The sequence below is a fragment of the Zingiber officinale genome, chromosome 7B, assembly GCF_018446385.1.
Source record: "Zingiber officinale cultivar Zhangliang chromosome 7B, Zo_v1.1, whole genome shotgun sequence".
Classification (NCBI taxonomy): Eukaryota; Viridiplantae; Streptophyta; class Magnoliopsida; order Zingiberales; family Zingiberaceae; genus Zingiber; species Zingiber officinale.
Genome location: NC_055999.1, coordinates 26,067,791 through 26,139,879, shown reverse-complemented (window position 1 = coordinate 26,139,879; position 72,089 = coordinate 26,067,791). Strand labels below are relative to the sequence as shown.

At 37.1% G+C, this 72,089-nt stretch overlaps 3 protein-coding genes across 7 annotated transcripts; 2 read left to right on the top strand and 1 right to left on the bottom strand.

Annotated features, from left to right (window-relative positions):
* The first annotated feature begins 19,714 nt into the window (after positions 1-19,714).
* Positions 19,715-34,535, top strand: LOC122005596 (syntaxin-32-like). Of its 4 annotated transcripts, none has more exons than XM_042560693.1 (6): positions 19,715-19,769; positions 20,051-20,405; positions 27,995-28,245; positions 28,341-28,513; positions 28,846-29,049; positions 34,095-34,535. In XM_042560693.1, exons 2-6 carry the CDS (start codon positions 20,168-20,170, stop codon positions 34,252-34,254), a joined length of 1,026 nt encoding a protein of 341 aa, XP_042416627.1. In that variant the 5' UTR covers positions 19,715-19,769; positions 20,051-20,167; the 3' UTR covers positions 34,255-34,535. The 4 variants fall into 4 exon arrangements, with proteins under 4 accessions (XP_042416627.1, XP_042416626.1, XP_042416625.1 ...); XM_042560692.1 differs by having other exon boundaries at positions 19,720-19,769; positions 20,077-20,405; XM_042560691.1 differs by lacking the exon at positions 19,715-19,769 and adding an exon at positions 19,776-19,950.
* A 1,279-nt stretch (positions 34,536-35,814) lies between these two features.
* Positions 35,815-46,637, top strand: LOC122005595. 2 transcript variants are annotated; one of them, XM_042560689.1, is made up of 6 exons: positions 35,815-36,020; positions 36,115-36,197; positions 36,269-38,666; positions 41,958-43,700; positions 45,309-45,555; positions 45,630-46,637. In XM_042560689.1, coding segments are annotated over exons 2-6 (4,926 nt in total). In that variant the 5' UTR covers positions 35,815-36,020; positions 36,115-36,195; the 3' UTR covers positions 46,166-46,637. The 2 variants fall into 2 exon arrangements, with proteins under 2 accessions (XP_042416623.1, XP_042416622.1); XM_042560688.1 differs by having other exon boundaries at positions 36,115-38,666.
* Positions 46,638-64,894: 18,257 nt separating this feature from the next.
* LOC122005594 (leucine-rich repeat extensin-like protein 4) lies at positions 64,895-67,417 on the bottom strand. The gene has a single exon (XM_042560687.1). It carries the CDS (start codon positions 67,248-67,250, stop codon positions 65,433-65,435), a length of 1,818 nt encoding a protein of 605 aa, XP_042416621.1. The 5' UTR covers positions 67,251-67,417; the 3' UTR covers positions 64,895-65,432.
* Between the last annotated feature and the right edge of the window lie 4,672 nt (positions 67,418-72,089).

The following is a 72,089-nucleotide window of genomic DNA, read 5'->3' as shown; positions in this document are numbered from 1 at the left end:
CTTAGTGGTCTCACTCTATCAAGAATAACGATGTCACTGCCGTTATATAGGAGGGATAGATTCCATCTACATTACTCACATCCCTCCGCATAATTTGTTACATATCCAGTAATCGCCTTTATAGTCCACCCAGTTACGGGTGACGTTTGACGAAGCCAAAGTATGTAACTCCTTATATAGGGAGCCATGGTGACTTTAGGTCCAAGGACTAATAGTCATATTAATAGCCACATGAGAAAGTATATGACACTCATATAACAATCCATGATACTTTCTCATGGCGGGTCATTCAGTATACATTCTCCAATACATACTCATGTGTCAACTTGATATCTCCATATCCATGACTTGTGAGATCAAGTCATCGAGTTGACCTACATGCTAGTCTCGTCGCATTAACATTGTCCCTGAATGTTAATACTTGACTAGGAATGATTAAGAGTAGTGTTTCCTATATCATCTCACTATCGATTCAACCAATCGATTGATATATGTAAGAACGTTCTACTCAAGGACGCTATTATACTTAGTTATTTGGCACCAATACAAATAAGTATAATAACCATAAACAAATGCCTTTATATACATAAGAAATATGATACAATGAGTCCATACAACAATCATCAAATGATTGGCTCTAAGGCTCTAACTAACAGTCACCATAGCTTTGATGTCACTAAAAGTATACTATAAGGGCATTTATGTGTGTCCTTATAGATCTTATTTCTAGTAGTGATTTGATTATTAATTTGCTCTTCCACATCTTCTAGGAAATCAATTGATAGTAGATTTTCCTTTAAATCTGATGGACCTAAAGTTACTATTATTTTTTATAAAGGTAGTTGACCAATCATGGTCTTTATCATAGATATACATGAGATTGCCCAGTTCTATCGGCATATTCTTAGAAGGTCAAAGTTCTTATGTGGCTCTATGATTCTTACATGTTCACACATTCAAACCTATAATATAATGAGTATGGTTACAATTTACAACAAGTAGGTGTGCAAAAATCCTTTCAACATTAGAGTTTGATTTCCCTCAAGGCTCGGTGGCTTAGACCTTAGTGGGTGCATCACACCAATGCCCTCCTTCTGTTGGGTGATATAGTCATATACAGTCTTACACTAATTATATCTGCCTAAATTTTTAAAGTCATCTACACAATCAAATAGTGAATTTACTAGTAGTCTAGATATATTGCTAATAGTTATAAATAACACATATATAAAATCAAGTTGACAAACAAAATATCTGATTCAGGAGATAGTTCTAGTAGTTTACTGATATTGATCAACTTGTTTTCTACTTCATTCTTTGAACAATCCCAATCTATGAAATGTTGAAGGTAGAGTGGGTGGAGGCAACATCCAAATGCAAAGGGACTTCATCACCATAATTTGGAAGTTTTAGAATCAATGCAACATCTTTTTTTTGTGAATCTAATCTTCTAATTTTGAAAGATGAAACACTTCGCATGATAGTCCCAATTGTCAAATATATTTTATACAAGGCCTCTGATGTTTGCATTTTGTGGTATGTCTAGGACTCAGGCAAATGAGCTTCTACTTATCAACTATATCCATCGCTCATTTGGTTCTAGTGATAATATGAATGATTTAAACTAGGGTGCATTACTTTTCTATTATAATTTTTTATGATATGCACGAGAAGTAAATATTCTAAGGGAGGTTGAAGCACTAGACGCCCATTTAATTCTATAAGCAAATACTTAATATCTTAGTGATACATTACAATGTTAATTTTGAACAATAAAATGAGATTAATGTGCTGGTGTTGGTTTAAGCACATTGTAGTAGCTACGGTTTCATAGCTTTTACAATGTGTTAGTCTAAGAACATTGTAGCAGCTATGATTTCATAGCTACTATAACATGTTGGTTTGGTCTGAGCACCTTGTGTTGGTGGAGTTAGCATTAATAATCAAACTCGAGTTTTGATGTACAAATGGTTAAGTTTAGATTTTGTGTGTTCTAATTAATCTAGTTACCACGTGTGTAGGACTAAAAGACTTGATGGATCTAGAACACTAGGATGAAGTCCAGTTGGATGATTGGCAGGAAGTCCAGTTTGGTTAGAAAGGACCAGATAGTTAGCAGGAAGTCCAATCGGGTTAGGGAGGACTAAACGATGGGCTAAAATTCAGATGGTGCATATGACAGGAAGATCTAGTGAGTCAAGAAATTGAAGTCAAGTAAGTATACAATTGGTAAGTGGAGGTAAGCACTGAAGGATAGAGATCTACTCAGGATGCATTCCCCTTTAAGGGAATAGTAGACGTCGGGCTGACCTAAGGTTTCAGTAAAATCTAAAGGCAGGATTGGTCAGTCCCGACACCATCTAAATGTTTTAATACTTATATTTCATACTATGTTTGTTTTGCTAACCCTGTGATGTAGGAAATTAGAGTTGGAGTTAGGGCATTCCAAGTGCTCAGAAGAGATTCAGGCGCCTTGATGTTCGGGCGACTAAAGAGGATCTAAGTGCTCGAAATGACCCAAATCTAACTTTGTCAGCAGATGAGTTGACAGATCCTGGTTAACTGGCCTACATCAACTTCCAGGAGTCCAAGAGTGGTCCAGGCGCCTGGGAAGGGATAGCGGCAAGTATACGTGTGTCGTCAAGTAATAAAAATATTGATCCCATAGGGATTGAATATAAGCACTAGATCTAAGCACAGGAAACTAGCGAAACTATTGAAAGGTTGAAGATCGCAATCACAAATGTAAAGAGAAGTAAGAGAAAGAGAAAGAGTGTTGAGGAACTTGGTTTCGGAAAATATTCTAGGGGTTTGATTTCATTGTGATACTAATCAATGTATCATGGATCACCTATCACCCATCCTCTATTCCTATGCACTTATAGGAAGTTAAATTCATTACCAGCTCTTCCCCGCTTAGGTCAAGCTAGAATGCTATCTTAATCCATATCTTATGCTACTAAATAGAAATGATTCCTATAAAATTTGGTAATGAGATACCCCTATCACCAGGGCCCCTCGGTCATACATCACAAAAATATACTAACACTCAATAACATAGAGATAGAACTAACAATTATATTCAATTCCCTACTTTCTTGTGGAGAATTACTTCTCCTTTCAAGGCAATGTCATAGATGTCCGAAAACAGGATACCCTTGTCACAAGGGCCCCTCGATCATACCATCCAGGGTATTATCCCTTTAGGATTAACAATTCTATACAAATATTCAATCAAACATGAAAATTAAGCTCAAATACACTACACATACATAAGATCAAATAGATACAAGGCATAACAATGTCATATGAATAGAAAATTTGCAAAATCATGAGTTTTGCATCAAGTCACATCACAATTACTCCCTTAATCCTAGAATAAGATATCTACTCTATAACTAGGAGGATTAAATCACAAGATATCAAGATCTAAGCCAAAAATACCAAAACTCAAGAAGAGAAGGGAAGAAGGCTTATTCTATATGAAGAGTGGTCTTCGGATCCAATCCAAGCTTCTAGAGTGATAGAGATGCTGAATTTAGCTTAAGATCATCCAAGAAAGTGCTGAAAAGTCCAAATCTTGTCCAAGTTGGATCTTCAAAAGGGGAGAACCTTCCTTTCTCAAAAAGGGGAAGAAACTCCCTTTATATAGAGCATGGCACCGGGAGGGGGGGGGGGTGAATCCACACGGCCAAAAGCTGCCTTGGCTCTAGTCCGGTAGCACGGCCATGTGGATTCTACATTGTTGCAGCCTACTATATCTCTAGAAATTTCATACGGTCGTGTGGATTCCACACGGCTGTAACCTGCTTCGTCTCTGGAAATTTACACGACCGTGTGGATTCCACACTACCGCAACTTGCTTCTTCTCTCGTTCATTGACATGGCCGTGTGGATTCCACATAGTCGGGGCTTGCTTATTCTGCTTTATGGCATGGCAGTGTGGGTTCATATGGCTAGAGCCTTCTCCCCCTCTGGGCATGTGGCACGATCATGTGGATTCCACACGATCAGGCCATTTTTCTTCGTTTGTTCTCCGAGTCATTTACCAACATCGTTTTCTCTCTAAACGTGCATCCTATCAAAAAGAAAACACATAAAGAACAGATCTCTGATAAAGAAGAGTAATTATGTTAAAATATGATAAGAGGTGTAAAAGTGCATAGATCAAGTGCAAATAAAGTACATGAATATGCGTAAAAACAAGCATAAAAGTGTATATAATCTACATACATTAAGTTAGAGTTAGGACATTCCAAGTGCCGGGAAGGGATTCAAGCGTCCGGACATCTAGGCAACCAAAGAGGATCCAAGCACCCAGAATGATCTGAATCTAGCTTTGTGAGTAGATGAGTTGGCAGATGCTGGTTGACTAGCCTATATCAGCTTCCAGGAGTCCGGGAGTGATCTTGGCGCCCGAGAAGAGATAGCGGCGACTTGGATAGACCTTCACTGAGGTGCAGCCACATCAGCAACCCAGGCACCCCAAAGGAATCTAGACACCTGGAGATGGATAAACTCAGCGACAAAGCTAGATTGGATAGGCTTTAGTGGAGACACTCAGATATAGTCCAAGCGCCTGAAAAGGCCTATAAAAGAAGCTTAGACCAACAACTTCAGATCATCAATTGTTACTATATGCCCCAATAGGCCGGCTGGAGGGGGTGAATAGCCTACAATTTATAATTAATACTTCTCTTGCTATTCGACCAACAACTTCAGATCATTAATTGTTACTATATGTCCCAATAGGCCGGCTAGAGGGGATCAATAGCCTAAAATTTATAATTAATACTTCTCTTGCTATTTGAACTTAGTAAGGACAAATATACAATTAAATGAAAATAAATAACATAAAAATAAATTAAGAGACTCGAAAGATTTACTTGGTTACAACCGGGAAGGTTGTTAATCCATGGCAGTTGAAAAATTCCACCAGAAGATCTCCTTTGACGAAAGCATAGTAGCCTCTTACAAAGGTTGAAAGCGTAAAAAAGAATTTGAGTACAGAGAGTGTTGTGTTAAATCTTCGAGCACCAGGGCTCTATTTATAGCTTACTGGTTGCAACTAGCTATTTACTGACGTGGAACCTCCTAGATGCATGGACCTGGTCCGGGCGCCTAGAGTCAGATTGTAGGTCTCGTGCGGCCGACAAGAGTAGGGTGAATTGCCCTGAAAAAATAAGTATACCCTTTCTGAAACTTATGACTTTGATTAAAACAAATACTTTAATAAAAGAAGCTAAAATGCATAAAATAAGTACCAGACACAAATGATTTACTTGGTTTGCAATCGGGGGGGTTGTTAATCCAAGGTAAATGTAGCTCAACTAGAAGACTCCTTCATCGACACAAGTCGGAGGCAGAGAAGCCTCGTACAAGACATTGACAACACAGAACAAAGAAAACAGAAAGAGAACTTTGAATACAGAAAGTGTTGTTCTAAACTGCTCTGGTGAATTTTATCCATTGCTGACGTGGTACGGTCCGGGCACTTGGACCCTCTCCGGGCGCCCCTAGGGTGGCAAATTTTTATCTCCACGCAACAGCTGGAAGATAGACTTTTTCATCTCTGGGCGCCTGGACCATGTCTGGGCATCCAGATCAGTGCTAACGTGGACCCAAAGTTGATTCACAGCGACGATGTGCCCATTGGGCACCCTGGTGGTCTAGGCGCCCGGACGATCCAAGAGCCCGGATCAGTCATCTTCATGCTGACCATCTGACGCCTTCTTTGGTCACTAGTTTCATCTACTGTCGCTTGGGTGATTCTCTGGCCTTCCAAAGTTAAGCTCACCCGAACCCAATTCTGACCTCGAGTAGACTTCTATTCCGGCTTCTCATCTCGGAAGTGTCGTGCGTGTCCTTGTCACTCCACCGGGGTACTCTTCCGTAGCTTCTCGTCCCTTGGATGCACTGAGCCTATAGACTCGATTTCTGTGTCATCCTTCTCATCCACTGCATCTTCCGCTTGACTTTTTATGTTCCTAAGCTCCTGTACACTTAGACACAAGGAATAAATACATAGGACCTAAGTTAACTTAGTTGACCACATCAAAACTAACACGGGATACTTACAATCTCCCCCTTTTTGATATGATCAACCCAAGTTAAGTTAGAGTTAAAAAAAAATAGTAAAATTATAGGGAACTAATTGCAATTAATAAATATGTTACGCAATTATTAATTATGCAAAAATTAAAATATACCTCCCCTAAATTTAATTTATAATTCTCTACCTTTGATCACATTAAAAATAGGAATATATTCTGAAAATAAATTTGAAATAAATTCTAAGGGATAAAAAAATAGTGACTAATAATTAGAAAATTATGAAAATTATATTTCAAAAATCTAAATTTTATGGTTTATAAACTAATTTTGGGAGAAATAATTTTAAAATTATTTTTAATTATTAAAATTCTAAAAAAATTTGTTACGATTAAACATAATTATCTAAAATAGTGATAAAATTTCCATAAATAAACAAAACAATTTATCAGTAAAGAATTATTTTATACAAAGAGATGAATTGGTAAAGAAAATAATTAATAAATATATTTTGAGCTCTAAAAATCTTGCAACTTTTTCTCAGTATGTAAAACAGAAATAATATCTTTAAAAAAATAATTTTTCCAAGATTAACTTTTTAAGAATTTTTAATATTAAAAATTAATATTTTAATAAAAAAAATTCGTAGAAAATTAATTAGCGGCCAGAAAATTTTGAAAATAATTTTTTTGATAGAGAACATAATATTTTATCATAGAGAAATAACTTTTATAAAAATTAAATTTGAAAAATAATTTTAATTTTAAAAATATAATTTTTTGAAAAATCATAAAAAATAACATGATTGTCAAAAATTTTTAAAAATTTTCCTACAGATAAGTAATAAAATACTTTTCATAGAAAAATTAAGATCTAATTAATTTCAAAGAGAAAGGCTAAGGAATAATTTATTTGAAAAATTAGATAATTTTAAACATGCAAATAAAATATTAAGGCAAATTAAAATTTAACATATACATCAAAATTTAACATAAGTATGATTTTGGAATCCAATATAGGTTCCTACCTACTAGATTAATCAAATATTTTCTAGAAATAGATTTTCTTGTAATTTTTTTAATTTATCCCTTGTGATATTTGAAATACCAATTTAACCCTTCATAGTTCTTAGTATTTTGAACATGTGTGCATAACTGATTCTTTTCATATTTTTTTATTTGATCTTTTAATTTTAAATTTTTGATGTTTAACTTGTCGAAATCTTCTAATCGACAAGATTTTACTAAATTCCTTTTAATTCTAAGTTTTCCTTTAATAATTTTTCATTCTAAGTTTCTAATTGACAGGAATTCTTAGAAAGCATCTTATAAACTTGTATAATTTGTCAGGAGGTAGAGATCGTACCTGACTTACCTTGTCGATTTCATTATCTGATGCTCCCCCTGTATTGATGCTTTCTTCTGAAGTGAGTCCCCCTTCGTCGATGCTCTCGATCCTCATTTTGGATGAGTTGACTTCATCATCTTCTTGGTGACTTACCATCAGTACAAGTCCGGCGTAGGCTTCGATTTTTTATTCTGATGATGACGTTTTGTCCCACGTGGCCTTTAGATTTTTGTGCTTCATCTAGGTCAATTTTTTGTTCTTTTCCTTGTCCTTCAGTTTTGGGCAGTGGTCCTTTATATGCCCTTCTTCTTGACAGTTATAACATCTTACCTTTCATTTACTTCGTGAATGTTTCTTAGCCTACGACTTGTTAAATTTGTTAGTTTTAAGGAGTTTACTAAATTTTCTTACCATAAACGTGTCTTCATCTTCGTCAAGTGACGTATCTGAATCTAGTTCGCCTTTCTGATTAGCCTTCAGTGCTAGGTTTTGAGTCATCTTTTCTTCTTTATTCTTTAAGCCTGTAGATCTTGATTCGTGAAGTTCAAATATATAAAACAAATTTTCTAAGGTACTCATCTCGAGATCCTTAGAGATATAAAATGAGTCGACTATCAAAGTCTACTTGGGTGTTCTTGAAAATGAATTTAAAGTGTACCTTAAGAAATCTTAGTTTGTTACCTTTTCTCCGAAATTCGTTAGTCCAGTGATTAATTCTTTGATCCTCGAATGTAGATGTATGATTGTTTCACCTTCTTCCATCCGGAGGTTGCTTCCGGAGTAGGTCCTATCTTGTGAGTTTCGCCTCTAAATTCCCTTCGTGCAGTTCCAGGAATTTCTCTGAGAGCTCTTTAGCTGACTCGTAGGCTTCGATATGATTGACTTCTTGTGGTGGTAAAACGCTTAGCAGATGGAATTCTGCCTTACCATCTATCATGAAGTCAATTTGCTCCTTCTTCGTCTACTGATATTCTTCTTTGTTAGCTCATTGTTGATCCTTAGGTGCTACAAAGTCATATTTCATAATTAAAAGTAATTCAAAATCAGTTTTGAAGAATGCCTCCATCTTCTTTTTCCATGTCACGAACTCCCCCTCGAACTTAGGTGGGTAGATGTTTGGTCTGGCCATTTCTTGTGTGCTTCGGTCGGTGGTTAGTCCTTCTGAAGTATCCTTGCTTTGATGCCAATTGTAGGTTTCATGCGATCAACAAGAGGAGGGTGAATTGCCCTAAAAAAATAAGTATACCCTTCCGAAACATATGACTTTAATTAAAACAAACACTTTAATAAAAGAAACTAAAATGTATAAAATAAGTACGAGAGACAAACGATTTACTTGGTTTGCAATCGGGAAGGTTGTTAATCCAAGGAAAATGTAGCTCAACTAGAAGACTCTTTCTTTGAAACAAGTCAAAGATGAAGAAACCTCGTACAGGACGTTGACAGCACAAAACAAAGAAAATAAAAAGAGAACTTTGAGTATAGAAAATGTTATTCTAAACTGATTGAACCAAGGCTCTATTTATAGTTCTTTAGTGAATTTTATTCGTTGCTAATGTGGCACGGTCTGGGTGCCTGGACCCTCTTCAAGAGCCCTCAAGGTGGCAAATTTTATCTCCACGCAATGGCTGGATGATAGACTTTTTCATCTTTAGGGGCCTGGACCATGTCCAAGGGCCCAAACCGGTGCTGACGTGGACCCAAAGTTGATCTGTATTGACGAGGTGCCCTTTGGGCACCCTGGTGGTCCGGGTGCTAGGACCATTTTGTCCGGGTGCCCGGATGATCCAGGCTCTCGGACCGGTCAGCTTTATGCTAACCATCCGGCGCCTTCTCCAATCGCTGGCTTCGTCTCCTATTGCTTGGGTGATGCTCCAGCCTTCCAGAGTTGAGCTTACCCAAACTCAACTCTAGCCTTTTTCTCGAGCAGACTTCCGTTCTAGCTTCTCGTCCCTTAGAAGCACCATGTGCATCCTTCTCGCTCCATCGACATACTCTTCCATAGCTTCTCATCCATCAGATGCACCGAGCCCGTCGACTTGATTCATGTGTCATCCTTCTTGTTTACCGCATCTTCTGCTCGACTTCCTGTGTTCCTAAACTCCTGCACACTTAGACACAAGGATCAAATACATAGGACCTAACTTGACTTGGTTGACCATATCAAAACCAACACGGGGTACTTACACAGATGACATGAACTCCAGTGTTGATCCTCACTACAACGGTTCGTTGATCTGGCCAAGACTGCTCCGGGAGCCTCAACCTGGTCCGAGCGACTGGACTTGATCAATTTTCAAGTTGACTAATTTTTCGTCTAGTAGCTTGGGTGATACTTCGACTGTCCAAAGTTGAGCTCATCCAAATCCAACTCAGGCATTCTCCTTGAGCAATCTTCCTCCCCGTCTTCTCTTCCCTCGGAAGCGCTGCTCGTGTCCTTTTCGTCCGCTAGTATAACCTTCCACAACTTCTCGTCCCTCGGATGTACCAAACCCATTAACTCATTTCCCGTGTCATTCTTCTCATTAATTGCATCTTCCGCTCAACTTTTTGTGTTCCTAAGTTTCTGCATACTTAGACACAAGACATCAAAACGCAAAGTCTAACTTAACTTGGTTAATCACATTAAAATTCACTCAGGGTACATACAATCTTCCTTTTTTGAAATACATCAATCTAAGTTAAGTTAGGGTTAAAACAAAATAATTTAATCAAATAAAATTACAGGTATTTAAAGAAAATTGCAATAAAAAAAATTAAACCTTCCCCTTAACATAATCCCTAATTTCTCCTCATTTCATCACATCAAAAACATGTTAGGGGAAATGTGAAAAAATTGTTATAAAAATATTGGAAATTTTTCTAAAGGTTTTAAACAGAGTATACAAAAACTTATCTTTTTACCGAAATTATTTTTCAAAGAGAGTAATTTTTACTAATTAATTCTTTGTTTTAACAAAAATATTTGAAAATTATTTTATGTTTCAAAAAATCTTAAATTTTTTTGTCAATATGAAGCATGAATATTTGAACCAAAAGAAAAATATTCACAAATAGAATATTTTTATTTTAATCTAAATAAATATTTTTAAACATCAATAATTAATTTTAAAATTAAATAATTAAAAATAGAATTTGTCAACTAAAAATCTTGTTGATTATTTTAAACATTCAAAATATAACACTCTTTAGCCATAGTTTTTCAATCAAAATTTCATAAAAAAATTAATTACTAGTAAAAAAATTTTATACTAATAGCTAATCCATTTGTGCATCACATAAAAAAATTTCAAAAAAAAAACATGGAGAGAAGATTTACAAAGTAATTAATTTTGCTAAAAATGTTAAAATTAAAGTAAATTAATATTTAAGCATGCAAATAAAATCAATTTAACAGTTTAGAACAGAGTTATGAACCCAAAATAAATTTCTACCTGCTATATTTATTAGAAATTTCCTTGGAATATAATTTCTAAAATTTTTTATAATTTGACTCCTATAATTTTTAAAATATCAATTAAGCCCTTTATAATTTCTAAAATTTGAATTATGTAAAAATTGGAAGATGCATAAGCCTTTTTCAATTAGTCTATTTGATCTTTAAATTTTGAATTTTCTATTTGAATTTTATCAAAATATTCCAACAGATATTATTTAGCTAAATTTATTTTTAACTCATTGTTTCCTTTTTGTAAATTCACACACTTAGTTTGTAATTTACATAAAGATCTAGATAGCATTTTTATTACTTCATAAAGTTGATCAGGAGATAAGTCTTGTACCTCACTTACCATGTCGGACTCGTGATTTAGAGCTCCCCCTTCATCGATGCTTTCAGTGCTCATCTCGGATGAGATTTCGTTGTTTTCTTCATCTTGGTGTCTTATTATTAGCGCAAATCTGGTGTATGTTTTGACTTCAAATTTTAATGATGTTTCATCCCATGTATCTTTCAGGTTCTTGTGCTTCAATCGTCTTAGCCCTTTGTCTTTATCCTTTCCAGCGCGTTTTCAATTTTGGGTAGTTATTTTTTACATGTCCTTCATCGTAATTATAGCACATTATTTTCCTTTTACCTTAAAGAAGCTTAAAGGCCCGCGACTTGTTAAAATTGTTAGACTTAAAGAACTTTGAAAATTTTCTTACCATATATGCTCTTTCATCTTTGTTGAGGGATGTGTCAGAATCAGATTTGTCCTTCTTGGCTTTTAGCATTAGATTCTGACTTAGGTCCTTTTCTTTTCTTAAACATGCACATCTAGACTCATGTAATTCTAAAGTTGAAAACAATTCTTCTAAATTGTTGGTGAAGGTTGCACTAATAATTTGATTTTTGATGTACGGCAAATAAGCTAAAGTTAGATGTGTTGTTTGTCTAACATTTCTACCAAGTGTGCAGGAGTTGACTGATCTGAAGGACCTGACACCAAGCAGAAATCCAGCTAGGTCTGCGGAACTCAATAGCTGGTGGAAAGTCCAGATAGGTCCGTAAGGCCCGATATTTGGCGGGAAGTCTGATTGAGTCCGCGGGACCTGACAATCGACGGAAATCTAGTTGGATCTGTGGACCTGACAACTGGTGGGAAGACCTGGCGAGTCAAAGGCAAGTCAAGTAACTGCAGTTGGTAAGTGAAGGTAAGCAACTGGAGGAGAGATCCAGTGAGGACGCGTTCCCTATTAAGGGAACTGTAAGCGTCGATCCAACTTAGGCCCATTTGGAAAACCTAAGTTGAGATCTTGACTAGATCCTGATCTCGAGAAGACAGGATCTAATTACTACTTCTATCTACTGAGTTGTACTAACACGGTTTTGCAGGATTGACCTATTTTTGTTGCCTAGGACTAACCCTTTTTTTGTAGAAAAATAAGGAGCTGAAAAAGGGGATCTGAGTGCCCAGAAGGGGTCTGGGCACCCGGAGTCCAGGCGCTTGGAGCTGGTCCGGGAGCTCTAGCGATCCGGGTGCCCGGAGTCGGTCCAAGCGCCTAGATCGTAAAATTCATCAAGCTAATGTAGAGCGTGTCGACTAGCCGAGCCACATGGTCTAGGCACCCGGAGGAGTTCTAGGAGCCCAAAATGGACCTATTTAAAGTCCTTCGACCAGGAACTTCAAAACCACAACTACTACAAGTTTTTCTCTTGCATGCTGCTCTAAAAAGGCTCCGACAACACCGAAAAGTTGCTTCGAAGTTCACAAAATGAGAGACTGCATTTTGTTTACTTTCTGTTTGTCGATAACTTTTATTTCTAGTTCTTGTACTCAACTCTTGTAATACTTTTTTTGAACTGATAGTTGTTGCCCAACGAAAATATTAGACGAGTGCGGGCCTTGGAGTAGGAGTCGTCGAAGGCTCCGAATAAAGTAAAACTTGGTTTGTTTGCATTATTTTTTTTCTTCCGTTGCGTACTTATTTTTAATTCGCTCTCAATTTTTTTGATGAATGCTATTCACCACCCTCTAGCGTCTTCCCAATCCTACATAAATTACTTACCTCCAAGTTTTTTGAGATGTAGTAGACATCTACTATTGATGATCACTCTTGAGTTCTCGGAAAGACGTTGAGAGCATATTGGATTGAGTCCTGATTTATTACTATTTCTTTGAGGTTCGTCAATCCGGTGATAAACTCCTTGATCTTTCCGTGTAATTGGGCTACTGTTTCTCTTTTTCTGATCTGGAGGTTCGTCGGCTAAATTCTAAGCAAGTTTCGTCTTGCTAGCTTAGCCTCCAAGGTCCCTTCATGAAATTCTAGGAATTTCTCTTAGAGTTCCTTGGCGGAGTTGTAAGCACCGATTCGGTTGATTTCTTATGGTGGTAGAACATTTAGCAGATGAAATTCTGCTTTATACTTTGCCACGAAGTCGGCCTACTCTTTTTTGCTCTATAAGTGCTCTTCCTTGTCAGCTCTATGTTGATCTATGGGTGCTACAAAATCATATTTGATTGTTCATAAAATTTTGAAATCTATTTTAAAGAATCCATCCATCTTCTTTTTCCAAATCGTGAAATCCCCCTCAAACTTCTATAGATGAATGCTTGATCCAACCATCTTTTTATTGCTTTAGTTGGTGATTAGTCCTTTTAAAGTGAACCTCACTCTGATATCAATTATAGGTCCTGGTAGACCAACTAGAGGAGGTGAATAGCTTGCAATTTACAATTAATACTTCTCTTGTTATTTGAATTAGCAAGGACAAACACATAGTTAAATGAAAATAAATAACATAAAAAGAAATTAAGAGACTCGAAAGATTTACTTAGTTACAATCAAGGAGGTTGTTAATCTAAACTAATTAAAAAGCTCCACTAGAAGATCTCCTTTGACGAAGGCGGAGTAGCCTCTTACAAACGTTGAAAGCGCAGACTTAAAAACATAAAAGAATTCGAGAATAGAGTGTGGTTGTTCAATCTTCGAGCACTAGGGCTCTATTTATAGCTCACTAGTCGTAACTAGTCATTTACTGATGTGGCACCTCCCGAACTCCTAGACCAGGTCTGGGCACCTAGATATGGTCGACTCGATCCACTCTACAATGACTTCTTTCTAACAGATTTTCGCATCTCAAGCGCCTGGACCCGGTTTGAGCGCCTGGAGTCGGTTGACGTGGACTCCAGTGTTGATCCTTGTTACAATGGTTCACTGATCTAGCCAAGACTGCTTCAGGCTCCTGGACTTGCTCCGAGCACCTGGAGCCCGAACACTTGGTCCTGGTCCAGGTGCTTGGAGCCCGAGCACCTAGACATGGTCCGAACCCTTGGAGCCCTGAGTGCCTAGACTTGGTTCAGGCACCTAGACTTGATCAACTTGTTGGTTGACCAATTTTCTATCTGATAGCTTGGGTGATACTCCGATTGTCTAGAGTTGAGCTCACCCGAATCAAACTCCGGCCTTCTCCTCGAGCAGTCTTCCTCCTTGACTTTTCTGTTGGTGCAATTTACTCTAATGATCTAACTCAGATTTTGATGACTAACAAGTGGATTAAAGTTAGAGTGTTTTGTGATCTAATTGCTTTACCAAGTATGTAGAAGTTGACGGCTTTGAAGGACCTGACACCAAGCTGAAATTCAGCTAGGTCCGTGGGACCCAATAGTTGGTAGAAAGTTTAGATAGGTCTGTGTGACACGATATCTGGCAGGAAGTCCGATTGGGACGCGGGACCTGACAACCGATTGAAGTCCAATTGGGTCTACGGACCTGACAACTAGCGGAAAGACCTAGTAGGTCAAAGGCAAGTGAAGCGATTACAGTTGGTAAGTAGAGGTAAGTAACTAGAGGAAAAATCCAGTGAAGATGCGTTCCCCGTTGAGGGAATTGTAGGTGTTGACCCCAAAGCTAAGACCTTGACTAGATCCTGGTCTCGAGGAGACAGGATCTAATTACTACTCATATCTCATTAATGTTGTGCTAACTCTATTTTGCAGGATAAATATATTTTTCTATTGCCTGGACTAACTTTTTGTTGCAGGGATGAAAAGTGACAAAAAGTGGTCCAAGCGCCCAGAAGGGGTCTGAGCGCCGGGACTCCGAGCGCCCGAAGCTGGTTCGAGCTCCCGAACTCTGGGCGCCTGGAGCTGGTTTGAGCGCCCAGAGCTGGTCTAAGCACCCTGACTAGTGTCACTCAGGTGGTCCAGGTGCTCGGAGTTAATCTAGGCACCCAGAACAGAAAAGTTATCCCGAAGTTGAATTGGAGTGCGATGACTAGTTGAACCCACGTCAACGGTCTAGGCGCCCGGAAGGGGTCCAGGTGCCCGGAAGTAGATAAACTTCGCGGATGAAGTTTCGACGAGAGATCGTCACGTCAGCAAAGGTCCAGGCACCCGGAGGGTTCTAGGCGCTTGGAATAGGCCTATATAAGGGTCTTCGACCAGCAACTTCAGAACATCATCTGCTACAACTTTCATATTCAGGTACTTCTCCGAAAAGGCTCTAACAATATCGAAAAGCTGCTCCGATGTTCGAGGAACGAGAGACTTCATTTTCCTTACTATTTGTCGGTAACAAGTTTTATTTTTAGTTCTTGTACTCAATCATTGTAATCCTTTTACGAACTGATAGTGATTGCCCAATGAAAGCGATTGACGATTGCTAGGGATGGCAATGGGGCGGGACAAGGTCGAGTTTGTCATCCCCATCCCTGTCCCCGAATTCTATCCCCGCCCCCATCCCCACTTTTTCGGGTTTGGGGGATTCCGAACCAATGGGGTTCAAATCTCCATTCCTGCCCTCATCCCCGCTCTCATCTCCAAAATTAATTTTATATTATTATTATTTTACTATTAATATTAATATTAATTTTATTATTAATATTTTATTTTTTTTAATATTAATATTATTATCAATATTATTTAATGACACTATTATTAATATTTTTAAAAATAATATTATTATATTAATAATAATAATAATATTATTATTATTATTATTGGGGCGGGTTCAGGGATGGGGACCATATTCCCATACCTACCCCGAACCCGCCCCATTCCCCCAAAAAATTCCTGAACCCACCCCTATCCCTGAATAAATCGAGGGTCCCCGCCCTCGTCCCTATTTTGGGTTTTCCCCGTGGGGCCCCGAACTCGTGGAGAAAATTGTCATCCCTAATGATCGCGAGCCTTGTAGTAGAAGTCGTCACAAGCGCTGAACTAAGGTGGCGTTTGGTTCTCTCATAGGAATCGGAATGGGAATGAGTATCATAGTATTGTGGAATGAGAATGGGTATGAGCTTGAGTATCATTCTTAAAAATAATGTTTGGTTAGTTGAATATTTTCAATCGGAATGAACCTAAATTTCCTTTTTTATCCTTAGAGGAAAATAAGAAAAAAAATTAGATGGAAGAGAAAGTTGAATGTGAGAGAAACATATGATGAGAGAGAAAGTATGATGAAAAAAATGAAGAGAGAGAAAGTATGATGGGAGAAAATGAGGAGAGAGAACATGATAGGAGAGAATGGAAAGAGAAAAAAGTATGATGAGAGAGAAAGTATGTTGAGAGAGAAAAAGTGATGGGAAAGAAATAAAGAGAGAGAAAGTGTGATGAGAGTAGGGGTGAGCAAAAATTTGGAAAACCCGAATTAACCAAACCGAACCAACCGAATTTAGAAATTCGGTTCGGTTAATTCCGTTTTGGGTTTTTTTTTAAAAATTCGGTTCGATTTTCGATTAATTCGGTTCGGTTCGGTTTCGATTTTGAATTTTGTAATTCGGTTAAACCAAATAAATCGAATAAGAATATTATTTTAATTAATTTTTATTTTAAAATATAATTAATTAAATAAAATCTTTTTTTTTAAAGGTAAAATCGAATAGGGGTTTAAAATTCGGTTAATTCGGTCGAAAACCGAATTAACCGATATCTTATCGGTTCGGTCGGTTCGATTTTATAGGGAAATTCGGTCGGTTTGGTTGGTTGAAAAGAAATTCGGTTTATTCGATTTTCGGTCTATTCGGTTCGGTCGCTTCGATTTTGACCGAATGCTCACCCCTAGATGAGAGAAAATAAGAGATTGAGGAGAGAAAGTATGATGAGAAAATGTGATGAGAGAAAAAGTGTGATGGGAAAAAATAAAGAGAGGGAAAGTGTGATGAGAGAAAATGAGGAGAGAGAGTATAGTGAAAGAAAATGAAGAGAGAGAAAGTGTGATGAGAGAAAATATAGAAAGAGTATGGTAAGAGAGATTGAGGAGAGAGAAAGTATGATGAGAGAGAAAGCATGATGAAAAAATAAGAGAGCATGAAGAGAGAGAAAATGATGAGAGAGTATGTGTGATGAGAGAGAATACAGAGAAAAAATGGTAAAGAATATGTGATGAGAGAGATTGAGTAGAGAGAAAGTATATTGAGAGAGAAAATGTGATATAGAATGAAGAGAGAGAAAGTATGATGAGAGAGAAAATATGAAGAAAAAATGAGGAGAGGTTGAAGAGAGAGAAAATGATAAGAGAAAGTCTATGATAAGAGAGAATACAGAGAGAAAATGGTAAAAAATGTGTGATAAAGGGAGAATAAGGAGAGAGAAAGTATATTGAGAGAAAAAATTTGATGATAGAATTAGGAGAGAGAAAGTATAATGAGAGAGAAAGTATGATGAGAGAGAATAAGTTGAGAGTGAAATGAAAGAAAAATTGAACAAATATACTAAGGGTATTTTCGTCCAAAACTTAATTCTCATTCTCATTCCATCAAAACCCAAGGGAGGGGGCGGGTTTCATCCATTCCCAAGTTTTTTAGTTTCATTCCAAAATCTTGATTCTATTTCTATCTACCAAATACAAGGTTTGAGAATGAATCCATTCTCTCATTCCCAAACCTCTAAACCAAACACCACCTAAGTAAAACTTGACATTGTTAGCGTTGTCTTTTTGTTTCCCTTTTCTGTTGCATAACTCATTTTAACTCACGATTTTCGACGAACGCTATTCACCCGCCCCCCCCCCCCCTCTAGTGACTTTACGATCCTACATTCTCACCCTTCAGAAGTGTCGCATGCATCCTTCTTGTCTGTCGGCGTACTCTTCCGCAGCTTCTCGTCCCTCGAATGTACCGAACCCGTTGACTCATTTCCCGTGTCATCTTTCTTATTAGCTGCATCTGTCGCTCGACTTCTTGTGTTCATAAGTCTCTGTACACTTAACACAAGGGATCAAAACACAGAGTCTAACTTAACTCAGTTGATCATATCAAAACTCACCTGGGATACTTATAGTTACAACTTTCATACTTGCGTACTACTCCAAAAACTGCTCTACAATACCGAAACACTACTCCGATGACTATGCCCAAGCTTCAACACAAAGTGGTCGGTATAACTATTTTTATTTGTACTTTCAATTTTATATATTATTATAATCTTTAAGTTTACAGTGAATTGCTTAACGAAAGCACTTAGCGTATGTGGACATGAAATAGAAGTCGTTGAAGGCTTCAAACCAAGTAAAATCAACCTGTGTACTATTTTTTGTTTCTTTATTTCTACTTTAACTCGTGATTTTCGTACCAATTACAACGTTGTATAAACCTTAAAATTATAGCATTTAGATGGAGGAGAAAAATATTTAGGGCACATACATGAGGAAATACATTGTAGATGAATAACAGCAGGTAAACTGGGCGAGGTGATGCGGTAGCGAGGGAGTTGATCGACGAAGACGATAATCTGCGGCTCTGAGAGGCGAGGCGACATCGAGGTAATTGAAGGAGTTTGAAGGACGGTTCAAAGATTTAGATTTTTTAGAGGGAAAGTTTTTTTTTTTAATCTGACAGTGCGCTACTACAATAGGAATATAAAAAAATAGTGAAGGAGCATTGCTATCATAAAAGTCGTTCAGCAGGAGTCGGGAGCATATCTCACACACACACACACACATACATAGCTTGGGCGACGTACGTGCGCGAAGCACGTAGGCGCTTCACTACATGGAGAGCACCTCCCATGCAGTGAAGTGTCCACACACGTCACCCAAGATAATAATTTTATATATGTATATAATTGCATGTGTGACTGTCCGCGATGTCAATCATGGCATCTGGATTCAATCTAGGCATCTAAACGCTGCCCAGTCGGGGCGCCAGGATTCAATCCAAGCACTCTGATTATTTTTTTATTTGTTGAAAAATCAGCATTTCATCCAATATAAACCCAAATACATTACTATACCATGTAAATGCCTAAAAAAAAATTATTTTTAATTTTTCTTTTTCCTTTTTTCTTGAACACTATAACTCAATTAGAAAACTTGAACTGCAGTGGTCAAATCTTAAATTTGTTAGCTTGAATATTATAACACCATTGGGAAGTCTAAACCCTAGGGGTAAAGAGTTTTTAAAAAAACTATATCAACCCAAGCAGTTGGATCGAATCCAGGCCGATTCGATCCAGCACCTCGAGCACGCATAGTCGTGACCAAACAAGCGTGCAGGATATCAATATATATGATTGTTAATCTGCACAACGCGCATGAGCACCTCTCATGTGGGGAGATGCCTCCCTGCGTGAGAGGCGCCCACGTGTATTGTGCAGGCTAACAATTTACTATATATATTTCTCATGCAGGGAGGTGCATCCTCACGTGAGAGGTGTCCACGTGTCGCCCACATGCGTTGTGTAGACTAACAATTTATATTTTATATATATATATATATATATATATATATATATATATATATATATATATATATATATAAATGATATGCTGCGGATACACGTATTATCCACGCGCGTTGTACAGGCTAACAATTTACTATAATGATTTTTTATTTTTATAAGATTGATATAGTTGTCCTTAGTGCGTCTCAATATTTTAAAAAAGTGTATAAAAATTAGATAAATTTATTTCTAACCAGCAGGTATCTCTTTCGTTTGCCGAAGCCGCAGGTACGGACTCCATGACAATGCTCCAATTACTTTTCTAGTTTTCTTCCTCCCCATTTGTTTCTACTTTATCTAAATCTCCGCGATATTTGATTCATCGCGACGTCTTCACCTCGGATCATGAAATTGGTGGAATCGAACCATGTTTATTCTCTGTTCCCGGGACCATGAGCCCGGATCTAGGGTCCTTTAACTCTTGCAAATTTGGATTCATCATTTTTTTTTTGTTGATTTGGGCGACAATATATCCTTCTTTTTTTTTTTTTTTACTTTCGATGTCTCAGATCTGACCAGCCGATTCGACTCGTAGATGATGAAACCCTAAGGCCAACTTTGGTGGCGTTGATTCCTCGAATACTTCATCGTCGCTGTTCTTCATTGCGATTATAAGGTGATCCGCGATGAATTCTAGGGCGGGGCAAACTTCATATCGTGATCGGACGCATGAGTTCGTTAAGGCTGTTGAGAATTGCAAGAAGTCCTTCTCGTCGACTCTAAATGGGCCGAGCAGCAGCACTGCGCCTAACTTGGAAGGACCTAAATCAGCAGCCTCCATCCAGTCGGAGTTCAGCAGGAGGGCTTCGCAAATTGGACTTGGTATCCATCAGACTTCACAGAAACTTGCTAAGCTTGCGAAATGTAAGTAATTGGTTATGGTTGCATTTCATTTTTTACCATTTTTTTAAAGTTAAATTTGAAGCCGAAATTGTTATCATTCGATGGGGTCTCTGATATGAACAGTTCATGGTTAATACACGATCCTTGATTAGACATGTTTGCCGTCCAAAATTTTACATTTGTTAAATAACATTGGAAACTTGATACTGCATGTTCGCATCTCCTTGGTACAATCCTTAGAGCAGTCTTTGTGCTTCTTGGTTTGCTTGTGTGTGGTGTCACAGGTAATAGGTTATGGCCTCCCAACTTGTTAATGATTTTCAAAGTTGTATGAGCTGTTCTATCCATTACAAACTTGATTTTCAGGAGTTGGTTTTCCTATCTGAATATCATATATCAATGTCTTCTTCAGATATGAGTTCACTTTTAACCATATCTCCTTTTATGCATACCCACAGTTTGTGTGTGTATGTGTGTGAAGTATGCATACAATAACAACAACAACAACAACCAAGTCTTTTCCCACTAGGTGGGGTCGGCTGTATGAATCCTTTTACGCCATTGAGCTCTATCTCCTATTATATCATCATCTATATTTAAATAAATTTTATCTTGTTTTATTGTTGCTAACCAAGTCTTTTTTGGTCTTCCTCTTCCTCGTTTGATATGCATGTTTATCATAGTTTCACATCGCCTAACTGGAGCATTTATTGGTCGTCTAAGTACATGTCCGTATCATCTTAAACGTGTCTCTCGGAGTTTTTCCTCAATAGATGCAACTCCGACTTTCTCTCTAATGCTCTCATTTCTTATTTTGTCCATCTTCGTATGCCCACACATCCACCTTAACATCCTCATCTCTGCAACTCTCATCTTCTGCTCATGTGCTCGAGTCATAGCCCAACATTCATCTCCATATAATGTTGGTTTTATAAAACTTACCTTTAAGTTAAAGAGGTACTTTACGGTCACATAAAACACTCGACGCTCCCCTCCATTTCACCCATCCTGCTTGTATTCTATGTAAGACATCTCTCTTAATCCCTCCATCATTTTGTAAAAATGATCCTAAATATTTAAATCGCTCGGTTCCTGGCAACTCGTCCTCTCTTATCTTAACAATTATTTCATTACTTCTAATATTGCTAAACTTAAATTCCATATATTCTGCCTTTAATCTACTAACCTTAAAACATTTCCCTTCTAGTGTTTCCCTCCAAAATTCTACTTAGCATTTACTCCTTCACGTGTCTCATCTACCAAAATAATATCATCTGCAAACAACATGCACCACGGTACTGTGTCTTGAATGTGTGCAGTGAGTTCGTCCATAATTAGTGTAAAAAGATAGGGACTTAGAGCTGATCCTTGATGTAAACCTATCTTTATTGGAAATGTTTCAGTTACTCCGCCTGAATTCTTTACTCTGGTCGTTACATCCTCATACATATCCTTAATTAGTTCAATATATGTTACGCTAACACCTCTCTTTTCTAAAATTCGCCATATAATTTTTCTTGGACTCTATCATACGCTTTGTCTAAGTCGATGAATACCATGTATAGATCTTGTTTTTGCTCCCGATATTTTTCAATTAATTGTCTAAGAAGATGTATAGCTTCTATTGTCGACCTTCCAGGCATGAACCCAAATTGATTTTCTATCACTGTAGTCTCCTTAATCTTTTTTCTATTACTTTTTCCCAAAGTTTCATAGTATGACTCGTTAGTTTAATATCTTTATAGTTGGTACAATTTTGTACGTCTCCCTTGTTCTTATACAAGGGAACTAGAGTACTTATCCTCCATTGATCAGGTATTTTTTTCGTTTTTAATATCATGTTAAATAATTTTGTAAGCCATTCAATACCTTGTTTCCCTAAGCACTTTCATACCTCTATTGGAATATCATCTGGTCCAACGGCTTTTCCATTGTGCATCTCATTTAAAGTTTGTTTTACTTCTGAAGTTTGAATTCTACGATAAAAATTAAAATTTCGATGCTCATTTGACCTAATTAAATTACCCAAGTTAAGTTGGTCTCCTAAACCTTCATTAAAAAGTTGATGAAAATATCTCTTCCACCGCTCTTTTATTTCTCCATCGCTTACTAATACCCTATTACATTCATCTTTAATACATTTTATTTGGCTAAGATCTCTTGTTTTTCTTTCTCTCACTTTAGCTATTCTATAAATGTCTCTTTCCCCTTCTTTTGTATCCAATTTTTAATATAACCGTTCAAAAGTTTCATTTTTTGCTTCACTCACCACTTTCTTTGCTTCTTTCTTGGCTATTGTATATTTTTTTAAGTTTTCCTCATTCTTACAAATATATAATTCCTTATAAGTTATTCGTTTTTCCTTCACTTTCTCATTCCACCACCAAGATTCTTTACTTAGCGGTGCATGCCCCTTTGACTCACCGAGGACACTCTTAGCTACTATTTTCAACTTTGATACCATCTTATCACATGTTGTATTAGAGTCATCGTATATTTCACCTAATGCTTGTACTTCTACCTTCTCCTTAAATATATATTGCTTCCCATCCTTTAACTTCCACCACTTAATTCTAGGAATTGTATATATTTTCTTTCTATTGATACTATGTTTAAGACGTATATCCAACACTACTACCCTATGTTGGGTAGTTAAGCTTTCTCCAGGGATGACTTTGCAATCTCTACAAATCTTTCTATCCTTCTTCCTAACCATAAGAAAGTCAATTTGCGATTTATTATTCCCACTTTTGAATGTGACTAAGTGTTCTTCTCTTTTCTTAAAAAATGTATTAGCTAATATAAGGTCATATGCTATCGCAAAATCTAATATAGTTTTCCCTTCCTCATTCCTCGTTCCAAACCCATAACTCCCATGTACTCTCTCATATTCCTCATTTTTCACTCCGACATGTCCATTTAGATCACCTCCTATTAAAATCCTTTCATTTGGTGAAATATTTTGTAATATTTCATCTAAGTCCTCCCAAAACCTTGATTTGGTAGCTTCATCTAATCCTACTTGTGGTGCATATACGCTAATTATGTTCATAGTTTCTTTCGCCACTATTATCTTAAGGGCTATAATTCTATCCCCTTTTCTAACTACTCCTACAACTTCATCTTCATCCTTTAACAAACTATCTATAATAATACCCACTCAATTTCTTGTTTTACTCTTTCCAGTGTACCATAACTTAAAACCCGTGTTCTCTATCAACTTTGCCTTCTCACCTGTCCATTTTGTCTTTTGTACACATAAAATATTAATTTTTCTCCTAATCATCATATCTACTACCTCCATTGATTTACCAGTGAGAGTTCCTATGTTTCAAGTTCCAAATCTTAGATTATTAGTTTTCCTATCATATTTGTTCTTATCTAACCTATGGTGTGAGAACTCTTGCCTATTTAACACTACACCCAAGTTCTCATGGAGATGTAGCGGTCCTTGCTGAGACGTTACAGTCAGACCCTGTAACGCGAACTCTTGCATATTTATCACTACACCCGAGTTCTGGAGATGTCTCTTGTGTGAAGTATGCATAAAGTAATATATTTTATCACATTTTTCTATAATTGTTATTTTGTTCATTAATTTGAAGAATATTACTTATTTAACCTACCTTTAAATAAAAAGATGTATGTTCTTAACAATAGTGCTTATCAGGATTTTTGTTATATCCAAGTTATAAAATGAATGTAGCTTTTTTGAAATTTAAAAATTTTAGTCTTATTGACCCTATCTGATAATGTTTGTGTTTTCTTTTATTTAGGAACACATGTTAATTTTTTTATTTTGGCATTTCCTGAATCAAAATATATTCCGTACTACTTTTGTTTGTCATACCATCACCTCTCACTAGCTTCATATGGGTATGAATCAAACAATATATATCCAACAATTGCGTCCAAAATACTATTTATATCCAATGGCAGTATTAAAAAGTTGCTTTCAATTCAATATTTTATTACTCAGCTTGCATACATATGAGTGGAGTCTAAATCATTGTAAGAAAGTATTTTTCTTGATAAAAATTGTAATTTGAACTACTGCACAAATTACAAGAAAGTTGTTTCCTGATAACAAATGTAATTTAAACTAACTCACCAAATATCTTGAAACCTTTGAACCAATTCCTTGTGGTTATTTTTCTTGCCAGTAGATTGTTTTGTGTTGCTGTGTTGTTGTGTTGCATGTGCAGCCTTCAAGAGGAAGATGATAATTAGGTATTTATTGTATCTATAGTGTTTTCCATTTTTCTTGTCTAAAAAAAGTGTTTGGCTTGTGTGGACATGTATATCCTCCTCAGTTCCTATTTTAATTTGTATCAACCTTGTCAATAGTTTTTTTATAGTACCATGAACTGTATCACCATTAAATGTTGATTATAATACTGTTCATGTGATTTTTCTCAGGCAGTTCTTGGGTTCATATGTAATTACTTTATACAGCTCATGCATAGGCTTTTACTTCTTTATTTTCTTTGGATGATGTTGTTGTATCAAATTATTAATTATAGTCAATCGAGTTTTTTTTAATAGCATGTCCAATAGTGAGCTTATCACTATGCTTAAGTTAGGGAAACAAAAGGAAAATTTCCTGTGCCCCATTGTGTTGTCAGGATATAGGTTATATATATAGATTTATATATATTTGTAGCTTGAAAATGACTAAGCAAACTTTTCTCAATCCTTCACATTAATCTAGGAAGTGTTTGGAGCTAAGTTTATAGGTTTTGGAGTACTGATGGCTGTGACAGTTCACATTAACTAGGGAAGTGTTTGGATCTGAGCTTCTAGGTTTGGAATACTAGGGCTGTGAAAGTTTCATGCAGTTGTCTGCAAATAGTTTGGACATAACTTTGTCTTATTCATGGTCTAGAAACTTAAACAGTTTAAACTTTGGCTATGCCAGTAAATGTTATTGTACTGATTTTATGAAGATAAAAAGTTAGACCTCAATTTTAATCTGATTATGTGAATTGTACATTTTGCATTAATCATATATAAAAAAATCTTCACATTTTTCTTATATGCAAAACTTGCATCTGCCGATCTGCGATTGAACTGGACGCTACTATGGGTGATAAAGTGGAGATACCTAATAGACATTAGTACATTTTTCATGGATGCATTGTAACTTTATATAACTGATAATAGTATTTTTGCGATGATATTGAATGTTGTACTGCAATTGATAAATGTTATAATTAATTATCAATTAAGGTTGTTGAAACGAGATTCAAATCCTGAATTGTTTTGTTGGTTTTACAAATCGCAAGTCATAAGCTTCAGGTAAAACAACAATAATAACTAAGCCTTTTCCCACTAGGTGGGGTCGACTATATGAATCTTTTATACCATTGAGTTCTATCTTTTACTATATCATCATCTATACTTAAATAAATTTTATCTTGTTTTATTGTTGCTAACCAAGTCTTTATTTGGTCTTCCTCTTCCTTGTTTGATATGCGTGTTTGTCATAGTTTCACATCGTCGAACTGGAACATTTATTGGTTGTCTAAATACATGTCCATACTATCTTAAACATGTTCTCGAAGTTTTTCCTCAATAGATGCAACTCTAACTTTCTCTCCAATGCTCTCATTTCTTATTCGATCCATTCTTGTATGTTCACACATCCACCTTACTATCCTCATCTCTGCAATCTCATCTTTTGCTTATGTGCTCGAGTCATAGCCTATCATTCAATTCCATATAATATATCTGGTTTAACTACGGTTTTGTAGAATTTTCCTTTAAGTTTTAGAGATACTTTACGATCACATAAAATATCAGACGCTCTCCTTCATTTCAACCATCCTGCTTGTATTCTATGTAAGATATCTCTCTCAATCCCTCCATCATTTTGCAAAAATGACCCTAAATATCTAAATCGGTTCTAGATAACTCGTCATCTTCTATCTTAATAATTGTCTCATTATATCTAATATTGCTAAACTTAAATTTTGCCTGTAACGAACCAGTCATGGGTGGTCCTAAGCCCGAATAAAGGAGGAGGGTTGCGTTAGGTTGCCAGCTAGCGTTAAAATTATGGCCAATATTCAATGAATGGAGCTTCAAGTGAAAATTATAAATAAATGTGAAAAAGATAAATAAAAAAATACCTTATTTAAATTTGCAAAAGCATCATATTTAATATCTAGTATAATTAATACATTGCCAATAAATAATAAAATACATTATATAATTAAAGAGTCTAAAGGCCATATATCCTTAAACTTTTCATCTATGATTGGAATATATAAACAAAAACTTGTTAAAGAGACATGTCTAACTTGTATTACAATCACTATGTATTATCTCCACTTAAAATGTCCTCATCTTGGTTTAGTATAACCATTTCTTCCTATTCTTTTCCTCTTCATCTTCATCCTCAATAATTGCTCTCACCTATGAAGGGAAGAAGCCTCTAATGTCTTATGAGCCAATAAGTTATCGCTATTAGCTGAAGACTAGGACTAGGAGACAACGATGTCATATAATTAAAGAAGCTTAGGAATAAATGAAGGTTGCTAAGAATGATAGATGTTCTCCGGTCGAAGGTACTCATGGAAGATAGTTGTCGCTTGGAGGACTCACTTAAAAAGTATAGATATCGCTTTCGGGATCCTCTAGCCGATGATTGATTACTGACAATGAGTGCCAAAAGGTGTTCTTTAGTTGCAGACACACAAAGAAGAAGTCATTAAAGCTTTGAATGAGCCAAACTGCTTGAGAGATGTTCACCAAGGGTTGAAGACGATGAGCCACTATTGAATAAACAACCTTTGATGTGCTAAGAGTCTTAGACAATGAGTTGCCATCAAAGCAACAACCTCTGATGAGTAAAGGGCTGAAAACAATATAAGGTGCAAATGGTTGAAGAATTATTGAACAGGATAAAATACGAGATTTTAAAATCCTAAATTAATTATCTGTAACTATTTATTTGTTGGATTAGAGCTAATTAATATCTAAGTTTAGAATCAGGAATTAGTTGATTGGTATCGAATCGGTCCTAATTGTATCAAATGAGATCGATTCTAGAAACAAATGACTCACCCATATGGTTTGAACCATTTTGTGTGTGAATCGAATCAAATTATGAATCATATGATTCTAATTATTATTAACATACTCATTTTTTAAAAATTCAAAGACTATTTTAATGCAAAATTTAGATGGAAATTAGGCTCTTGACAAAGTTGGTGATTTATTTTTCTAGGTTAAATTTATATCTTGAAAATACAACAGGAGAATTCTTCATAAGATAACCTAGTCTGTCGAACAGATAGTTTCCTGTCAATGTCATCTTAGCTGATAGCTTAAGTGTCTATGCAAGCAAATTTGATATACAATAATATTTGTATTAAATTGAATTGGGAAGTTGCTTAATTATGCTAGCAATTAGTTGGGTGTTATTAACATTCTACAAATACTAGCATTAATATATCTTACCTTTTTGAACTTATGGGATGGTAACATTAATTCATTATTGCTCACTTCTATTTATGTTAGACATTACATAATCTAAAGGTTTAGATGGTTGTATTTTTCCTTGTTAAATTTATCCATCATAGCTTAAATTGCTTCTTTGCTTTCAGTGGCAAAAAGGACATCAGTTTTTGATGACCCTGCTATAGAGATTCAAGAATTAACCTCAGTTATCAAGAAGGATATTACTGCTTTAAATAGCGTAGTTGTAGACCTGCAACTCCTTTGTAACTTGCAGAATGAAAGTGGCAATATGTCCAGGGATACTACCAATCACTCTACTACTGTTGTTAATAACTTAAAGAATCGTTTGATGAGCACTACAAAGGAGTTCAAGGAAGTATTAACCATGAGAACTGAGGTAAACTAAACCCTACCTTATGTGACCTCTTGGTGATGCACCAAGATTTTTTATGTTTTAAAAAAAATTAAATTTCTGTTTTTTTTTCTCTACAGAATTTGAAGGTTCATGAGAGTAGAAGGCAGCTGTTTTCTTCATCAGCATCAAAGGAAGCAGCAAATCCTTTCCTTAGACAGCAACCCCTTGTTTCTAAAGGAAGTAATGAGTCTCCTGCTCCCCCAGCACCATGGGAAAATGACTCAACATCTTCATCTCCTTTGTTTCCAAGGTAACTTCTTAAATTCTCAGAGCTTTGTAGACTTAAATATGATTATTATCCTTTGATTTAGGTGTTTTTTTTATTAACTGAGCAACATGTGGCATTTTGTGGTTGTACCTTACATAATCCGATTCTGGCATTATTTCTAGTTTTCTATCATTTTCTGGAATGAAGTATTTCATTTTACTCTTTGTTTTCCTCAGTTTAAACTTCAGTTTGGTGTGTACGGAATGATCTTTTTATGCCTGTTAAAATAGTCCCAGGAATCCTTGATGTTGTGTATAAAATTTACAATTGTGTTAATCTGCAACCATCTAATAATGATTCTCCTTGGTTGATAGGAGGAAACCAATTGGGGACCCATCATCTACACAGCCTTTAATTCCACAGCAGCAACAGCAACAACAAATGGTTGCAATACAGGATAGTTACATGCAGAGTAGAGCGGAAGCTCTTCAAAGTGTTGAGTCAACAATTCATGAGCTGAGTAATATTTTTACACAACTAGCTACTATGGTTTCACAGCAGGGAGAGCTAGCAATCAGGTATTTTGTTTTTTTATTGGTATCCTTTTTCTAATATTTCCTTTGCCCATTTAAGATTGGACATGTATCATTCCAATGAAGAATATGATTTGACCTTCAAGCTTCTGCTGTCATGATTCGTGTAGAAGCATTTCTTTTTGAACAATTGAGTATAAAAAACATGCTTCAAATGCATTTACTCGATTATATGCATATGCAACATAAAATTTTCCCTTCATGACAATATTAGACGATGCGAAACTATGATAAATGCCCATATTAAATAAAGAAGAAGAAGACCAAACAAGACTTGGTTAGTAATAATAAAATAAGATAAAATTTATTTAAATATAAATGATGATATAGTAGGGGATAGAGTCCAATGGTATATAAGGATCTATATAACCGATCTCATCTAGTGGGATAAGGCTTGGTTGTTATTGTTGGTGATGACAATATTGTAAGGTGAAGGCTTCCCTAAAAAACTTACATATTGTTTCTCAGATTGCCACTTGGGCACAGATACCTTTGACACAAGTATGAATCTATGCCAGATGTAGGATATTTACTAAGTGAAGACACTAGTGCTTGGTAGTAAAAAGTCCAAATTTTAGACATGGGTACAAGGACACAACAAAGCTTCATTGGCAGAACAGTGGGCACAAGAAGAGAGGGAGTGGCATGTACAACAGTGGTGGAAGTGACAGTAGTACAAGGACATCTTGTCTTCCCCATAGGCTGTATCAATTCTTCCTCTTTGGAATTTGGAGGCATTGTTCTTTCTTCCTCGTCAAGACACAACAGTGGTCGACTGCTTCTATGAAGTCTCCCTTCTTCCTTCAAGACATGGTGCAAACATCTATCATGCCCTTGTGTCTTCCTGTTTGACATGGCACCCTATCACTATCCAACCAGCAAACCTTCATCTTTCTCTTCAATGTGGTTCCTTTTCTTTCATAGAGATGTGGCATTAGAGGAAATTGTCCTCTGCTTCTTTTCTTTCCTCTTGTCTGAGTATCATAAGTTGTCCATATTGTTGGAAAATACTTTTTTGTTCATCATTCTATATTACGAGCTGTTCTTTTTTTTTTAAAAGAATCTTGTTATAGGACAAAAAAAAATATATTTGTTTTTAATCTTCATCTGCTTATTATGATATAAATCTCCATTCCTTGTGGAGAGAATACCTTCTCTTCAGTTCCTCAACTTGATCAACTGTGAATTTCTCAAAGAAGCCCAAACTATCTTCTTTTTCGTTTATCATTTTAAATTGTTTATGTATCTCCTATTTTTTAATTCTCTTGCTTTTTTAGTGTAAATATCTCAGAGATAAGATGTTTCCATATGGTAAATGGAAATTTATGATATTCATAGAAGCACTAATTATATAGTTTACTATCGAGAAAGCAGAATAAAATAGATTGATCTTTGCCTATTATTATTATTATTATTATTATTCCAATAGTAGCCCTACTGCATTCATTTTTATTGGAAGCCTAACACAACAACAACAACAACCAAGCCTTTTCCCACTAGGTGGGGTCGGCTGTATGAATCCTTTTACGCCATTGAACTCTATCTCCTATTATATCATCATCTATATTTAAATAAATTTTATCTTGTTTTATTGTTGCTAACCAAGTCTTTTTTGGTCTTCCTCGTTTGATATGCATATTTATCATAGTTTCACATCGCCTAACTGGAGCATTTATTGGTCGTCTAAGTACATGTCCGTACCATCTTAAACGTGTCTCTCGGAGTTTTTCCTCAATAGATGCAACTCCGACTTTCTCTCTAATACTCTCATTTCTTATTTTGTCCATCTTCGTATGCCCACACATCCACCTTAACATCCTCATCTCTGACTCTCATTTCATTTGGTAACAGAATTATTAACATAATCTAAATACTAATATTATTTAAGTTTAGGTAACTTTACGATCATAAAAAACACTCGACGCTCTCCTCCATTTCACCCATTCCCGCTTGTATACTATGTAAGACATCTCTCTCAATCCCTCCATCATTTTGTAAAAATGATCCTAAATATTTAAATCGCTAGTTGCAAAGAACTCGTCCTCTCCTATCTTAACAATTGTTTCATTACTTCTAATATTGCTAAACTTAAATTCCATATATTCTGTCTTAAAAAACCTTTCCTTCTAGTGTTTCCCTCAAAATTTTAGCTTAGCATTTACTCCTTCACGTGTCTCATCTACCAAAATAATATCATCTGAAACAACATGCATCTACTGTGTCTTGAATGTGTACAGTGAGTTCTAATATAATTAGTGTAAAAAGATAGGACTTAGAGCTGATCCTTGATGTAACCCTATCTTTATATGAAATGTTTGGCTTAAGTCTTCATTACTGTCGTTACATCCTCATACATATCCTTAATTAATTCAATATATGTTACGCTAACACCTCTCTTTTCTAAAATTCGCCATATAATTTTTCTTGGGACTCTATCATACGCTTTTTCTAAGTCGATGAATACCATGTGTAGATCTTGTTTTTGCTCCCGATATTTTTCAATTAATTGTCTACGAAGATGTATAACTTCTATTGTCGACCTTCCAGGCATGAACCCAAATTGATTTTCTGTCACTGTTGTCTCCTTCCTTAATCTTTTTTCTATTACTTTTTCCCAAAGTTTCATAATATGACTCATTAGTTTAATACCCCTATAGTTTGCACAATTTTGTACGTCTCCCTTATTCTTATATAAGGGAACTAGAGTACTTATCCTCCATTGATCAAGCATTTTTTTCGTTTTCAATATCATGTTAAATAATTTTGTAAGCCATTCAATACCTTGTTTCCCTAAGCATTTCCATACCTCTATTGGAATATCATCTGGTCCAACGACTTTTCCATTGTGTATCTCATTTAAAGTTTGTTTTACTTCTGAAGTTTGAATTCTACGATAAAAATTAAAATTTCGATGCTCATTTGACCTAATTAAATTACCCAAGTTAAGTTGGTCTCCTAAACCTTCATTAAAAAGTTGATGAAAATATCTCTTCCACCGCTCTTTTATTTCTCCATCCCTTACTAATACCCTATTACATTCATCTTTAATATATTTTATTTGGCTAAGATCTCTTGTTTTTCTTTCTCTCACTTTAGCTATTCTATAAATGTCTCTTTCCCTTTCTTTTGTATCCAATTTTTGATATAACCGTTCAAAAGTTTCATTTTTTACTTCACTCACCACTTTTTTTGCTTCTTTCTTGGCTATTGTATATTTTTTTAAGTTTTCCTCATTCTTACAAATATATAATTCCTTATAAGCTATTCGTTTTTTCCTTCACTTTCTCTTGTACTTTCTCATTCCACCACCAAGATTCTTTACTTAGCGGTGCATGCCCCTTTGACTCACCGAGAACACTCTTAGCTACTATTTTCAACTTAGAGTCATCGTATATTTCACCTAATGCTTGTACTTCTACCTTCTCCTTAAATATATGTTGCTTCCCATCCTTTAACTTCCACCACTTAATTCTAGGAATTGTATATATTTTCTTTCTATTGATACTATGTTTAAGACGTATATCCAATACTACTACCCTATGTTAGGTAGTTAAGCTTTCTCCAGGGATGACTTTGCAATCTTTACAAATCTTTCTATCCTTCTTCCTAACCATAAGAAAGTCAATTTGGGATTTATTATTCCCACTTTTGAATGTGACTAAGTGTTCTTCTCTTTTCTTAAAAAACGTATTAGCTAATATAAGGTCATATGCTATCGCAAAATCTAATATAGTTTTCCCTTCCTCATTCCTCGTTCCAAACCCATAACTCCCATGTACTCTCTCATATTCTCATTTTTCACTCCGACATGTCCATTTAGATCACCTCCTATTAAAATCCTTTCATTTGGTGAAATATTTTGTAATATTTCATCTAAGTCCTCCCAAAACCTTGATTTGGTAGTTTTATCTAATTCTACTTGTGGTGCATATACGCTAATTATGTTCATAGTTTCTTTTGCCACTATTATCTTAAGGGCTATAATTCTATCCCATTTTCTAACTACTCCTAGAACTTCATCCTTTAACAAACTATCTACAATAATACCCACTCCATTTCTTGCAAACACATAACAAATAACATAACGCATAAGTAAAGAATATGAAAATGAAAAAAAAAGAATGTGTTTCTTTGGCCATGGCACATCAATCTCATTCCTTTCATGGGAGATGTGCTTCTAAAGTTGAGGTAGCGAATTAACTTTTGTTTTTTGCAAAATATATAAAAGAACTCAACACGTTTTAAAATTCCTGATAATGGGATGTTTAATCCATTATATTTTTACGCTTTTAGCATTCATTTCCTTTTCTTATTTTTTTTCTTGGTTTTATAAATGATTGTTTTCTGCAATTAAAATAAAACTACTTAACAAAGTGGTGTATATATTTCTGTTTTGATTGAATTCCTACGTTAATAGCATTATGTCTAGGAAGTAGGAACTACATATAATTCTTCACTGAAAAACTCACTTTTGTTACATAAATTAGAGAAAAAGAGAACTAAAATTAAGTGTCTTGCTTACTTGGAGGGAATTGAGAGAGAGAAAGAAAGTGAGGGAGGGTACAATGACCCTATTTCCTTGTTTTTTCTCATCAAGTCAGGCAAAAAATAAAGGGAAATTGGCCGATTGATTCTTTTTGCAACTCTTGATTTCCCCTTATCTATAATTGCCATGAAGTAACATAAATGATGAAATTGAATTCCCATTCTTTTCACAACTTGGATAATTTTCTTTCTGCCCTTCCCCTCAAACACTCCAAGTAAACATGATGCATGGAGTTGCTTTTTTTCTATGGCATTTAATGCCTTGCTAACTTTTCAATCTCTTATATCTTTTAAAAATCAATTTTCTTATTTTTCATAGTTAATTTTGAACTATCCTAGCATTACTAGCATCTTCAACATGAGCTTGCTACAGTGGCAGGATCGATGATCTTACATTGAATATATAGCATGGGGACGAACATCTGGTAGTCAAAACATATCCTTTTGTAGTTAAAAAACTAATTACATGGCATTGCTGATGGCAGGATTGATGAGAACATGGATGACACGTTAGCCAATGTGGAAGGAGCACAAGGTCAACTGCTTAAGTACCTCAACAGCATATCCTCTAATAGGTGGCTGATGATCAAGATATTCTTTGTTCTTATGGTTTTCCTTATGATCTTTCTCTTTTTTGTTGCATAATTCCACCTCTGCTTTAGCTGAGTTATTTTGTGCCAGTGATCTGTACTCCTCACACTTGTTCCTTAGAGTGGTTACTTCCTTGCATGGAGCCTCTAATCTCATTTGGTACAAAATGAACAAGCCTTGTAGATCAAATGTCCTGAATCATTAAAAAAATGAAGAGAGAGAGAGAATGGAAATGTAGGACCAAGTGTATGAAACTCTAGTAGAATTACAATTGGAATTCTTGTGATATGCAACTACTTTTTACCATACAAAAAAGATTTTGTTATTCAGTATTCTGATAAAATGTTGGCATGAGCCGTGTGTCACAAACTTACCTTCAGATTAGTTAGTTCTTCAAAGCAACTAAATCTTGGAAGTGGGTGTACTAACGTGTTTGATAGGAGTTGTTACTTTCTGAACGTCAGATTCAATGTTCAGATGTAACTGGCTTGTCCTCGTCCATCTCGGTTTTTCTCACAGAAGAATAAACATTTAGGGTGCGTTTGGTTTGCACCGTTTTCATTTTCATTTTCTGAAAAATACGCGTTTTCTAGAAAACAGAAAACGATTTTTTGTCATTCTCTGTTTTTTTAGAAAACGATAGTCAATTTTTTAGAAAACGCGCGCGGAAAACGTAAACCAAACACCGTTTTTCAGAAAATGTATATTTTCCAGAAAATGAAAATGAAAATGAAAAACGCGCGTACCAAACGCCCCCTTAGATTCGCTAATGAGAGCATGCTGTTTGACGTCTGATGATAATTCAACCACCAAGAACAGTTAAGCAAATCTAACCTATTAGTTTTGAAATATAATAAAAAAAAATAAATGTTTAGCGTATTCCATTCGATCTTAATCAACTACCTAATTAACTAATCTGAGCAATTTATTCAGTTTCCTTTTTCACTCAATCTAATAAGATTTCACATGATAAAAAGTAACTCGTTCATTTAAACACTCCTCATTGTTAGTCTTATAAGAAAATGAAGGGAGTAAATGAATCGAATGGTGATCTCTTTTGATGAGAAGAATTTTATTTATAATGGAAATCTTTGAATAATTTTGTTTTTCCCTGTGAAATTTTCTTCTCTATATTAATTCCCCGTATTTTTTTTCTACTCTGTTTTTTTTTAAATATAATGTTGTAGACAGTTTCTAATTAACTTTGATTCAACAAAAATACAGCATCATCACGGAGCCCTACCAATCTCTATGGTAACAACAAGCGTGTAAGATTAAATGACATTATTGCCATTTAAATTCAGAAATAATATGGACCCAAATGTAAATAACTCACCACCCGATGACTAAACAGAAAAGAAAAAAGATTGAGGAGACTTTTGCAAATTCTACTTACCTCTCGATCTCCGTCTCTCCCACCAAGTCGCATAGCGATTAATCCGATGCCCACCGTTCGTTTCGTGAAGGGAAGCGATCGTGTCCGTGCGCTGCTTCCCGGTCGTTTGCGATTTTGGATTCCGGCTGATGCGTCGTGCGTCTCTACAAGGCACTCGAACCGTCAGTTGGGGATCCAACGGTTACGGTTTTTGTTAATTTTTCTTTTCATTTTCTGTTTTTGTTCCTCTTTTTCGCCCCGATCCTTTCCTTACGTGTATGAAACCCTAGGTCCCTTCGTTTTCTAGGGTTGGAAAATCACCGTCGTGAACCTCGATCAATCGCGCGATTACTTCGGGAAGGTGGAATTGGACTTCAGAAACGGGTTTACCTTCGATTTCGGATCTGATCGATAGGAGATTTGTCTGGAGATGTTGTATCTCTAGGTATGTTATTCCTTCATTCCTTTGTTTGATCGCTTCGATATGGGTGGGGATCGATGGAGCAAATGATTCATATCGATTTTTTTTCTTTGTTTAGGTTCGATTTAGGACAGATTTGGGGATCGTTGGCTTGGAATTATGTTTTTGGATCCGAAATTAGGACGTCAGTCTGCTCGCCATGTAAAATGGGTGATGAAATTTGGATTTTATTCATTATTTCTTTGAATTTTGTAATTGTTGATGGAAATTAGGGTCGAGAAGAATGAGGAATCTGATATACCTAAGAAGCCAAAATCTTTGGATCTCCAGAGTATTTATGTGAAAAAACCAAGAAATTCTGAGAGGAAATCCGGCGTCAAGAAGGAGGTTTTAGTGTGGGAAGTAGAAAATAAAGTCCTCAAGAAGAAGCTAGGCTCCCAATTTGAGGAGGATGGAGAAGTTCTTTCAAAGCCAAGGAAAAAAAACAGAAAAGAGGTATCCTTGAGCAGGCTTGTACCTGCTTCTAAGCGGCAGCGAAACAGTTCAAATGTCCCAAAGTCAGATAAAGATCAAATTTCCAGTGTCCCCAAGAGTGATGATACCTCCAGTAGAAGTGATGCCACACATAATCTGCAAGGAACAAATGGAGATGCACAAAATTCAGCTAAGGACCATTATTCACAGCCCACAAGGGAGATAGATGATGCATCTATCGCTGATGAATCTAAAAGCAAAAATTATACAGACGATGGTTTCCTTCTTCCAAAGCGGCGTAGGGGCATTCCAAAGTCAAGAAAATCTAAAGATCCCATAAGCTTGGAAACTGAAATATCTAACTCTTGCCATGCAAAGGTTAATACTAATGTTCTGGATAATAAATTAATTGTCAAAGACAATTTGAAGCCAAAGGAATTGAGTGAAAAGAAGAGGAAGAAAAAGAAGAAAGTAGATGAGTGTGATATAAGTGGGTCCCATAAAGATGATTCTACTCCTTCCACCAGTGTTGGAAATCACAGTTTTATCAAGGATGGGAATAGAAAGGTTAGAAACAGACAGGAGAACACAAAGATGTCTGAACAAAGAAATCTTGTTAATCAGGCACGTTTTGCGGACAATAGTGTGAATTCAGTTTCTGTTTCTCAGGATGATGATGAGGAAAACCTTGAGGAGAATGCTGCTAGAATGCTTTCTTCACGTTTTGATCCGAATTGCACTGGTTTCTCTGCAAAGAGGTCAAAAAGTGGAGCTGATTCAGTGAAAAACTTATCTTGTTCACAATCTGACCATGAGAGAATGAAGGGTTCTCAAGGTGAGGCTTGTTCAATTGATTCATCAGGTAGGAGTCTTCGCCCAAGGAGACACAATGGAAAAAGCTTTGCTCGGAAGCGCCGCCATTTTTATGAAGTCTTTTTGAGGGATATGGACCCTTATTGTTTGGTTAAACAACGAATCAGAGTTTTCTGGCCTTTGGATCAGAATTGGTACTTTGGCCTGATTAAGAGTTACGATCCTATGACTAGGTTGCATCATGTCAAGTATGATGATCGAGATGAGGAGTGGATTAACCTCCAAAAGGAAAGATTTAAACTATTACTTTTCCCCAGTGAAGTTTCTAGCAAATTTAACTTTGAGAAACCAGGGACAGAGACACAAAACAAAAAAGTTGAAGAGGTAGACACCGCAGAGAGCAGTTATCTAGGAAGCCTCACAGAATCAGAACCCATTATCTCCTGGCTGACTCGTACAACCCATCGAACTACATCTTGCCCTTCCAATACCACAAAGGGACATCTTAGAGCTAGTCCTTTGAAGGATACCAGTCCTTTGCTGTTACCAGAACCGAAAGAAAACATCCCTATGATTCAACTGGATACAATATCTAGTGACTTATTACCAAATTGCAAGGGATCACATCAGTCATGTGATTGGAACAATAATGGTGCATCTGAGCAGAAGAAAAGTATTGATTCTCAAAGCAAGAAGTTACCTTATGTTTACTTCAGAAAACGGTTCCGAAATAAAAAGGAAGATTTTAAAACCAAACTGGCACAACATGCTGTTGATAGTGATCAAGGTGGTTCTGCAAGCATTCTCTCTATTGTTAGCAGTATGACTCCTAGATGGGAAGCTGAGAAAAAGTCGACTATGGTGAACTTCCAACAAGTTATTGTTATATTGAGCTTACCACTTCGATGGACTCTGGACTTCACTTCTCAAAGCCAAATCTTTTGGCTTTTTCGATCACTTTATAATGCAAGGCATGGTAAACTGGTTTGTGGATGGCCTAACGTTCACATGGAGGTATTTTTTATTGATGGCATTCGTGGACTAAGGTTTATTTTGTTTGAGGGATGTTTAAAGCATGCGGTCTCTCTTTTCTGTTTGATCATCAAGATACTGAATCAATATGTTGAAAAGAGCAACTTCACCAACACTTTAATTCAATATCCGTCAATTGTGCTAAGCATTTCAAGATTGAACAATTCAGGTGAGAACCTTCTTTTTTATAATTTGTTCTCCAAGATGGAAAGTTCAAGATGGAGGCACTTTGAGGGAAAGTTTAAAAAGCTTTTCACAAAGGAGGCATTGATCTCACCTCCTTACATCTGTTCAAATAAACTGTACCTTTCTACCAATGAAATATCACACAGCTCTGTTAAGCTGCTTGAGGTACTTATTTCTATCTGGAAGGTTCTTGCTTTGCTGACAAAATGTGCTCTTATTTATTTTCTGTGCAATTCATTTACTGCTCTAGTGCATGGTATCATTGTACTATCTAACTTGCTTTTCTCTACTTAACAATATAAGCTTGGTTATTCAGCGGATTAGGAGTTTAATGTGTTAGTATTCCTATTTATATTTTCTGTATTATGGAGTATCTTAGACTTGTCCTTTTGCTATATCTTTTGAGCCTTGCTAAAAGTTACATTGTAGTTATGACATGTTGGCCTTCCTCCAAATGCAATATTATGACTCAAATAGCGTTGAATGATAGTAGAAAGATTTTAGAACATTATGGTTTATATTTTATGAAGGGGAGCCTTTGCGCAATGGTAAAGTTGTTGCCATGTGACCAAAAGGTCACGGGTTCGAATCTTGAAAACAGCCTCTTGCAAAAAGCAGGGTAAGGCTGCGTACAATGGATCCTTCCCCGGGACCCCGCATGATGGGAGCTTCGTGTACCGGGCTGCCTTTTTTTATGGTTTCTATTTTATGAATTGAGGCATTTAGTCATCTTGTGATTTTTTGGCTTGTAAAATTTTACAAGCCTATTGTAGGATCAGTAAAACTACTATTTGGGTCAAAGTGATTAGCAATTAGGAAATTCACCTGCAAAAAATCAACATAGAGAATTAAGATGAATTTATGATGTTAATAGAAAGGAAGACGACGACGACAACAACCAAGCCTTATCCCACTATGTGGGGTCGGCTTATGTTAATGGAAAAGACAATAGAAAAAAATGCTAATACAAGGAGTTGTTGTATGGGTGGCTTTGAAAAATGATAAAATGAGAGAAAATATGGACTTGTTAAAAGATAATTAATAGTTTCCAAATTTAATCAATTTGAAGGTGTGAGTCAATGGGTGGCAATTTAGGTTGATGGGTTATAGACGGATCATGTAGTGTTGACCCATGATCTGAATCTTGACACAAACTCAACTCATTTAATAAATGGGTCAAAACCTATGATCGTATGATGTCCCACTTATAAATGGGAACATTTTTATGATCTCATAAGCAGGTTATTTGATACAACCCATATAATTAAATGGAACATAAATGGGTCAGGCCAACACAACCTATTTAACAAATTCAAACAAATTTTAAATGCAAAGAACATATCTTGAATTATAAAAAACTGAAAATATAATCCATAAGATTATATGATATAACATGTATATGCTATTATACTATATATTTATAATTTATTTATTAGATTATATATTTACAGTTTATATAGATTACTACTAAATAACTAATTAAATATTTATATATTTATAAATGGGTCATAAAAAGTGATTTAACAATTTCATATTACTAGTGATATGACCTTGTCTAGAGTTCAATGATATGATAAGATTGATGTATCTAGATCCTATTAATTGGGACTAACAAGTCTGTTGTGGCTAAGTGCTTATTTTGGTTGTGGACTGTCTATGCACCACACACCAAGTCAACTGGTCACAATAGTTTAAACTATATATGAACAGAAGAGTGTTTTTCTTGCCCCTTTTTGCATTATGCTATGTAGCCATGTAGGATGTTAAACCTAACCATGTTGGAATAATATTTAAATACCACTAACTTCATTAATGTGGGCAATAGCTATGTGGAAATCCTTTGAGGTTTACTTTGTTTTCTGATTCAGATTTAGAGACCTAGAAATGTTTTCTAGAATACAAGAGAAATCCTTACTATTTGAGGTCGGAAATATGGATCTTATTATCTTATACACCATGAACTCAGTGTAAGACTATATTGCTAGTAATACTTAGTTTTTTGTTGTTGTTGTTAGAATTTGTTCATAATTGGAGCCATTTACAAATTATTTTTGTTAAACATGACATGGATTTGCTTATAGTTTTTCTTGGGTGGTTAATCTGGAGTTCTTTTGGTCTATAAACACAACTATCATGTTTTTTTCCCATATCTGGTAGACAGTAATGTTGCCGACCCCACCTAGTGGGATAATGCTTGGTTGTTGTTGTTGTATCTGGTAGACAGTAATGTTTTATTCATACCTGATTATTCAAATCCATCATTCATATAACTGCAACAGATATAGACATTGTATCATCTGCAAATATTGAATACAAATCTATATTTTTTTTGTTATAAAAAATTTGATCTTAAGTAGGTTTCGTCATTGGCTAGATCATCACATTGCCCCTATGTTTTAGTGTTGCTCTTTACCTATTTCAAGACAAATTATTGGAATTGTTCATATTAGAGACAATTGTTTGAAGTAGTTTTCTGCTGGGAAGGCATTTTATTATCATGAAGCATTACTCGATAAAATTCATTGATGTTTAAGGTTTGCATTATGTAAATTCATTTTATGTTATTTCAAATGAGTAGAAGAGGATTCAATTTATATATCTGTATAAGATAGATGAGCTAAAAGCCTAAAACATCTGGTTCCTGCCAATATTAGGGTCCATGGTGATCAATTTACGGTCCAACCTTAACCTTAAAAGTTGAGGATTTTCCAGAAATTGAATCAGAGTTGTCTAGGTCACATTAGAAAACTTACCAACTCATCAAACAACTTTCCCATCATCACAGATTCATAGTAGGGAACCTTACTATCTATCATCATATGATTGTATTCATCAAACTTATCATCTAGGTCATAATATACAACATAATTAATTACTAAGGTTTCTGTTATTCTTCTTGTATACTTTTTTTTTCCTTAAATAGTATAACCCAAGATTGAATCTATCAAGTTAACTTTTCTTGGATACCTTATATATTTTATTACTGGTTTTTTTTGTTTTTTTTTCCTTTTTTAGGGGGTGCCAAATGGACCTGATTCAATTTTACTAAATTTTGAAGGTGATTGCTAACAAGTTGATAAAGATTTTGGAACTTGTTGCCATCATGTTCACCAAATGAAGACTTTCTGCTATATACTAGTACTATAATATTTGACTAGGCCATTTCCTAAAACAATACTTTCTTAGAGCGTTGGTTTTCATATCCATGCCCTTGGTTTAGAGAGGTTTTAATGTGTTCCCCTTCCCTGGAACCCCACATTGACCGGAATTTCGTGTACTGGGCTGCCCTTTAGAAAGGGTGCACAACTAATTTATACCGAAACCTAGTTCTTTGCTAGCTTTGTGCACCGGGCTGCCCTTTAGAAAGGGTACACAACTAATTTATATTGAAGCCTAGTTCTACTTTGTCAACTAGGAATGATTTTATCTGACCGATGTTGTTTATTTCTTTTGCAGAAGTTTTGGGAAAGGTCAAGCCTATTCTGTAGACCTGAAATGAATAATGCAGTTAATCCAGTTTTGAATAATTTTGTTCATTATGTGACTGAAGAGCATGAGAAGCATTATCCATGTTCCCTTTATCTTGCAAAAGGATCATCTTTTTCTCTAAGTCTGTATCACAAGTTGCCAATTGAGAAAGAAACAACTTCTGGAGCTCGGACTTCAGTTTCTTCACCAAAAGATGCAGATAATACTAATAATACATCAACGTCTGATCTCTGTGTTTCTTTTGATGAAGCCCCTAAGCAAGCTCCAGAAAGGCTTGGTAGAATGTGGTCTTGCTTCAGTGAGGCTGCAGTTGATCACATATCATCAAGTACACATACTTTGACTGATGGAACTTATGGTAATAGATATGCTAACAACAATAAGTCTAATGGCCATCAAGATCTTGTAGCTGGTGATGATGGTGTGGGGAATATTACCGACCATGGGTGTGTCTTGCAATCTGGAACTCCAAATGAGTCTGCAACATCTGTGCACACCGTTCATTTTGGTTCTGAATATGCTGAAGATTCATTTCCTCTGAAATCTCATAATGATAGACATATAATCAATACCACCAATATTGAGGTTCCACTTGAGGAAGTTGAGAAGCATAATATTAAAAAAGGTTTGTTGATGCATCACCCTGCTTCCAATTTGATCCTTGAAATGAAAGAACATGAAAACCCTAGGGCAAACGTTCCACGAAGTATGTGGCATCGCAATCGCCATACTTCACTTTCACGGACATTTATTCACAGTCCGAAACTGGGTTCCACAGATCTTATGGCCAATGGTGTTTCTAGTGGCTACAAGAGACCTCGAACCCAGGTCTCATATTCAATGTTACCTGGAGGTCATGAACATGCTTCAAAATCTATAATTAACCATCAGAAGATAAATTCTCTTAAAAAGGTTAAGGAACTTGTTGCAAATTCATCTTCTGGTTATTCCAGAAGTTCACGGAATTCCTCAAATTCACTTATCTGTGAAGCTAATGTCCTCATAACTCATGCTGATAAATGTTGGAGAGAACTTGGAGCCAAAATTCAGCTTGACCGAGCTGATCAGAAGAATTGGAGGATATGCGTACAGGTTTCAGGTGTTACAAAATATGTATACAAGGCACACCATGTTTTACAGCCTGGGACCACAAATCGATACACTCATGCTATGATGTGGAAAGGAGGAAAAGAATGGATGTTAGAGTTCACTGACAGGAACCAGTGGTATATTTTCAAACAAATATATGAAGAATGCTATAATCAAAACATTAGGGCTGCCTCTATGAAGAATATTCCAATTCCAGGTGTTAGGTTGTTCTCAGATAGTGATGATGGTTATATTGAGGTGCCTTTTGCTAGGAATTCTTTAAAGTACTTTCGATATATTGGCTCCGAGGTTGATTTTGCCCTGGATCCATCTCATGTGTTGTATGACATGGACAGTGAGGATGAGGAATGGATATCCTCAGTGAGAGTTTCTATGGACTCCACTGATAATAAGATTCCTGAGGTTACAGAAGCTATGTTTGAAAAGGTTATGGACAGGTTTGAGAAACTTGCATATACTCAACAATGTGAGGAACTTACCAATGAAGATATAGAGAAATACATGGCTGATGTTGGACAGACAGACTCAGTTGAAGTTGTTTACGACCATTGGAGGCAAAAGAGAAAGAAGAAAGGTTTGCCTCTTATCCGGCAATTCCAGGTATGAAGTTTGATTGGGTTTACATTGTTTTGGTGGTTGATAATGCTATGATTATGGTGGATGAAGTCAATTGCCATTGAACTGATTGTATCGATTGCATAAACCTGCTCGAGGTTTTAATATGGTCATTGTTCATTTGTGCGCTCATTAAGTTGTCCAACTTTCTGACCTTTTTGTTTCTGATCTTGATGGGATTTACCTAACCTCCTATGGACATATAAGAAGTTATGCAGATAAGTGTAGACTGCTTTTTTGACAAAGATGTTTGCCTAACCTCCTTTTGGAATCACATAATCAACAATTTCAAAAAATTGAATAGCTGAGCGAGCACCTTACAATATTTTTGCAGATAATAATTACATTGGCATAGGTTGGCATATTCCAGTTAATAATTACACTTTATTGTGTTGAATAGTGCATGCCAATTGTGTCTAGTCCTACATAGCTAGGGAAATTACATTTAATTGCTATTTGATTAGGTTTGTCGTTTTTCCTTTTCTTCCCTCTGTTACCTTATTCGATGCCTAATTGGGTGGTGTGATTTGCTTTGTTCCTGGATAAGCCACCTTTTTCCATACATATTAATACATATGATGATGCTAATGTTCTTTCACCAACATGAGATAATTTGTCCTATTTTGGTTGTAGAGTTAGTTTTTATAAGTATTTCTGTAATCCTAATAATTCGAGAATTTCATCATTTAGAATGTTTGATGATTCTAAACTTTGATAGGCTAGGTTAATTTTCTTATTTCCTGACATTCTAACCTTAATCGGTTGATGTTATTTGTACTTCATGCTTTAGCCTTGGCTTAAACCATAGAATCTAGCTATAAACTGACATTGTCAAAACTCAAAAGCACTTGAACAGTCGCCCAAAATTGGGAGCCATATTCCTTTCCTTGGGTAGAAGTATATTCCTAAGAAATTATCATATATAGAGGTAGGATGAGAATTGCTTCCGCCAAAGTCTCACCACTTCATTATTTAGAAATTATCCCGCATAAGGTATATGATTTTTGTGGTGGCTGAATTAGGTATCTTAATGTTCATACATGGAGGGAAGCACATTGAGTTGTATGATCATGCATTGTGGAGAATTAGCACATAACGAGAGCAAATTCAAATGGCTTTCATTATGTCAAGGGTAATTGAAATTGTTCTTATCCAATTTTTTTCTGGCGTATGTATCCTGGTATCATCTACAACTATATAGATGCTTAGAGAAATTTTCTATCAACTATATAGATGCTCTAAGAATTTTTCAACCTACTATAATATGTTACGTCTTGTTTTAAATTTTATGAAGCCTTTGAATTGAAAGGAATATATGTTGCTGGGTGGGTCAAGCTAACAGAGATTGGTTAGAGAACTATGTCAAAGCATAATATTTAAGGTTGTTGATATAAAATAAACTCTAATTCCTATCCTCTTAAGTGATCATTTGGATGATGTGAACATACACATTTGTTTGGAAGTTTAGGTGTTTATATGGTTACAATCATCTTATGCATCTGTATGTTTTAGTATCTTTCAACTTGTGATCCTTGAAGCCACTTTTTGGCATTAGTCCTTAATGTCCAATGCTCTTGTTCCTTTGGCTTTCAGCCACCTCTCTGGGAACAGTTTCAGCAGCAACTGAAGGAATGGGAATTAAAGCAGAGCAGAGTCCCTATCCAATCTGGAGGATGCCACGACATAGCAGATTTAATGAAGAAACCGCCTATGTTTGCCTTTTGTTTGAGACCACGAGGCTTGGAAGTTCCTTTATCAAAGCAGAGATCTCATAAGAAGCTCATGTTCAATGGCCACCATAATGTTTCAACGAGAGACCAAGATAGCTGCTCTAATCTTGGTACTTTTTTTTTCTATATCTCTTGATTGCTTTGATCTTATGACTGCTGATTTCATACTTTACTGTACTACCAGGGAGAAAAGTGGATGGCTTTTCACTCGTGGAGGTTACTGGTTCCAGCTACGAATCTTCTGATTCTTATCACGGGCTTCTGACTCAATCTACCTTTTCACCGCGGGATACTGCAAGCACTGAATCCTTGTTCGCTCATGATAGTTCAGAAAGGTTTCTAGACTCGAGATATTCTCGAAGCAATTCAAAAAAGATTGATGCATTCCTGTCTCCCAGGTATCTTCAAAAGGCACCATTCACATATAATCAAAGACCTAAAAATGAAGTCAATAAATGGACTTCAGACTATTCTGAAAGTTCTAGCATAAAGCAAGCTTCATCAAATGGGTTTCAGAGGCATCTTGCTGATATGGATGAGTTTAGGTTGCGTGATGCAACAAGTGCTGCTCAGCATGCATGGAACATGGCTAAGCTTAAGAGAGAGAAAGCACAGTGGTTGCTACACAAGGCTGATCTTTCACTTCATCGAGCCACAGTTGCGCTAATGACAGCAGAGGCAATAAAATCATCTGAGAAAGGCGTTGTTGGAGATGGGTAAACAATAAGGATACTGAGGCTATATTTGCCAGAATTATCCTTGATTCATCACGGTTGTAATCATTTTGCTGGATAAGATTTTTCTTGGGAGTTGGCCCTTGAGATTTCTTATAGCTAAACCAAACAGATTGAAGTGATATCGGACATGGAGAGCTACCCAAAGAGAAGTTCCTTTTTGAGGATTTTGTTCAGCCACTTCAGTTTAACAATTTCAGCTTCGTCTACTAGCTCTTTCATTTGTCCCTGGAGATAGTGTGTAGTTTTCAATGCTAATCCTGTACAGATTTTTTTTTTCCCCTGTTTTCATCTGTATTTCAGAAAATGTCTACTGATAGTTCACTCGGTACGTCTGCCGAGAAGTTTTTCTATATCAGATCACAAGCTACTGACAGGCAAAGCTGGGTTAAATCGCTGGCCATTTGTACTGGTATAAGTTTTCCCATATTCACCATAATCTAATTTTGCATCGCCTAGTGTTTATTCCCTCGGTGTAAGTTAATTTGGCAAGCGTCCAGATATATTTAGCAACACAATCTTTATTGCACGCAGTTCCAAAGAAATGTTTGAAATGTTCATCCATCTGTTATGAGCATGGATATTACTCACTTGAACTGCAAGATGTTTGTTGCTTTAGAAGCTGAGTTCTATCAGCGCAAAGCCAGTAGGGAAAAAACAATGTAACTAAAGTTGCTTTCTATGTTAATAATCCTGGTGTATACCATTTAGCAATGATGCATATACTACTGTTTCATCTTCAATATTATCTTTTTTCTGGCATGAATCTCTTGATATCTCAGCCATTGCTCAAACTTGTGAACAATTTATAAATTTATTTCGGTGGCAAAGGGCCGAGGTCTTGATATGTTCTGAAATTTGATCAAGGGTTTGGTATATGGTTATTGATCGGAACTAACATCCTATTTTGAATGTATTAGAGTTAGATTGATATATTGAAGTGGAGTGGCACAATGCTTTGAGCTCCCAGCTGCTACTCATCATCCATGATTTCCATGATCATTTCAGCATCGACCTTTGGAAGGGCCCTTCATCTCCTTCACCACTGTTGCGCTCTCCTTCACTCGTCGCCTGCCTCCACTTAAGCTATGTGCGCTTCGCTCATTGCTGGTGACAAGATGGAGGGTGAGGTCGTCGTGAATGTCTCCGTTTATAGTTTTTGTCTCTCGTCTCATCTATCGCTCTTACAACGCTCCTTTGTGCTTTTGAATAGTTGTATCTCACCTAGTAAGTGGCAACGACACCAGAGGAGAATGGATGTCCATGGGAATTGGTCGTGCCCCAACTTCTTTGGGTGAGTCGTCATAAATCTTAGCATGCTTTTTATTTGAATCTTTAAGCATAATGTTAGAAATCCACCAATTCCTTCAGGTTTGTAATTGATTATCTATTTATATTTTAGAGTATATCAACTTGTTTTTATAGGTAGTACTAAACTAGTATATCACAAATCTATCAATTCATTCACTGCACAAATCAGTTTGCAAGTTCAATTTGGCTAAATTGGTGTTGATATTATTCAGGACGGATTTAGGAATTAGTGTTACTAGAAAAAAAAAATGAGAGTTGGTATTGTTGAAGAAGAAAAGGAAAATAACTAAGTTATGGTTTTGAAAAAAAATGAAAAGAGAGGGGAAAATAATTTTTTTAACGGTAAACAATCGATTAAATCAGTTTAATCTAATTATATTTGATTTGATCAGATCAAATTCAAATTAATTTGGATTTAGAATATCGTATTTCTTATCTTGGTACCTATTTTGATGGATTTTGTTTGATGTCGATCTAATTTTAAATTAGTACCTTTATTTCATGTTCAATTATCCAATTCATTTATTTTATTTAAAAAAAAAAAACCAATACTCAGTGTGTATGGATATATACGAGTATTGAGCCACAAAAGGAATGGGTTATAGTCCAGGACTACCCTTACGGAGCTCGTCTCTGATATAGATGGTTTGGTTTAATTCAATTCAGTATACCAAGTTGGATAGGTGTTGCGATGATTTTCTGTAAATTAAAATTCTATCCTTAGTTTTTCTCCATTAACACTCTCACTTCTCACTTATTATAGTAAAAAGTAATCGTGCTCATCTCAAACGTTTCTTACATCCCATCTCCAAATTATATAAAGAAAAGTAAATTATAGAATCAACTTATAGTCGACCGTAAAATGGTTAGAAAGTGAAAAGAGTTTTTTTCTCGAAGGACATACACCCACCGAGAATTAACCTCTTGTCCCATTATAGTAAAGTTGTCACTCTCTAACCAACTGAACACCCTGCATTGACAAAAATAATTTAATGAGTAGTCAAGTGAGGTCTCCTTTAATTATTATCAAAATAATATTCCAACTTCAATATTTTTTTAAAAAAAAAAATTTATTTTTAACGATATTATAACAACTACAAATCATAAATTTCTACACTAGAAACACTTCAATTTTGATTAATACTAATAATATTTTATTATAATAGTAAACTAAACTATTACAATATAAACACAAAGATCAATAACGAATTATAACTACTATAATATATAGTTTAATAATATATATTAAGGGGGCGTTTAATTTAGGGAAATAAGAGTAGGAAATAAGAATAACAATTATTGATTGTCATTGTTAATGTTTGGATTATATGAATGAAAATACAAATAAGGGAATGAATCCTTATAATTAGGTAATACTCATTCACATGTTCCCCCCTCAATGAGTCATTACTCTATTTTCGACAATCAAAATATTCTCTTATTTTAAAAATACCCTTGACCTAAAACTAAAATTTCCCCTTTAATATCAAACATCAAAATATATTTATTTAATTTTTCTTTCATATCACTTTCTCTCTTCTTATTCTCTCTCAGCATATTTTCTCTCTCCTTATTTTATCAATGTCAGCTCAAGGCATAGGTCATTAAGGCCTATGCCTAGGGCCTAATAAAATTGAGGCCCCTATTTTTTCATATTTTACTATATATATATATTTAGAATTTAAAATTTTAAAATTTAGGAGATGGATTATAATGAATTTAAGCTAATAAGATTTTCCTCTAGGATTCAGAATTCCCTCATGAGTTTTAGTATTCAATATAAATAATTTTAGGTACTCACGGGGTATAATATATGTATTAAGGATGTTTTAAGGAACTTTTTATTTTTAAAAATTTTAAAAATAGAGTCGGGGCGTCTGGATTTAATCCGAAGCTCTGACCAAAATTTAAAAAAAAATATAAGATGTGGGACTAAAAAAACTATATTTTTTTATATAAAATAACAAGAGAAAATTAATGATGAGAAAAATTCATAATAATATGCCGCAGCTGAGTCTCGAACTCTAGATCACTTATTGTTGCGCTTGTGGAATTACTAATAAATCTTGGAATTATTTTTAGTGTGAATAGAAAAAAAAGATATTAACGTAAATTCATTTTAGGTTTCACCAAAGTTAATTAGTAAAGGAGGGAGACTTTTAATAAAATAGTAAGATATATATATATATATATATATATATATATATATATATATATATATATATATATATATATATATATTCACCTTTAAATTTAGATCAATTTTAAAAATATCAATTTTAAAATTTAAATTATTCTAATTTTGTTTATTTTTTATTTTTTTCAATTGTGTATCTTATTTTTTTAAAAACCCCCAAATGATTCTTTCTTTTCTATGTTGATCTTTAAAAAAACATATTATAATAATAATTGATAATCTCGTAATTTTTTATTTTCTTATTAATGTTCTCACATCTTTTTTCTCTCTCACTCGATGATCTCATATCCTTTTCTTCTCTTGTCAATAATATTTTTAAAGCACATCATTTTTCTTCCTCACTGATGATCTACCTTATGCGTTTTTCTTCCCCTTTCAGATAAGAACATAAAATAAGAATTTTTATTCATTTGATTTGATACAAAATAGTATATTAGTTTTTTTAAACATTAAATTGATTTCGGATATTAAAAACATATTATTCAATAAAAATATGAACTATATATTTGTTATTAATATTAAAAATAAAAACTCAAAAAAATCAATTGAAAATTTAAATGAAAAATCACTTAAATTTTTCTTAAAGATAATACTTTATAAAAAAATATAAATAATAAATTCAAACTAAAATCAATACGCGAGATATTAAAAAACATTTTTTATACATGAATAACTTATAATAGTACTAATAAGATTTGTTAATATAAAATTATGAAAACAGTTTTTAAAATTAAAATTAATAAAATTTTATTTATGTTTAATAATATCTCATAAAAAAAATAAATAATTTAACAATTTTATCCACAGAAAAAAATTATTATGAGGCTTAAATATAAATTTTTAATTAATTTTTTCATCTCAAAAAAATAAAAAAAAAAATTATATAAAATAAATTAATATTGTTTTTCTGAAAATAAAAATAAAAATTTGCCTAGGGCCTCCAAACCAGTTGGGACGGTCCTTTATTTTATCACACACTTTCTCTCTCTTCGATCTTTTCCATCACATTTTCTTCTCTTTTTTTTTTTCTGATCACACTTTTTCTCTCATCATACTTTCTCCCCCCTCAATTTCTCCCATCACACTCTCTTTTCTCTTTTTTTCTCATCGCACTTTCTCTCTTCTCAATCTCTCCTATCACACTCTCTCCTTTTTTTAGCACACTTTCTCTCTCATCACACTCGTTTTCTTTTTTTTTTTCTCATCACACTTTCTCTCTCATCACATTTTTTCTCTTATCATATTTTTCTCTCCTTAATCTTTCCTATCACACACTCTCTCCTCATTTTTATCTCATTTCACTTTCTCTTGTTAGGATTGCAAGGTTGCAAACATAGTCCCATATTGAAAACACATGGGAAAGATCATGGGTTTATAAGAGAAAAGATATTTCCATTGGCATGAGGCCTTTTGAGGAGAGCCCAAGAGCAAAGTCATGAGGGTATAGGCCCAAAGTGGATAATATCATGTCATTGTGGAGATATCTAAATTCTTTTCGATCCTACAATTGGTATCAGAACCTGGACTACCAGAAGGTTTAACCACCGACTGTGCACAAGAGCTATGGTCTGATTGAGCCATGTGGATACAATATTGACCTCAAACAAAGAAAGTGAGGTCTCCTATGTTCACATCAAGAGGACCATATACCAGGCAGGAAGTCCTAGTTGCGGCTAGATAAGAAAGTCTTAGTAGGTCGGGTGGACCGAGGGGCAGGAAGACCTGGTGGGTCGAGAATCGGACATGAGAAGCTTATGGTCCTTTGTTTGAGGGGGGGATTGTTGGGGTCGGGTGGACCGAGGGGCAGGAAGACCTGGTGGGTCAACACATGGGAAAGGCCTTTTGGGGAGAGCCCAAGAGTAAAGCCATGAGGGCCTAGGCCCAAAGTGGATAATATCATGTCATTGTGGAGATATCTAAATTATTTTCGATCTTACATCTCTCTCTTCATCCTCTTCCATCATTCTTTCTCTCTCATCATATTTTCTCTTTCATTACACTCTCTTTTCTCATTTTCTGTCATTACACTTTCCCTCTCTTCATTCTTTTCCATCACACTTTCTCTCTCATCATACTTTCTTTCTCATCATATTTTTCTCTCACATCTAATTTTTTATCTTATTTCCCTTTAAGGGTAAAAAAGAAAATTTTGATTTATTCCGATAGAAAATATTCAACTAACCAAACATTACTTATAAAAGTAATATTCATACTCATTCTCATTCCATAATACTATGATTTTCATTCTGATTCTTATTTCTAAGAAAGAACCAAATGCCCCCTAAATCTTATGATTAGCTCAGTTGATAAGTATATAAAATAATGACTATAATAATCAAAAGGGTCAAAATTCGATAGAAGATTTTACCATCTCAGCGTAGACTTCATATCAACTTAGGGGGCGTTTAGTTTAGGGGAATAGGAGTGAGGAATGGGAATGAGAATCATTGATTGTCATTGTTAATGTTTGGATTATATGAATAGAAATACAAATAAGAGAATGAATCCTTGAAATTGGGTAATAACTCATTCTCATGTACCTCCCCTTCAATGAGTCATTATCCTATTTTCATCAATCAAAATATTCTTTTATTCCAAAAATACCCTTAACCTAAAACTAAAATTTTTTCTCTTAAAATCAAATATCAAAATATATTTATTTATTTTTTCTTTCATATCACTTCTCTCTCCTTGTTCTCTCTCATTATATTTTCTCTCTCATCTTTTTATCACACACTTTCTTTCTCCTCAATCTCTCCCATCAGACTCTCTTTTCTCTTTTTTTCTCATTACACTTTCTCTCTCATCATACTTTCTCTCTCCTCAATCTCTTCCATCGCACTCTCTTTGTAACGACCCGCCTCCTACTAGCTAGGCTGCGAGGCCGATCGTTACATTATGCTGTGCTAACTATTCCAAGACCATCATCAAATCTAGGTGCGGAAGCTGTACTAATTAAAATTTTGCTAAACTATTATCATTTCTTGGTTCTACATGTGCTAAGGGGTGTAATCTAAACTATTCATGACATATATTACATCCCCCAATGGCCAAGGAACCTAACTAAGAGTTTCTTGCTGATATCAGGCCTCCCAATCGATCCACGGATCGATTGGAATGGCCGGATCGATCCATTGATCGATCCAGGTGGCTACTGTATGTGGGGCTTAGGTTGGATCGATCCAGCACGCTACTGTGCTCGGGCAATATTCTGGATCGATCGGCTGATCGATCCAGACTGGCCAATCGATCCGGTGATCGATCCCAGAGCCTTCTGTTCGCGATAGAATTTGCTGGATCGATCGGCTGATCGATCCAGAGGCCTACTGTTCGCGGTACGAACTTCTCAATCGATCGGCTGATCGATTGAGAAGCCTCCAATCGATCAGCCGATCGATTGGGGCTTTCTGATTTCGTACCAGGAGTCTGATTTCAGCACTGTTTCGTGCCTCAATCACACATACAAGTTCTAAAATGACTGGGAAACATTCTAACATCACATAACTAAGGTTCTAAGCATGGTAGAGTGCATAATTTACTAGTTCATGGCAATTAAACATACTAAAGTGCGAAATAACCAAATGCTAAAAAGTTCTAGTGCTTAAACAAGTTTATTGAAATTCCCTAAGATCTTTATTCCAAGTTCCATCCACACACATCTTCATCGCATTGCCCTCCAGCCTCCGCTAGTCCATCTTTCCTTTACCTTTATCTGCAGTATAAGGAAAAGAAAGTATCTGTAAGCTTTCGCTTAGTAAGAAACTATCTACCTCACAAAAACATGCATTCGATGCAATATGCCTTTAAAACATGTTATTTGAAATATGTACTGTTTAGACTAAACATGGCATACTGAAATCACTGAACATGAACACTAAAGCATGGCATACAAAGCTAATCATAAACTATCATGTGTATCAATAAGAAAGAACTGAGCTGAAACATGAACTGAGCTAGACTGAAGCTGAATTCAAACCCAACTAATATAACTGATCTTTGTGAGCTTTGAAAAGCTAATAACATAATAGATTAAAATAATAATCATGTTGTTGTTTGGGCCCGGCGATTGTACTTGCTGTGCGCGCATCCCTAACTAAACTCGGGGTTGCAAATTCCGAATCTAGTAGGGTTTGCTAGGTTAGCTGAACCTAGGGACGACTATGGGAGTCCAACCCAATGGATATCTAATCCAGTACAGTGCCACTGAGAAAGTAAAATACTGAACATAAGCTAATAGCTATTGTCTTGCTTCTACTAGGTTGTCTAAATCTAGAACTAGGTTATCTGAACCTAGAGGCGACTGTGGGAGCCCACCCATTGGACATTTGGTCCTGTAAAAGCTAGAGCAAGACTAAATAGGCTATGTAAATGCTTCTAGTGCATTTATCCAAGCTAATAAAATGCCTAATTAGCATTTGACTGCGCTAAACATTCTATCGAGCACTTGGTGTACGCTAGTGCACACCTTATGTGCTGAAATTTGCATACGACTAAACTAATGCATAAAAATCACACGAATAGCTACTTATACCGCAGGTGAGGGGTTTCTTACCTCCTGTTCGTAATTTCTTACTATTCTAATCGCTAGGTTTCACAGAGGAGAGATCTCTTCAACGATCTTCTCACGTCTATGCGTTCCTCTCGCGGAGGGGAGCGTCCTCGTGCCCTTGATGTTGCCGGGAGGTGCTCCTAGAACCCTTGGCTTGGGGCGCCGAGAGAGGGAGGGGAAGGAGGAGTGGGCGGCAGTGAGGGTTGAGGAGAAGAGAATCACGATTAAAATAAAACTCTCACTTAATAATTTCTTATTTATATTAAGTGGTAACTTCGGCCCAACTTGAATATAAATTTAATTGTTTCCCTTTCCTTTCAGCACGGCTCTGCTGGGTTCAACTGGTTACTAGAATTATCCATAAACCATAGGTCTCGGGTTCAATTCTCGCTTAGGCCATTTTCGTTTTCTATTTGTTTTTGCTACTTCCGCTACTCTAAAAATTCTGTAAAAATATCCTAAAATTCCAAAAAAATCATAGAATATTTCTAAAATAGTTTTGAGAATTTTTGGGCGTTACAATCCCCCTTATTTTATAAAAAGTTCGTCCTCGAACTTAGAATAACTCTGGGTACTTCTGTCTCATACTGGCTTCTGTCTCCCAGGTTGCTTCTTCTGCTGTGTGACTTTGCCAAATTATTTTCACAAATGGTACTTCCTTGTTCCGCAATTTCTTAACTGCTCGGTCTATTATCTGAATAGGCCGACTGTCATAGCTGAGGTCTTCGCGGACTTGTACCGACTGGGGCTCAATCACCTGGGTGGCATCTGGGATATGCTTCTTCAGCATAGAGACATGAAATACGTTGTGGACAGCTGACATTTCCTGGGGTAGCTCTAACTCATATGCTACCTTGCCCACTCTTCTGCTGATAAGGTATGGTCCCACATATCTGGGACTTAGTTTGCCCTTCTTCCCAAAACGTATTACTCCCTTCATGGGAGCTACTCTGAGGAACACTGAATCCCCAACTGCGAACTCTAAGGGTCTGCGCCGTGTATCAGCATAGCTTTTCTGGCGGCTCTGAGCTGTCTCTATCCTCTGGCGGATCTGCTGTATAGCTGCTGTGGTATCTGCCACTAGATCTGTCTGAAGCTCTAGTTCTTTCTGTTCACCACTCTCATACCAGCAGATTGGAGATCTACACCTCCACCCATAGAGAGCCTCGTAAGGTGCCATGCCGATGGTGGCCTGATAGCTGTTGTTGTATGCAAATTCTGCTAAACTCAGATATTTGCACCAACTTCCTTTGAAATCTAGTGCACATGCACGGAGCATATCTTCGAGTACCTGATTTACTCACTCCGTCTGACCATCTGTCTGAGGATGGAAGGCTGTGCTGAATTTTAACTTCGTGCCCAAAGCTGACTGTACACACTCCCAGAAGTGTGATGTGAACCTACTGTCTCTGTCTGAAATAATGGTTCGTGGGACTCCATGCAATCTGACAATCTCCTTGAGGTACAACTGAGCTAGCTGTTCCATGGAGTAGGATATCCTGATAGCTAAAAAGTGGGCTGATTTAGTCAACCTGTCGACTATTACCCAGATGGTATCAAAACCATTCGTGGTTCTGGGTAGTCCCACTATGAAATCCATGGAAATGTCTTCCCACTTCCATTCGGGTATCTGAATGGGCTGCAAGACTCTTCCTGGTCTCTGATGTTCTGCCTTAACCCTCTGACAGGTTAGGCAGATGCTGACATATCGAGCGATGTCTCTCTTCATCCTAGGCCACCAAAAACGCTTCTTCAAGTCCTGGTATATTTTGGTGGAGCCTGGATGCATCGCATAAGGAGTCTTGTGAGCCTCCTCTAAAATCTTGCTTCGTAGTTCCTCCTGATCTGGAACGCATAATCTGTCACCAAAGTACAATACCCCACTACCAGATACTCTGAATTCCCTACTGCCTGATTCTGCTACTCCTTGCTTGATTTTCTGAATTTCAGGATCCTGTTCCTGAGCTGTCTGAATGTCACCAAGCAAGGTAGACTCTAATGTCATAGTAGAGAGCTGTCCGACTATGAGTTCGAGACTGAAATCTGTGATCTCTTTCTGTAGGGGCGGTGACATGGCTGCTAGAGATAACAAGGTAGCACTGGACTTTATGCTAAGTGCATCTGCTACCCTATTTGCTTTTCCTGGGTGGTAGAGGATGTCTATGTCGTAGTCTTTAACCAGTTCTAGCCATCTGCATTGTCGCATATTCAGATCCTTCTGAGTGAAGAAGTACTTCAGACTCTGATGATCTGTATACACTCTGCACTGAGCTCCATACAAGTAATGTCTCCAAATTTTGAGAGCGAACACCACTGCTGCAAGCTCAAGGTCATGAGTAGGATAGTTCTTCTTATAATCCTTGAGTTGTCTGGAGGTGTAGGCGATTACCTTGCCATCTTGCATCAGCACTGCTCCTAGTCCCAACTTAGAGGCATCACTATAAATATCGAAACTGTCTGTGTTCTCGGGTAGAGCTAGAATAGGTGCACTGGTCAATCTTCTTTTTAACTCGCTAAAGCTGTTCTCACAGTCCTCTGTCCACTGAAATTTCCTGTTCTTCCTGGTGAGAGCTGTCAGTGGGGAGGCTATCCTGGAGAAGTCTTCTACGAATTTTCTGTAGTAATCTGCTAATCCCAGAAAGCTCCTGATCTCACTAGCGTTCTTGGGTCTTTTCCAGTTACCCACAGCTTCTATCTTACTGGGGTCTACCATAATACCATCCTTTGAGATGATGTGACCCAGGAAGGACACTTGATCCAACCAAAATTCACATTTTGTGAACTTGGCGTACAACTGGTTCTGCTGAAGGGTCTGCAGTACTATTCTCAGGTGCTCTGCGTGTTCTTCCTAAGTTCCTGAATAGATAAGAATGTCATCGATGAAGACGATAACGAACTTATCTAAGTACTCTCTGAATACTCTGTTCATGAGGTCCATGAAAGTAGCTGGAGCATTTGTCACGCCAAAGGGCATGACTACGAACTCGTAATGTCCGTATCTAGTCCTGAATGTTGTCTTGGGTATATCCCCTTCCTTGACTTTCACCTGATGATAACCTGATCTGAGGTCTATCTTAGAGAACACTGCTGACCCCTTTAGCTGATCGAGCAGGTCATCTATTCTGGGAAGAGGATACCTGTTCTTGATCGTGACTTGATTCAGTGCTCTGTAATCTATGCACAGGCGCATGCTCCCGTCCTTCTTCTTCACGAACAATACAAGCGCTCCCCATGGTGAGTGACTCGGACGTATGAAGCCCTTGTCAAGCAGCTCCTGTAGTTTCTCATGAAGTTCTTTCAGTTCTGCTGGAGCCATGCGGTAAGGTGCTTTGGAGATAGGATTTGTACCGGGAATGAGTTCTATCTCAAATTCAATCTCCCTGTCTGGTGCTAGGCCTGGTAACTCTTCAAGGAAGACTGCTGGGTAGTCACGTACGACTCGAACCTCTGCTAGCTGTCGGTCCTTGTCCTGACCGGTACTGACTACATGTGCTAAAAATCCCGTACATCCTGAATCCATTAATCTCTGTGCTTTCATAGCGGAGAGAAACTTTTTGGCCTTTCTCTTGGGTTCTCCGATGAACTCGAACTATGCCTCTGCTTCAGGTTGGAATACGACTTTCTGTTTACGGCACTCGATGGAAGCACCGTATCTGATCAAGAAGTCCATTCCAAGGATGACATCGTAGTCAGTCATATTTAGCACTATCAGATCACAAAAGAGCTCTCTGTTTGCTATAATAACTGACACTGCTCTGAGCCAGTGCGTGAATGCCATAATTTCTCCTGAAGGTAAGGTCTTCAGAAATTGACTACTGACTACCTCTGGAGGTCTTGCTAACTTCTCAGCAAATGCCCTGGATATATAAGAATGGGTTGCCCCAGTATCGAATAATACAGTTGTACTTTGCTGTAAAATACTAATCTGACCTGTAACAACTATCGAGGCATTCACTACGTCTTCTCTGGTTAAGGAGTAGATCCTTGCATTCGTCATAGCTGGAGGGGCTTCTAGTCTGCTCTGGCTGATGTGTGGACCATCTAGAGTGGCCTGCATCTGATGTAACTGGACTGGCTGGCCTCCATACTGAATCGGTTGTGGTGGAGGAAGACTAGTCTTGTTCGGGCACTGCTTAGCCATATGTCCTTCCTGTCCACACTCAAAGCATCCTCGTGTGCCATTACGACAAACTCCCGGGTGGAATTTCCCACAAGTAGCACACTTTGGATAACTAGGCTGTTTGCTGGCTGGTCCTCCCTTTGGGTAACTCCCTGGTTTGCGCTTGTTGCTGGGTTCCCTTTCCAGTAGAGCTGTGGCCCTGTTGCTTCTAAGTGCTTGAGCCTCCTTGCCCTTTGGGCTCTGAGAGGACTTGCTTCTGCTGCTTGATATTATTCTGGTAGTGCTCGGTGGTCAGAGCACTGCTGACTAGTTCTTCGGTGGTTTGCGGCCTGTGAACGCCGCCAGCCACGTTCATTGCTATTTCCGGCCTCAGCATCTTGAGCATCAACCGGACTCTTTCTTTCTCTGTGCTGACTAGTTCAGGGCATAGACGAGCCAATCTATTGAATTTCTTCACGGCTTCCTTAACCGATAGGTTGCCCTGACGAAACTCAGTGAACTCGTCGTAGTGGCGGTTTGTGACTCGCATGTGAAAGAATTCTTCAAGAACTCCTTCTCGAAGTCTGCCCATGTCATATGGTTTACTGGGCGCTTCACTCTGATTCTCTCCCACCACATGCGTGCATCTCCTGTCAGGCAGAAGGAGGCGCACTTCACCTTCTCATGTTCTGGCCAGTCCAGGAGCTCCATCGTACTCTCCAGTGTTTTGAACCAAGCTTGAGCATCCCATGGTTCACTGGTGCCTGAGAAGTTCTCGGGCTTAACTCTCTGCCACAGGATCAGATAGGTCTCTCTTTTTGCCTCTGCTGCTGGGGCCACTGGTGTTGTAGGCTGGACTGGTGGAACCTCTAAGACGACTGACGTTGCTACGTTTGGTTCCGGGGTGACTGTGGGAGTATTCTACTGATTAGCCTTTAAGGTGGCTATCTCCTGCTGCTGTTCAGCTAACTGCTGCTGTAATTGAGCCACCAATGCTGTCAGGTCTGGGGGAGGCACTGAACTGCCTGCCTCATGCTGGGGCTCAGTAGCTGGTGCCCTTCTAGCTGGGCGTCCTCGTGCCATCTCTAGAGACATGGAGGACACACATGACTAATACAATCATAAGGGAGTAACTATTGTTATCATGTCAACTACTATCATGAACAAGCATGCTCTAGTTATATCTAAACATGAAACAAGAAACATAAAGAAGGTGAGAGATGTTCTTACTTGGAAGCTGCAGGTTCAATGCTGATGTGTGTGTAGGAAGTATGGAAACTGCTCGAATACCACTCTGTAACGACCCGCCTCCTACTGGCTAGGCTGCGAGGCCGATCGTTACATTATGCTGTGCTAACTATTCCAAGACCATCATCAAATCTAGGTGCGGAAGCTGTACTAATTAAAATTTTGCTAAACTATTATCATTTCTTGGTTCTACATGTGCTAAGGGGTGTAATCTAAACTATTCATGACATATATTACATCCCCCAATGGTCAAGGAACCTAACTAAGAGTTTCTTGCTGATATCAGGCCTCCCAATCGATCCACGGATCGATTGGAATGGCCGGATCGATCGATTGATCGATCCAGGTGGCTACTGTATGTGGGGCTTAGGTTGGATCGATCCAGTGATCGATCCAGCACGCTACTGTGCTCGAGCAATATTCTGGATCGATCGGCTGATCGATCCAGACTGGCCAATCGATCCAGTGATCGATCCCAGAGCCTTCTGTTCGCGACAGAATTTGCTGGATCGATCCAGAGGCCTACTGTTCGCGGTACGAACTTCTGAATCGATCGGCTGATCGATTCAGAAGCCTCCAATCGATCAGCCGATCGATTGGGGCTTCTGATTTCGTACCAGGAGTCTGATTTCAGCACTGTTTCGTGCCTCAATCACACATACAAATTCTAAAATGACTGGGAAACATTCTAACATCACATAACTAAGGTTCTAAGCATGGTAGAGTGCATAATTTACTAGTTCATGGCAATTAAACATACTAAAGTGCGAAATAACTAAATGCTAAAAAGTTCTAGTGCTTAAACAAATTTGCTGAAATTCCCTAAGATCTCTATTCCAAGTTCCATCTACACACATCTTCATCACATTGTCCTCCAGCCTCCGCTAGTCCATCTTTCCTTTACCTTTATCTGCAGTATAAGGAAAAAAAAGTATCTGTAAGCTTTCGCTTAGTAAGAAACCATCTACCTCACAAAAACATGCATTCGATGCAATATGCCTTTAAAACATGCTATTTGAAATATGTACTGTTTAGACTAAACATGGCATACTGAAACCACTGAACATGAACACTAAAGCATGGCATACAAAGTTAATCATAAACTATCATGTGTATCAATAAGAAAGAACTGAGCTGAAACATGAACTGAGTTAGACTGAAGCTGAATTCAAACCCAACTAATATAACTGATCTTTGTGAGCTTTGAAAAGCTAATAACATAATAGATTAAAATAATAATCATGTTGTTGTTTGGGCCCGGCGACTGTACTTGCTGTGCGCGCATCCCTAACTAAACCCGGGGTTGCAAATTCTGAATCTAGTAGGGTTTGCTAGGTTAGCTGAACCTAGGGACGACTATGGGAGTCCAACCCAATGGATATCTAATCCAGTACGGTGCCACTGAGAAAGTAAAATACTGAACATAAGCTAATAGCTATTGTCTTGCTTCTACTAGGTTGTCTAAACCCATAACTAGGTTATCTGAACCTAGAGGCGACTGTGGGAGCCCACCCATTGGACATCTGGTCCTATAAAAGCTAGAGCAAGACTAAATAGGCTATGTAAATGCTTCTAGTGCATTTATCCAAGCTAATAAAATGTCTAATTAGCATTTGACTGCGCTAAACATTCTATCGAGCACTTGGTGTACGCTAGTGCACACCTTATGTGCTGAAATTTGCATACGACTAAACTAATGCATAAAAATCACACGAATAGCTACTTATAACGCAGGTGAGGGGTTTCTTACCTCCTGTTCGTAATTTCTTACGATTCTAATCGCTAGGTTTCACGGAGGAGAGATCTCTTCAACGATCTTCTCGCGTCTATGCGTTCCTCTCGCGGAGGGGAGCGTCCTCGTGCCCTTGATGTTGCCGGGAGGTGCTCCTAGAACCCTTGGCTTGGGGCGCCGAGAGAGGGAGGGGAAGGAGGAGTGGGCGGCGGTGAGGGTTGAGGAGAAGAGAATCACGATTAAAAGAAAACCCTCACTTAATAATTTCTTATTTATATTAAGTGGTAACTTCGGCCCAACTTGAATATAAATTTAATTGTTTCCCTTTCCTTTCATCACGGTCCTGCTGGGTTCAACTGGTTACTAGAATTATCCATAAACCATAGGTCTCGGGTTCAATTTCTGCTTAGGCTATTTTCGTTTTCTATTTTTTTTGCTACTTCCGCTACTCTAAAACTTCTGTAAAAATATCCTAAAATTCCAAAAAAATCATAGAATATTTCTAAAATAGTTTTGAGAATTTTCGGGCGTTACACTCTTCCTTCTTTTTTCTCATCATACTTTCTCTCTTCTCAATCTCTCCCATCACACTCTCTTTTCTTTTTTTCTCATCACACTATCTCTTTCCTCAATCTCTCTTATCGCACTCCTTACTTTTTTTTTCCTCAACACACTTTCTCTCTCATCATACTTTCTCCCTCATCTTACTTTCTCTCTCCTCAATCTCTCCCATCACACTCACTATTCTCTTTTTTTCTCATCACACTTTCTCTCTCATCATATTTTCTCTCTCACCATACTTTCTCTCTCCTCAATCTCTCTCATCACACTCTCTCTCCTCATTTTTTCTCATTATATTTTCTCTCTCTTCATCCTATCTCTTCATACTTTCTCTCACATTATATTTTCTCTCTCATCATGCTCTCTCCTATCACACTCTCTTTTCTCATTTTCTCTCATCACACTTTCTCTCTCTTCATTTTTTTTCTCATCGCACTTTCTCTCTCATCATACTTTCTCTCTCATCATTCTTTTTCATCATATTTTTCTCTCACATTCAACTTTCTCTCACATCTAATTTTTTCTCTTATTTTCTTTTAAAGGTAAAAAAGGAAATTTTAATTTATTCCGATAGAAAATATGTAACTAACCAAACATTGCTTTTAAGAGTGATATTCATACTCATACCCATTCTCATTCCATAATACATTGATTCCCATTCCGATTCCTATTTCTAGAAAAGAACTAAACAGCTCCTTAGATTTCTACTGAACTTTTCCGGTGTGGACCATCACACTTTTATTTAATAATAATAGAAATAGATTACGATGGGAAGATATGTTATTTTAATTAAAAAAGTCTTTTTAATTTTTACCATTTTCCTAGCAACCCGGAAACTTTAAAATGATTATTAGATGAAAGTATCAAATACAATCTAAAAGCTTTAATCACTTATGAATGTGCTTTTGCTGCACAATAAATATTACTAGATATTTAACAAAATAAAAGAAAGTCTTAATATTTTATTAATATCTAGTATGCAATGTAACAAATAAAAAAATGATTGTTATTTTAAATATCATTGTAATTCTCTCCTAGTGTTGAGATAACAATATAATTCTATATCCGAAATTTTAAATAGGGATGATATTTTTTTGTCCAAATGTTAAAAAAAAATAATGTGTGAAATTGCATTATCTCTATTTAGAATTTCTTTTACAACGAGGCTATAGCCTTATTCGACTAAATGAGACCAGCTAATGAAATTGTAAATATGTGAAAATAAAATATTTACCAACAGAGAAACATTTATAGAATAATAAGAATGTTTATTCAACTAAAAAATGAAGCTGTTTTTTGGTATTTTTTTTATTGAACCACAAAAAGGTTTTTTTCTACCATTCTGAAGAGTAATGTAAAAAGATTATTCAAAAGGCTTATTTCAAGTAGAAGCTTTAATGTCATTGCTATCTTATGCATGTAGCCACTTTCTACCATTTCATTTTTCTTGAAGTTGGTTAGAGAGCTTGGAGTTCAAGAAGTTTTAACTCTGGCCACTTTTACTTAGAAAAGAAGAATACAAAACTACATCAAATGTAATAGTGCAATCAAGCATTAGATCGAAATGATAAAAAATGAAATAGACAAATTAGGTTACCCTAACTGTAGAGAAGAATATAAGAAGAAATCAATTGTCCCATGCTTAACTTGAATTGTTTTAAGGCTCCATACAGGCTTCTTTTTCTCTCTCCTCTCAACATGTACAATTGGAAGAAAATGAAATTGAACTAATGATTTGTTTTCACCTTTTACAAAAGGTCATACATCAACTCTTACACTTTTTGGACTCTCAAGTCTTAGCCATGTGAGGTGACTCACTCTACATTGAAACTGAATGGTTCTCCCTAAGCTACTAAAGGTGCCCGGCACTGGTAGGGGTTGGTGAAAGAGGACATAGCCAGCTTAAATAATGAAGGTGGAAGTCCTGCCATATGTAGAATGCCTTCGGTACACACACATGTATTTGTACTGAGCAACAAGCACTATACTCGTCATACCTCAAAGTCAAACCCATTGCCATATTTCTCACAAGTTAGAAAATTTTCACCAATCCACCGGCGTTAATCAAGGAACTAAGGTCTGTTTTTCTACACTAAAAAGTCCAGAAATGGAGACTAACCAGCTTGGGTTTTCATCTCAATTCATTTCTGTCCATTCTCTCTTGTCCTATTTTATTCCCCTCCACCAAACATAGTACTGGTACTATGAATGCTTCTTCCTACGTGGTTGGTTTGCCGACACAAAAGCATTATGTGATCGCAGCTAAATCCCAAAGAGTTAACATTAAAGAGGACATGCCATTAAAGAAGCTTTCGGCCATTGTCAAACCCATTGTCTCTATCCAACTACTGTAAAGAATGCCCAAGTCCGTGTACAAATCTGTCACATGGTTACCGGTTCAGCTAAGCAAGTCCATGTATACATGTTCCATGTATAACTAGTCTAAACTACCTCAAGTACCAAATTAAGTTGCCAGCTTCACCGACAATTATGGCACGAAACAAGGCACATGCTGGAAAGGACAATAAAGCCAAACTAATTGACTATCATATGATTGCAGAATGCTCTCCTAACTTACTTTGCACGACTATGAAACATAAGAAAGGAATTGGGCAAATGAATATAAGAACTAAAGAGTGCTTTAGAGATAAAGAGATGAAACATTCTGAAAGTAACACTTTGATGATAGTAACTATGGTGGACAATCTGAGGGTAAAAAGAAATTTTTAAAGATAAATAAAAGTTAAAAGGGAGGTAAATCACAAATAAACGTTGTTCTAGATTATAAGGAAGGTAGCTAGCTATGACACAGATATATACAGTGTTTGTTTGAATCCTCCATTAACATACAGTTTTCAAGGAATAGAATGCATTCAGAATCGATCCAAATTGACAAGTATTTTACTCATTTTAGAAGCAAAGATCATAGAAGCATCACTTGCAAACAAGTAAAATATGACAGACAAAAGTGATGTGACTCGACCAATAAATTTAGGACCACGATGATAGCTTAATTAGTGGCTAGAATAATGTGCAAGCACATAGTTGTTATTCAAACACAAGCACTCATTACAAACTGACAATGTATAGACACCATTGATAATAGTTGCAAAGCATGCTTTGAGAATCTGTGTTCATGATATAAAAAATAAAATGAAAATAACAAAGTATAACAAAAGAAGATGATACCCCGAAGTGATCTGCATATCTTGAGTCTCATGTTCTCTGTACTCATTTTTCCCTTGCACTTACTCCATCTCTTGCTGTCAATCATTTATTCACAAACATATATATTTGTAGCTCAAGTTACTGTGGAGATGTTCCCCAGCGTTCCCTTACTCCATTGCTTTGTCCAAATGATGGAAGTTGCATGCACAAAGCAGTGGTAATCCAAGTAAAACTTGCTTCTTTCATCTCGAATTTAAGATTGCTTGATAAGCATCAAAATGTTCAAAGAAATAATCTGATAAATCAAAAACATGATGGAGAATCAAGCACCATAAGAATCACAAATGAATGAAAGATTTTTGGGAGGATGAGAATAATTCCAAAAGAATTAATAGAGTGGAGGAGGAGGGGGAGATGCGTATTTGACTCCAACAACGGGTGGCAATGGAGCTTCGTAATTAAGTTTTGGAGGCGGGGGATATAACGTGGGTGGTGGCGGTGATCCGTAGTGGTAAACCGGCAGCGGACCTAAATTAGGTGGCGGCGGTGATCCGTAGTGGTAAACCGGCAGTGGAGGTAAATTAGGTGGCGGAAGCGGAGAGTAGTAATACAGGGGCGGTGGAGGTGGTGAATTAGGCGGTGGAGGTGGTGGGGGCGACGGAGGAGGTGGGGAAGGGGGTGGGGGCGACGGTGGCGGTGGAGATGGGGGTGGAGGAGAAGGAGGCGGTGGAGACGGTGGAGGTGGGGATGGCGGAGGTGGAGACGGCGGCGGTGGAGATGGTGGAGGCGGGGATGGCGGAGGTGGAGAAGGAGGCGGGGGAGATGGTGGAGGCGGAGATGGTGGAGGTGGAGAAGGAGATGGCGGCGGCAGAGATGGTGGAGATGGAGATGGCGGCGGTGGAGATGGTGGAGGCGGTGAATGTGGCGGAAAGTAAATTGGTGGATGCGGAGATGGCGGGGGCGGGGATGGAGGAGGAGGTGGAGGAAGCTCGGGCACGAATGGCTTGCAACGGAACGTACTACAATCCACCGGGTGCGACAAGAACGATCTGCACTGCTTCGCCGACCGCTGCCACGGCCGTTTCGGCAGGCAATTCCTCCTATCATCGAAAGACTGAACTTTTAAGCACGGCGGTGGCTCGCCAGTGAAGAAATTGTAGGAGTAAGTAAAATTCTGCAGGTGTGGAAGCTCGCAGATGGCCTCTGGGATGTCTCCTGACAACAGATTATGCGCAACGTCGAGCTGCTCGAGGTCAGTCATGCCGCTGATCTCCTCCGGCAGAGGCCCCAGCAGCTGGTTGAAGCTGATGTCAAACACCGTGAGCTTCCTGAGCAGGCCAATCTCGGACGGGAGGCAGGACCGGAGCCCATTATTCATCAGGATGATCTCGTTCAAGGTGTTCGACATATTGCCAAGGCTAGCCGGGAGACATCCTCCGAACCTGTTGTCGGCCAGAACGATGACGGACACCAGCGAGTTTCCGATATTGTCCGGAATGTCGAACACAAACCTGTTGTGGTTGATGAAGATGGCATCGAGCGGCTTGTCAAAGAGCTCGCGGGGCACGCCGCCCTCGAACTCGTTGAACCGTATGTCAAGAAACTTGAGCGCAGGAAGCTCGAGGAGCACCCGAGGGAACTTACCGGCGAAGCGGTTGTTGCTCAGATCAATCTCGAAGAGGCGAGTCAGCTTGCAGAACTCGTGCGGGACAGTGCCGCAGAAGCGGTTGGAGTTGATGTGGAAGAGTGCGAGATCCGTAAGTAGGCCGAGCTCCTCCGGGAGGTACCCCGCAATGTCGGCGTGGTTTAGGTCGATGCCGGCGACGACGGTGAGCGAACTGTTGCAGGGAAGCGGAGCGCAGAAGACGCCTGAATAGGAGCAGACGTTGGGTCCCACCCAGTTGCCGGTGAAGTTGTAGGGGTCAGAGAGAATAGCCTGCTTCCACGCCTGAAGCGCGACATAGGCGTCGCGGAGGCGGGGGTTGTCGAAGTGGAAGGAGGGGTCGACGCTCACTCCCTCGCCGCGGTCGCCGTACTCGTCGACGTAGTACAGAAGCTGCCGCCGCCGTAAGAGTCCGGCATCGGCATCCTCGAGGCCATGCCAACCAACCTCCGACTCCGCCGCCGCCGGCGCAGCCGCTAAGTAGATCGAGAAAAGGAAGACGAAGCAGCACAGCTCCGACAATCTTCTACCTCTCTTCTTCATCTCATTGTCAGATTTCAGAAGAAGAGATCGAAAGGGAACGAGGACAAAGGATGACTTCTAGGTATTTGGAGGAGTGCGGTGAAGAGGAAAGGCAAGGAGGAGACAGCTAAGCACAGCTCAAAGCCCACCCGAGATTAATGAACGCGTTTAGCAGCTTCGCTAATCTCGCCCGCTTTATAATCGCCTCTTCTCTGCATGCTTCACTATTAATTAATCCCCCAAGCCGTCGGATACCGTCACTCGCGGTGACCCCAAACGTGACACTTTCCGTAAGGGGATATGATTCGCTCATCATGGATTTTGAATGGGCGGCTGCGGTCAAAAGAGACGACCAAAGGCATCGCCTTTTAGGGGAACGGCATGAACGCAGTACGATGACCGGTGGTGCTCGTAACAACAACCAATCAAGTCTAATGACTGCTTAGGGCGGTTTGTATCGTAATCAGTTAGGGCGAGTCGGGTCGGCGGTCAGGGGAGAGAACGGCATCGTGATTTGACGAGAATGCCCTAGATTTAGAGCCGTGGATAAGGGCAAATGGGACATTTCGTAACGTTGATGCGATGCTGCGCGCATGCGATGCATGGATGGCGATGGGACCACACGAACAGAAGCTCCCATGTGAGCGGGCCCCGCGGGTTGAGCCCCACCTACGCACCGCGTTCGGTGGCTGCTGACCGCGGGATTATTATTGCGCGAGACTAGAGTAATGAACAAGGAATTTTTCAAAAAGCCTCTAATCTTTTTTTTTGCATCTTTTTGAAAACTCCCCTATCGTTCCATTTATCATCCCATTGCACCCCCACTTGTTTTGATTATATTTCAAAGTGGACCCTTTTACTTAGGTTAATAAATCATTCGAGTGTTTATGGTTTGTGTGAGAGCCTAACATTACTTCATTTTACAAGAGTTATTTGTATTTTTTTATCTAGTTATATTATAAATTATCTTTGTCAAAATGAGAGGTGAGCAAAATCTCCATTAAATAATTAATCAAATTTGGAAATTCGATTGGATTGATTCATAAATTTATTTTTATAAAACAAATGATTATTTTGATTTAGTTTTAATTTTTTAATTTTAATTTTGATTAAATTGAATGGATTGATAGCAATGGAGTAATATGTTATTCTCAGTCGACTTTGTTCGTCTCTCAACTCTAAAATACTCTCAATCTATGATATTAACTTTCTGACTCTTAACTCTCGAGTTTTACTCTAAAATACTCTCAGTTCACAATTCAACTATTCGATCGGTTTGATTTTTAACCGATTGTTCAACCCTATGAGACATTGTGTTCGAATTAATAAAGAAAACTTATTTTGAAACAAACATAATGGTCAAATTGAAAAAATGCCCCTAAACTTTGAGTAGCATGTTGAAAATCTCCAAAATTATATTTTTGCCATTTTTTAGGCTTAGATAAGTGAACTCACTAGCGTTTACATGGAGGACACGACTCCTGATATTGATTTGAGAACTAAGTTTGTTTAATGAATTTATAATAAACTTTAGAATTTATTTTATAGAGAAATGAAAAGTCTTGCGCCCAGCTATTTCACAGCTGTTGTGGGATGAGAAGTCAATTTGGTTGCTATGGATTGCAAAATGAGGACTCTATCACTATCTTATAATATCACAATTGGTCAATGTAATAAATTCTCAACACTAAATTAAATTAGTGTTTCATCATTATTATGATGATTATAGCTTTCTTATAGTCAGATAGTATGTGTAATATAATTGTTAACATTATTGTAAAAAAGAATGAGGCAAATATTTCCATTTAATACATGCTATTTACACCAAATAACTTCTAAAGGGTGTACATGATAGCTTACAAATATATATGACTTGCAATAGACATACTTATGATCGAGAGGGAATTGCTAAAAGACATAAGGGACTATTCGAGTCGAGACCTTTCCTAGCTCGTTCCTTAGTTCTAAAAAGCTACTTCAACACCGCGTGCGCGACATTGCAATAATCTACACCTCATAGCGAGTGCTTAATAAGTTGTCATCCAAATTAAACATGATTAAGTGACAAGTCTTAGGCACTAAGATATGAATGGATTCCATAGCAAAGCACTCCTCGACCCAAATTAATTATGAAGCTTACTCAATCACACAACAAAAAGCTTGTGGCCCACTCCCTTAATCAAAAGCATGAAAGCTTCCAAATGACAGTGGGCAATTAGCTGTGTTCCAATTCTCCTTCCTTCAATGGCTTCTCCTTATCCTTCCATTTCTTGCTACATTATCCACATAATTGAGGAACTTTGAGTCTTCTTTGGTGATGATTTTTGCAACACAACTTTTAGTTCAAAAGAGAGGTGAATAGGGGGAGTGGCTTGCATGATACTCTATTATTTTGTTATTTGGAGATAATCATACAAACAAAAGGAAGAGAATATGGTTGGGATTGTTTGGCTTCTTTATGTAGTAATAATAAAAAAAATGATAATGCTTATCTCGATGTTTTTCCACTGTTCGTTCCAAGACTTTGTAGAAGAGAGGTAAATTATAGTATTCAGTGACCTCATAGATGAGAAAAACTTATTTCCTACTTGTAGGATTTGAACTTTACTTTTGTGATATAAATTTATCATCTGAGTATCAGCTTAGTTATGCTTGTGGGGGCTTGTTTGGTTTCTTTTATTTGGCAACATGTATTCAATTTACACTGGCTAATTTTGGGATGATCGATCTGATCACATAAAAATTTTCCATCAATTACCAAAGTAAATTGAGAAAGCCGAAACTAAAATTCAATCTTTACAAATTGAAAAAATATCTACAGCTGCACCATTGTTGAGGACTTTATTTTGCTTGTTTATAATTTGATAGGAAGTAGTCTTAAAAATTTTGCCACTCTGAGGATTTTACATTAATTTTTTTTAAAAAAAAAAACGAGAGAGAAGGTGAAGTTTGGTGAGTGTATTTTTACATTGGATTGTTCTGTAGTTAACTTATTGTTGTTGTTGTTCAAAATTATTTGTGATGTTCGTGCGGGAATGTCTGGGGGATAATTAAATGCATTTAGCTGGGTTTGTATGGATGCACACTTGTGTAATTATCCTTTATAAAATAGTTTATGATATATTAGTTTTTGCATACATTTCATGTGAAGAGATTTATTTTTTACTCTTGATTATCTTTTTATGGTATAATTTTCACTTACAATTAACATGTTAAAGTTCTTTTATAGATTTTTTAGTATCTTATATTTTGACGAGGTACAAAAGTTGACTTATATGGATTCATCTATATTTGAAATAGGGCTCATAGTAATGGAGTATATCTAAAAATTAAATTATATAAACTTTGAAGATGTTGAATATACATATTATTGGCATATAAATAAATTTTTTTTGATTGACTAAATCAATAGTAAAATAAATATTGATTGTGTCCTTCTTCATCTGCTTAGGCTATTCCTCTCTTTTCTCTTTTAGAGTTATGACAATATTCTTTTTTTAGTGGGCCTACTTTCAAGATCAGGCATGTCAAAGCGTGTCAATTAGGGGTCAACATTGTCAATGTGACTCCTCTGACAGTCAAGTCAGTACTAGCCGATATATGAAGCTCACATGAGTGCACGAGAGAGTGGAAAGAACTCAAAGGATAAGAAGAAGAAAAAAATAGTCTGTGTGAGAGAATAAAATCATATATTCACGAACCTTTATATAGTCACGAAGGTGGAAGGTCCACATAAGCTACCACTGAGCCTTAGGCGAACCATGTGGATGACTGCACAAGTGAAGCGTCATCCATCGGCTAGTCTCACGCACGCGATATTACATTAAGGACAACAACCATTGGACCATACCTCTAGACCTATCGAGCCCTTAGCCAGGCGTCGCCCTCAGAGTGGATTGTCTCACTAGGGTTAGTCCAAAGTTTAAGGACGTCGGAGGTTGAGGTCAAAGAGAGCTCGTTTGACCAGGATTCTTCATTGTTCAAGAATAGTTTTAGCCGCGCAGGTAAAAGAGAATGGGGCTCGATGGGGTTGGTTGTTATGGAGGTCATCGACCACCGTATAAGATCGAGATGGTGATAACGACCTAATTGAATTTACCCGGGTTGTATTTGTTGGAGCAATCTAGTGACCCTAGGTTTTGATGTTTAGACAAATGTTTAAGTTAGGTTTATTATTGTATTTGATATGCATTGTGAGTGTGTAGAATACAGGTACAACAAGAAAAGTCCAAGTGTGATCTTGGCAAAGGAGGAAAGTCCAAGGATAAGTCTTGGCGGTGTAAGTACAAGCATGTAGTCTTGACAACGTAAGTCCAAGTGTGACTTGGCAATGGATGAAGTCCCGGAGACACGACCTCTTGGCAAAGGAAGATCTGACAACAATGACAAGGCCGATGGAAGATCCAGAAGGCAAGACGTGAAGGATGGAGAGGCATCCGAGGAACGCCAGGCTGATGGAGGAGGCTAGAAGGCTAGGTCTAAGTTGGTCGCGCGAGGACGAGTGCTGAGTGAATGTACTCGGGGGTTAAATCTTATGATTAGGATTTTACTGTAGTGTTACTGCAGCATTAATGTAGCGTTACTGTAGCAGTATTGTAGCAGTTGACTGGTGTTTTTATCAGTCGACTAGTAGCCGACCGTTGGCTTATAATGGTCAAATTTCACTTAGGACCAGTCGACTAGTAGTTGTTCCAGTCGACTGGTGGCGGGGAAAACAGCAGGTGTTTTCTTCCCGAGCTCTATTTAATAGAGCTTGGAGTTCTTGGCCAAGGTTGACGAAAATAGAGGTGGTTAATCCCTATTAGAGTCTCCAAAGTTTTCTTGAGTGATCAAGAGCTTATGCGAGTTTGTGGTGAGGTT

Bases quoted from the DNA above. Each gene is read 5' to 3' on its own strand.
- LOC122005595 (XM_042560688.1), top strand. From the start codon at position 36,258: ATGGAAATTAGGGTCGAGAAGAATGAGGAATCTGATATACCTAAGAAG. The intron at 43,701-45,308 runs GTATGAAGTTTG...TTTGGCTTTCAG, and splicing joins CTCTTATCCGGCAATTCCAG to CCACCTCTCTGGGAACAGTT. The intron at 45,556-45,629 runs GTACTTTTTTTT...CTGTACTACCAG, and splicing joins AGATAGCTGCTCTAATCTTG to GGAGAAAAGTGGATGGCTTT.
- LOC122005594 (XM_042560687.1), bottom strand. From the start codon at position 67,250: ATGAAGAAGAGAGGTAGAAGATTGTCGGAGCTGTGCTGCTTCGTCTTC.
- LOC122005596 (XM_042560693.1), top strand. From the start codon at position 20,168: ATGAATTCTAGGGCGGGGCAAACTTCATATCGTGATCGGACGCATGAG. The intron at 28,514-28,845 runs GTAACTTCTTAA...CTTGGTTGATAG, and splicing joins TCATCTCCTTTGTTTCCAAG to GAGGAAACCAATTGGGGACC. The intron at 29,050-34,094 runs GTATTTTGTTTT...TGCTGATGGCAG, and splicing joins CAGGGAGAGCTAGCAATCAG to GATTGATGAGAACATGGATG.